Here is a 72,089-nt window from a genome sequence, read left to right as displayed (position 1 = left end):
GTGGCAGGATCTTGGCAGTTTCCAAGAAATCTTGCCATTCCCATTCCCTTTAAACCTACCCACAGAGAAGCATTCCTCAGATCTCCCTCACTACAGGTGTTTTTATGCATCATGGATAGCGTGGAATCATGGAAGAAAGTACTGGATCATAATGCAGGAGGACAGATTGAGTCATCCATTTATGACTGGGATGGATATGAGAAATCTTTGAGGCAACCCTCTTCATTTCATAAAGGAGACAGAACCGCAGAGAAGAAAAGATACTTGCCTAAATCAACCAGGTAACATGTGGATGGAATATTGGGTCTGAAGTCAGGAAACCTTGCTTTCAAATCTGACTGCTGTCACTTAGCTGTGTGACTAGGCAAGTTACTTAACCTCTGTGTGCCTCAGTTTCCTCAACTGTAAAATGAGAATAACAATAATACCCATCTCACCAGGTGGTTGTAAGAGATAATATTAGGTTTAACACACTGCTTGGTACATAATAGGTAGGAGTCTAATAAATATGCATTCCTTTTTCTTTTCTCTTCCCTCCCAATGTCACCCAAGGATCTACTCCACATTTACCATGTATATAGAATTTCTCTCCTGCATGGGCCTTCTTATGAATCTTCAGAGTTGTTCTCTAAATTAAACTTTGTTATTCTAGGCAACTATGAGATAAAGTCAGGAATCAAGCCTCTATTCCCATCTGTCTGTCCCATGCTTTCTATAATGCTCTGGGCTGCCTCTTAGTACAAGCCCTTTTTCTACCACTTAATAAAAAGCCATTAGCCTTCTGTGTAATTTTTGTTGTTGTTTTTAGTAATTCAGTTGTGTCTGACTCTTCAAGAACCCATGGACCCTATTGTCCATGAAGTTTTCTTGGCAAAGATACTGCTGTGAATTACCATTTCTTTCTCCAATGAATTAGCACAAACAGAAATGAAGCAGCTTGCCCAAGCTCAAGTTAATTTTGGCAGAATCCAAGTCCAGGACTTTGGACATCTGATGTTCTCTTCTTTACAGCCTAGAATTCTTCACCTTTTGTAATGATCATCTAGGACTGCCCAGTGAAGCATTTGGAATTTTTCTTAAAATAATGTTTTCAAATGTATCAGATAAACTACCCAGGATTCTGAATCAAACTAATTAAGTTGAAACAAATGTGTAGTTTTTTTCATTCCAAGTTCATGGAATACTTAAATGTCTCCACACACCCCTTAGAGATCCACAGGACAAAAGTAAGAATGTTCACTATATAAATGCTGCCTGGACTAGGAATTAAATTTTTCTAACTTGGATTTCTCTTTAGTAGCTCTCTCAAAAGCCTTGGGAGCCTATAGGAACATAAGCATGCAGGTCTTTACAAAAAGGAGAGCCCTTGGGAACATGTTTTTCCTTACTCTTATAATTCAGCTTTTCATTGATTATGTGGTAATTGGTCTAAAACCATTCATCCATTTTCTTTACCTATCTAGAATTGAATCTAGAGGAGCTGTGCTCCTCTATTTTCCTGTCCTACCACACTCAAATTACCCTAAAATTCACCCTAGATCCCTGAGTATGGCTAATCCATGAAGAAGAATCATATGAAATAAAACTTATAGAGTTTAAATTTGGATGCCTGGATTCTGAGTTCTCCAAAGTTGTGTGTGTGTATGTATGTATGTGTGTGTTTTCTTCTAGATTTAAGTGATATAATGATGTAATGAAAAGGCATACCTTCTTCAAAGGTCCTTCTGACTCATGTTAAAAATAAGGGTAATAAGCTATATTATTTATTTTTAAACTCTTTGATCTCAACAGGTTGAAACTGTCACTTGACCTATTATAATTGTCTCCTAGAAGAAAGGGAAATGACAAAAATAACAAATAGTGTCTCATCTTCTCAGAGCCCCATTATCTACCGCACCTTTTCATAGGTTTTCCTGCCACTCCTTCTGATGAGAAGGGGCTAAGAAGTTTTTACAAGCATATCATTAACATTGGTCATCTTACTGGTTGTCTAATTAAACAAGAAGCCAAGAGAGATTCACAAAATGATCTTTGGGATGAACATGACACTTTAGAAGGTGGAATTTTAGACTATAGCATAGGATTTTGGAGGTGGAAGGGACTGAGCCCAGAGATTGCAATTTGTCCAAGATTACAGAGTGAGTTAACAATTATTGCCTTTGGTTCCATAGGATGCAACAAAGATAGAAATATCATTATGACACCTATTCTATATACCCGACTGCCTCCATTTGTCAGAAGAGAATTCTACCATGAGTAAAAATCACCACCTTTCTAAGTCTTAATGATTTCTTGTAAGGTAATTAGATGATGACAGCCAATTGCTTTGAGGTCCTTAGAATTAAGCATTAATTGATTAAGAAATGCTATTACTTTTCATATAAGTGGCTTTAATTAGTCTATCAGTGGATTCACTATTGTAATGCTAAGAAATGACTTCATTAACCTGGAATTCCATTTTTTTTTATCTCTGCCCCTTTGATCTATAATTGAAATTTGAATAATCAGAAGTTAAACTCTTTGAAAAAACATTCACATGGAGGGATACAAAAGGAGAAAAAGTGAGAGATTAAGATTCAGTCAAAAGGTAGAGAAATAGCTATTTATTATATAAACAACAGTACAATAGCATTTATATGGTGCTGTAAGATTTGCAAAGAGCTTTATAAATATTATTTGAGACTCGAAATGAAGTGTTATTTTTAAACTGCTTTACAAATGAGGAAACTGAGTAAAGTAGAGGTTTATGCAGAGTCACAAAACTAGCAAATATTGGAGGGCAGAGTTGAAGTCAGATCTTTCTGTCTCCAAGCCCAAGCTCTTTCTATTACCACTTAGCTGCTAGAATTTATGATCAAAGACAAACAAATAAATTCCAACATTTGAAGTTAGTATCACTAGAAGCAAGTTTGAAATATAAGATTTTTATCCTGAGATTAAACAATTTCAATCCAAAGAAAAATTATCAAGTTCTTATTATGTGTAGAGCACTGTGCTAAGATTTACAGAAGATAAAGTTTAGAGAAGACAATCCCTCTTGTAAAAGATATGTAAAAGTCATTAAATGTGATACACATGCTAGTGAGTAGAATGAAAAATGATATCGTATTAAGAACTTGAGAGGCACAAAGAACACATTCTGTTATGCTGGAGGGAGAAAGGACATTTTGAATGAAAGAGAAATATGGAGGGCTTCCTGGAAAAAAAAAAAAAAGCATTTGGTTAGACTTAAAAATTCATACTTGGATCTCTCATATAGCCATTTTTGTGGATAGTCTTCATTTGTTATATTAAAAATATCTTCTGAAGCCCCTACCATGTCTGAGATTCTGCAATTCTAGATGCCATTTAAGGTTATGCTTTTATTGCCAAGTAACTTAATGATGAAAACATCCTCTATAATCTTCTGTGATACTTTGATAGATGTGTGATAATAATATAATTCTCCACCCACCCCCTTGATGTAGATTACCAATCACTTATTATATCCTATGCAAGTCTTGTCCATGTATAGACTTGACTCTACTACTAAAATCCTTGGGATAATTGACAAAAATGAAAGCAATTGTTGGATTGTTTGCAAAGGATATACTATCACCAGCTCCTACCAGCTAGCAGGAGGTACAGATCAAACCTAGATTTATTGTTTTATTGATTGTCCATATTGAAGACAATAATGGAGAAAGTCTTAATGCAGATGAAACTTAAATGGATATTCTATGTACAATATTTTTTAATTGAGCTAGTTGCTAAACATTTACAAACCAATTGTTAGCTTCTACATATGATGTTAGAAAACAAGAAACTCTCTCTATCTCTTCCCAAAAAACTCTGACTAGCCCTTCTTTGTACTCGTCTCTATACTTATAAGAGGAACAGAGAAGTAAAGATTGGTAAGGGAAAGGAGAGAAATAAAGGGAAAAGAAGGAACAGTGAAGAGAATTTTTTAAAATAGAATAAAGAAGAAAAGGAAGAATAGAGTTATAAAAGGACATCAGTTTTCAACTGGATAGATAGTATTTTAAGTGAGAACCAGTTTAAATCCTTTTCATCTTGCAAATGAGGAAAGTGGGGCCCTGAGAAGTGAGATGAGCTATTAAAGTTCACATAGTTAATGAATAACAGAGCTGGGATTTGAATCCAAATCTGCCTAAAACCTCAGTGTTCCTTATTGTGAAGGCAGGGCTAATGTCCTGGCTAATCCCCCTATACTCCGAGGAAGTAGAGTCAAATTAGTGTCAAACTAAGAACAAGAAAGTTTTTACACCCAAGTTCTACTCCATCTGAAGTCTTAATCATACTACAACTGAGTTTTCATAATGACCAATAATATCTTTGGGGTGATAACTGCATTGGGAACATGCTAAATCATTAATATATTTCCTGGATCAGTTTCAGGTAATTTGAATAACCCTATTTAGCTTTTTAGGGAGTAGTGTGGAGGGATGGAGAAGCAATCTGAAAGGTAGTGTTAGAACAGGATTCCCTTCCTCAAGGTTCAAGCCAAAGCAGGAAATGCTGACCCAAGCAGAAGATATACTTCCAGATCTAGGGAAAGAGGACCCCAAGAACTTTATGGAAAACTCAAGTGAGAAAACCAATGATCTAAGAAAAGCAAAAAAAGGAAACTAAGGGAAATGCATGTATAGCAGCATGAAGAGACATGAAGACATTGCCAGTGTGTGATGAAATGAATATCCAGTCATTAATGTATGGAACTAGAACTCTAGACTCCAAGCTTGGTTAAAATAAATAAATAAATAAAAAGAAGAGCCAAGGACAAGGAGAATATTTGGAATATGGTTTAGAGGCAGAGATTCTGAAAAAGAAATCCCTGAAGGAATAATCTTAAATTTTTTTGACTTAAAAATAGTTTAATGACCCCAAACTTCTTTAAACAAAGACTCAACTCTTCCACTCTTATTATATAGCTATGAAACATGCTTCATAAGTCTTCAAAGATTTGAATTTGAGTCTCATCCAAAGAGTAATGGAAAGACAGTTGCTGGGTTTAAAAAGGCGCATTGTAGTAGACAGATGACAGAACTAGGATTCCAGAAAACCTGAGTTGAGACCCACCTTTGATACATAGGGGATATGTGACCCAAACTTAGTAAACTAAGTTCTCAGGGGTACAAGTAACCATTAATGCTACAAATGTAGAACAGTTGCTGAGCTACTGAGGGAACTTCCTCATTTGAAAGCACTCTTAACAGATGAAATCATAGGTCCAGATGAAAGGAAGGGAAAAAATTATTTTATAATGTTTGTTTTTCTGATTAATACTTCTAGTTCTTTAAAAATTAATAATAAATTTTAATTTTTGTTTTACATCACGTAAATATCTCAATATCCTGCCCCTTCCCTCTTTTAGAAAATTATTTCTTAAAGCAAAGAATTTTTTTAAACAAACTCTGAGATACCACCTTATGCCCATCAAATTGATTAATATGACAAAAGAAAAACAAAAAGTGATAAATATTGGAGGGGATATAGAAAATACTACTGCACTGGAATACTAATGTATTATTGGTGGAGTTGTGTAGTGATCCAACCATTCTGGAAAGCTATTTGGAACTAATCCCCAAACAGCATAAAACTCTGTGTAGCCTTTGGTCCAACAATACCACTATTAGCTCTGGATATCAAAGAGATTATTTTACAAAAGGAAAAAGAACCTATTTGTACAAAAATATTTATAGTAGGTCTTTCTGTGGTGATTAAGAATTAGAAATTGAGATGTCTGTCAATTGGGGAATGGCTAGACAAGTTGTGGTATATGATTATAATGGAATATTATTGTGCTTTGAGAAATAACAAGCAGGATGATTTCAGAAAAAACTAGAAAGACTTACATGAAATGATACAAAGTTAAATGATCAGAACAAGGAGAACATAGTACACTGTAACAGCAATATCATATTATGATCAGTTGTGAATGACATAGCTATTCACACCAATATAATGATACAAAACAAGCTCAAAGAACTCAAGTCGAAAAATACTACCCATCTCCAGAGAAAGAACTGATGTTATCTGAATACAGACTGAAGCATGCTGTTTTTCTCTTTCTTCCTTTCTTCTGTCCTTCCTTTCTTTTGTTCTCCTTTCTTTTTGAGTTTTCTTGCACAAAATGATTAATATGCAAATGTTTTACATAATTGTACAGGTATAACGTATATCAGATTGTTTACTACTTCAGCAAAGGGGAAAGGGAAGAAGGAAAGGATAGATCTTGAAACTCAAAACTTAAAAAAAAAAAAAAGTAAAACATTGTTTACATGTAATTGAAGGGGGAATGAAATATTTTAAAATGTTTAAAAGAAAATAAACTTTGTAAAAAAAATAACACTTGGATTTATTTTAAAAGGTTGTATACAAGAAAACTAAACACATTGAAGAAGTATGATGTTATATGTGATGTTTCACATCAGCCCTGCCAAAGTTTTCTTTCATCTCTTCATTAAGATCAAACTTGGTCACTGACATTTCACAACATGCAGTTTCAATTGTTCTGTTATTGTTGTTCTTTCTATTTCCATTGTTGTAGTCTCTATATTACTCTACCGATTCTGTTTGCATCACTTCAGTTTACAAACACACCGGATGATGCATGTCTGGGACCCAACACACAACAATACCATCTGCCAAGAGACCAGATTTTCATATGCCCCCAGAACAGACAGACATTAAACTTTCTAATCAGTTGTTTTCATCAGTGGAGCTCCTCCCATACACTGATACTCTTCCTGGATTCATACCCAATGGTCGATTTCACTCTCCCTATCTCAGTCATACTGAAACTCCTAATTGCCAAAGAATAAATACCCTTCCCCAGCCCTTGCCATCTGTTCCCTCATTCCCATACATCTTAACCCTACCCTTTCCATAATGTTCCATTCCATTGTATCCTATGAAACTACTTCTCATTAACCAACAAACTTCCTTTCATTTTACAACTCTTTCTCTCTTGCTCCTTTCATCTCCTGGCATTCACTGAAATCTGACTCTTCCCCAAAATGACATTTCAACCCTGGATATTCTTTCTAAGAATATTTATACCTCCCCCCCTGCCACTTACCCTCTTACTGGTAGAAATAAGAATATCATTTGCTCCCTATTGAGAATTCCAGACTATCGCTTTATTGCCATCACACAGCAACCCTCCTCTTTTGAGGTTTATGTTAACTAAATTTAGCATTTCATTTAGATTCTTCTGTCCATTATTTACTAACCCTAAAAATATTCTTCCTCCTTTCTTAATGAATTCAGTTCCTGGCTTACTGTGTCCTCTATCCCAATTTCTGATCTCTTACTAAGGGATTTCAACAAAAATGTTTATTTTCCCGCATAAAATGTAATTCTCATTTCCTCTCTCACTCAATTCCCCACTACTACAATTCACCTCAACTAATCACAGAGATAGGCCTAGTCTTGCTGGTGTCTGAAGTAATTCCAACTTCCACACTCAAGAACCATAAAATTCCATTAATGATTATAATCCTTTTATCATTTGCTCTCTCCCTAAGCTTAATCCTAAACCTGTTCTTCATCCTCTTCATCCTGTGACCTCTAATCTTTTCAGTTTTCAGTACTTTCCCAGGCTATCACCTCTGTACTGTTTATACTCTCATCCCTTCCAAATTTTAACCCCTTAGAAGATCAAGTTTGACTCTACACTCTCACTCTTACTTTGGAAGCTTTCTAACGACTAGCCTTGAACTACTCCAACCAGCAATTTACTTCACTCCAACTAACATGTCACTTCCAGACACATGCTATGGAACAAAAATGGAATCTTAGAGCTGAGTTCTAAATGCCAATTAATATTAGAATACTTGCATCCATTACAAATATAAGAATCCTAATATCAATTGGGCATTTATTGCTACAAGGTAATCTATTGTCTTCTGCCTAATTGATTCTCTGTCCCATTCACTGCAGTCATGGTTCCAAACCCCTTCTCTCCTCCAGCCTCTCACAATACACTCCCTCCTAATCCTCTCAGAAGACCTTACATCATACTTCCCTCTTAAATTGAGCCATAGACAGAATTTTCTCTTCTCCCTACCTCCTTATCTCACATTCCTATTTCATCATACCCCATATCCTCTTTTAATTCAGTTGCTGATGAAGAAATAGTCCTCCTCCTTCCATCCCCTCCTATCTTCTCCAGCAGATAGTGCCCATTATTATCTTTCGTATTTTTAAATGCAATCTTTTGATTGATTAGATCTTTCTTCTTATCCTATAAATATGTCACTGCCAATGTTTCCTCCATCTTTTAAAAACAAAAACAATATTCATTAGAATTTACCATCCCTTATGAACAGACAATTCTCAGACAAATTGAAACTATTTCTAGCCATATGAAAATATGCTCCAAGTCATTATTAATCAGAGAAATGCAAATTAAGACAACTCTGAGATATCACTACATACCTGTCAGATTGGCTAGAATCACAGGGAAAGATAATGCGGAATGTTGGAGGGGAATGTGGGAAAACAGGGACACTGATACATTGTTGGTGGGATTGTGAATACATCCAGCCATTCTGGAGAGCAATTTGGAACTATGCTCAAAAAGTTATCAAACTGTGCATACCTTTTGATCCAGCAGTGTTTCTACCGGGCTTATACCCCGGTATAGGGACCTGTATGTGCCAAAATGTTTGTGGCAGCCCTGTTTGTAGTGGCTAGAAGCTGGAAAATGAATGGATCCCCATCAATTGGAGAATGGTTGAGTAAATTGTGGTATATGAATGTTATGGAATATTATTGTTCTGTAAGAAATGACCAGCAGGATGAAAACAGAGAGGCTTGAAGAGAGTTACATGAACTGATGCTAAGTGAAATGAGCAGAACCAGGAGATCATTATATACCTCAACAACAATACTTATGAGGATGTATTCTGATGGAAGTGGATTTCTTCAATAAAGAGAAGATCTAATTCAGTTTCAATTGATGATGGACAGAAGCAGCTACACCCAAAGAAAAAACACTGGGAAATGAATGTAAACTGCTTCCATTTTTGTCTTTCTTCCCAGGTTATTTTTACCTTCTGAATCCAATTCTTCCTGTGCAACAAGAGAACTGTTCGGTTCTGCACACATATATTGTATCTAGGATACACTGTGACATATTTAACTTGTATAGGACTGCTTGCCATCTGGGGGAGGGGGTGAAGGGAGGGAGGGGAAAAGTAGGAACAGAAGTGAGTGCAAGGGATAATGTTGTAAAAAAATTACTCAGGCATGGGCTTTGTCAATAAAAAGTTATAATAATAATAATAGTAATAAAAGAATTTACCATCTTTAATAGATATATTGTTTTATATTTCTCCATCCTTTCTCTGAGAAAGTCATCTATAATACTATGTGTCTTCAGTTTTTCTATTATTGCTAGCTTTTTTTTTTTTGTTTCTTTTATTCTTTTTTAAACTAGGACTGTGAGACATCAATTAAAATGATTATTTCCATATGCAAATGACAGAAAGAGAATTATATCTAAAACAATGAATCTCAATTGTATATACTTTGGGATTATTAGAAAGTATATCATAAACTTTATATAATAATTCCAATTTTAAGGCAGCTAGGTGGCACAATAAATAGAGCTTTAGTCCTGGAGGCAGGAAAACTCATCTTCCCGAGTTTAAATCCAGGTTCAGACACTAAATAACTTTGAGATCCTGGGCAAGTTACTTTATCCCATTTGCCTCAGTTTCCTCATCTGTAAAATGAGTTGGAGAAAGAAATGGCAAACCACTCTAGTATCTCTGTCAAGAAAGCACCAAATAGGGTCATAAAGAATAGGACACAACTGAAATGACTATCCACAATTCCAAGACTGTCCTTTCTGCCTCTTTCTAAGCTTCCTTCAGCTCTCTTCTGTTTATTTTATAAATGTTTTATTAAAGCCATCTTATTCTTTTTTATTATTATGTTACTATTACTTCTTTGTCTCTCCTTAATTGTGCCTCCAAATAAAAAAAAATAAATTTATTTGTAAGAAATTTTCCCTTGTGAAAAATAAGTATAATCAAGCAGAACAGATCCACATTTTGTTCATGGCTGATAAAAGCATGCCGCATTATTCATCCCTGGACAACAGTCTCAAACTCTCTAATCTCAGGACTACTTTACACTCTAAAAAGTATTAAGGACTTCAAACCCAATCCAAAACTCCAAATTTATTAAGGACCCCTAAATCTCACTCAAACCCATTATGTTCATGTTGGTTATATCTTTTGATATTTAAAGTATTGGAAATTAAAATATACTTTTGAAGTATTTATTAATTTATTTAAAAATAATAATAAACCCATGTTTATGAAAGGGTCTCAGGATGTTGAGAGGTTTGCAGATGACACATTGAGAACCCCTGATCTGGAAAGCATGATTTATCATCATTCTTCCAGAGTCATGGATACGTTCATTTCATTGGTCAGAATCCATAAGTCTTCCAAAAAAATATCTACATGAAGCCAGCTAATACAACTAGTGAATTCAACAGTGAATTTAAAATCCATAGTCTTCCACCCCCTCTCCTGAGGAACCTGGGGTATATGGCTTTATCAGTTCTCTGCTACCTTGATTACTCATTGCAATTAATTTATCAGTGTTCCAAGACTTTCTGCTCTTGTTATCATAGCACAATAACACAGTTATTTAATGTATTGCTCTCCCACTTCTGCTCACTTCACTTTGCATGACTTTATACAAGTCTTCTAAAATCCTCATTTTCATTGTTTCTTTTCTTTTAGACTTTCCCTTTTTCAAAGTTATAAAACTGTGTATACCCGTTGACGGAGCAGTGATACTACTGGGTCTGTATCCCAAGGAAATTATAAAGGAAGGGAAAGGACTCACATGTGCAAAAATGTTTATAGTAGCTCTTTTTGTGGTGGCACAAAATTGGAAAATGAGTAGATACTCATTAATTAGGGAATGGCTGAATAAATTATGGTATATGAAAGTAATGAAATATTATTGTTCTATAAAATGATGAAGAAGCTGATTTTAGAAAGGCCTGGAAAGATTTACACAAACATGCTGAGAAAAACAAGCAGAACCAGGAATACCTTGTAGACAGTAAGCAAGATTTTGTGATGATCAGGTAGGAAAGATTCGGTTCTTCTCAGCAGTTCAATGATCTAAGGCAATGTCAAAAACTTTATGATGGAAAATACCATCTGCATCCAGAAAGAGAACTGGTGATTAAATATAAATCAACACATACTGTGTTCACTTTTTCCCTGTTTTTTCTTCTTCATGATTTTCCCTTTTGTTCTAATTTTTCTCTCCCAACATGGTTCATGAAAAAAATGTGTAAAGAGTTAATATAAATGTATCACTACAAAAAAAAATTTTTTTTAAAGACTTTCCTTTTTTCTTATACCAAGAATAGAAACGTAGAATGGGTATAGTACACAGAATCATGAATCTATTACATACCACTTCTTCTTTCTTAAAGAATATACTCAACATAACACAGAAGTCCCAAAATCGTCTTGCTTGTCTGTATCATCTTTTGAATTTGCTCTTCCAGCTGTTGCATATTTTTAAAATGTTTTCCCCTCTGTTTTTTATATTACTACAAATATCTCTTCAATCCTTCCATAATTCTCAATCCCCTCTTCCCAAAAGTCTCCCTATAGAATTTAAGTGTAGTCAAATATTTTGCACCTACTCACTGACTATATATGTTTGTCACTACATCAGTTCATCTGTGTCTTCCCATGTTTTCTTGAATTTGCTTCTTTTGTCACTTTGTTCAGTGAAATGATATTCCAATGCTTTCATATACTATAATTTGTTCACTTATTTCCTAGTGAATACCCACCATGTTTCCAGTTCTTTGCTAAACACAAATATTATTGTAAATATTACTTTTGTTTATATGGAACCTTTTGTTCTTTAACCTCTCTGAGGTATGTGATTAATAATAGTGTCAGTGGATTTAGTGATTTTTTTGGGGAGGTGGGGGTGGAAGAGGTAAAGTTCTGGGTTGCTTTTCAGAATAATAGAACTAACTCATAACTTTACCAAGAATAGGTTAGTGTGCCTTTCTTTCCAATAATTGTATTTTTCTTTTTCTTTCCTCTTTGCCAAATCAGTGAAGTTAATAAGAAACCCCCAGGACTCTTTAACTTGCATTTCTCTTATTATTAGTGATTTGGAGCATTTTTGTGTAGTTATTTATAGCTGGTATTTCTTCCATGGATACTTCTCATCCATATCTTTTTTGTTGCTGTTCAATCATTTTCAGTGATGTCTGATTAATTATGAAGCCATTTGAGGTTTTCTTGATAAAGATACTGGAGTGATTTGCCATTTCCTTCTCCAGTTCATTTTACAGATGAGGAAACTGAGGCAAAAAAGTAACTTGCCCAGGATTGCAAAATTAATAAGTATCTGAGGCCAGATTTGAACTCAGACTCCAGGAACCCCTCACACACAAACACATATACACCCACAAACATATATATATATATATATATATATATATATATATATATAAACATATATATATATATATATATATATATATATATATATACATACATATATGTATGTATACATATGTATAAATATATATCACTTCTATTAATAAATTGGATAAGAGAACTTTATCAGAGAAATATGCTATAGAGTACTTCCCAGTTCACAGTTTCTTTTAATTCTAATTGTATTGATTTTGCAAAAAAAAAAAAAAAAAAGTTTCCATATATGTAATCATAATTGTCCATCTTTTCTTTTATAAGCTATCTCTGTCCCTTGTTTTGTCAAGAATTCTTCCCCTATCTATGTCCCCAAAAGGCAAATTCTTCTTTTTTACTCTAATTTTTTTTAGTTTTCAATTTTATTGTTTTATTTTCAGAATTTTATTTTTTAAATGTAGTTGAATTTTTGTGATTTTTTGTTTATTTAGTGGGTTTTTTTCCCTGAGAAATATTTTTTTCCATAAGGTCTATTTTGGCTGCACAAATTTCCAATTCCTAATATTTCTATATTTTATCTTATTGTTGTCATTTTCATGGCTATTGCTTTTATTTGCTCTTTGTACTACATAATGTTTGAAGTAAAATTAGTATAACATTTAATTTTGAATTCTTTCTTTAAATGCTTTTTATTGATTATAATTTTACTCTATATAATATAATAAATATATGAATGTAATAAATAAATGTATATAATATAATAAATGTCCATAAAAGATGTGTTTAATAGTTGTGCCCTTGCACATTGTTCTATCAAGGCTTTTGAACATAATTTTTTAATAAAAATTCCATAAATATATACACTTCTTTCTAGTCACACTTAGAGAGTTGCTATAGCTGAGATTCCTAAAATTCTATTCAGGTTATGAACTTATTTTTTCCTTCTTTTCATTAAATTCTTTAAGTCTAGAAGGGAAACATTGAGGTCTCCTTGGTTTTTTTAGTCTATTTCTCCTTGTTGAGTAACACTTTTGGTGTATTTCTTCCTGTAATTAGGTTTGCTTTTAAATATTTAGATGTTATACCATTCAGTATACATGTTAAGTATTAATATTATGTCATTGTCTATCTTGCCTTTGAGCATGATATAATTTCTTTCATTATTTACTTTAACTATGTCTATTTTTACTGCTTTTTGACTATCATGACTTTTCTGCTTCCCTGAATTTTCCTGTCATAATAAAAGCTACTCCAGTCTTTCATTCTGACTCTTTGTGAAGCTTAAATTTTATTTCTGTTTCTTATAGGCTCTGTACTAAGTCCCAGGGATACAAAGAAAAGCAAAAGACAGTTCCTATCAAGAGTTCATTTTGTAATGGGGAGGAAACATACAAACAAAAATGTGCCATATATATACGTGTGTGTGTGTGTGTGTGTGTGTGTGTGTGAAATGTGTGTGTATGTGTATAATAATTTAAAGTTTATTTTAGAGGATATCACTAGCATTAAAGGAGATCAAGACAGGTTTATTTCAGAAGGTAGACTTTTACTGAGACTTGAAGGAAATCAGGGAATCCAGGAGACAGAAATGAGGAGGGACAATATTTTTAAAATGGGAGAATAGGTGGTAGAATTCCTAAGCAAGAAATGAAATATTCTGCATGAAGAATATCAAGTAAACCAATGTCACTGAGTCATAGAGTATTTGGACACAGTATTGTTTAAATAAACTTTCTAATTCATTCCATTGCTCTTTTCCATTTTCTGAATGAATCCATCTTATCCACAGTCAAACTTATGATTACTAATTATGTATTTCTCTCCATTTTATCTTTTTTTAAAATTTTTCCTTATTTTTTTCTCTTCCTACTTCTTTACAAAGAAGATAATGGTGAAAAAAAGAAAAGAAAGAAATGTGGTATCAATCAATACTAGTGATCTATCACTGAAGTAATCTAATCCCAGTACTCTGCTCTTCTAGCTGAACAGAGGACATACTTGTTACTTCTGATACTTTCTCTTTTAAATTTTCCTCTCCCTACTATGCCCAAAAAGTTATCAAACTGTGCATATCCTTTGATCCAGCAGTGTTACTATTGGGCTTGTATTCCAAAGAGATCTTAAAGAAGGGAAAGGGACCCATATGTGCAAGAATGTTTATGGCAGCCCTCTTTGTAGTGGCCAGAAACTGGAAACTGAGGGGATGCCCATCAATTAGAGATTGGCTGAATAAATTCTGGTATACGAATGTTATGGAATATTATTGTTCTGTAAGAAATGATGAACAGGATGATTTCAGAAAGACCTGGAGAGACTTAAATGAACTGATGCTGAGTGAAATGAGCAGGATCAGCAGATCATTATATATTTCAACAACAAATACTCTATGATGATCGATTCTGATGGACGTGGTCCTCTTCAACACTGGGATAAACCAAATCAGTTCCAATAAAGCAGTAATGAATTGAACCAGCTATACCCAGCAAAAGAACTCTGGGAAATGAGTATGAACAACTACACAGAATTGCCAATCCCTCTATTTTTGTCCGCCTGCATTTTTTATTTCCTTTACAGGTTAATTGTACATTATTTCAAAGACCAATTCTTTTTGTACAGCAAAATAACTGTATGGACATGTATACATATATTGTATTTAACATATACTTTAACATATTTAACATGTATTGGTCAACCTGCCATTTGGGGGAGGGGTGGGGGGAAGGAGGGGAAAAATTGGAACAAAAAGTTTTGCAATTGTCAATGCTGAAAAATTACCTATGCCTATATCTTGTAAATAAAAAGCTATAATAAATAAAATAAAATAAAATAAATGTTCCTCTTCCTTTATGACCTACCCTCAAAAACTGAAGTTCATTTTACTTGTGACTATCCTCTCCTTGCCTCTCCCTTCCTTCTTATAATTTCTCTTTCCTTTCACTGTAAGATTTATGAGATGCCCAGTTTTCCCTTCCTTTATGTTATATGCCCCTCTTCTTGAACACACACACAAATATACAAATTAGTTTTCCCTTCTATTTCTAATTTCTTCCTTGACATGTCTTTTTTCCCCTTCTAATCCCTATGTGGGTTACCATTCAGAATGCACACATTTCAGACCACTTTCTTGTACAGTTCTAAATTGTACAGAAGAATTTACTACTTTTTTTCTTAAGAAAAACAATATCCATTATTGCTTTAAGTACAAAAATATGGTTTGCATTTAGATACAATGACTTAGTCATTCCTTGATCAATAGGCACATTTTATTTTGCTTTTTCCAATTTTTATTTTTTCTTCCTCAAAGAGTAAGAACTCATACAAATATTTTGCTTTATATAGAGAGAATTTCTCTTTCTACCTGACCTCTTTTTTATAAATTGGAGGGAGGGAAAAAGAAAGAAGGGAGTATCCCTTAAGGTAAAAAAAAAATCCTTATTTACTTATTTTTGTTGCATTTTAAGTTCTGAATTTTCTCACTCCTTCTCTCCCAATCCCACACTAAAGAAGGCAATCATTTGACACAGATGCGTAAATTTGTGTAAAACCATGCTAGGTATATTTTAATTTATCCATTTTTTTCTCTAGTGGTAGAAACCATCATCTTTAATGGCTCCTTTATAGCTGGTCTAAATATTTATAGTATTCAGTATAAGGTAGCTGTTCACTATTATTTTTCAAACAATATTGCTGTTACTCTATACAGTGTTCTCTTGGTTTTGATTACTTTGCTTTTTATTATTTCTTTTTTAATTTTGTTTGATTCTTGATGTCTCATTGAGTCATTCACTTCCATGTGTTTAATTCTAATTTTTAGTGAATTATTTTCTTTAGTTAGCTTTTTAAATATCCTTTTGGATTTGGTCAGTTGAATTTTAAAAAGAGTTATTTTGTTTATTGGATTTTTTTTCCATTTCACAAATTCTGTTTTTCAAGGAGTGGGTTTCTTTTTCCATTTCATCAAATCTATTTTGTAAGAAGTTACATACTTCTGACTTCCCTCCCTGTGTTGGGTAGGCATGGCCACGACCTCATTATTCTGGGGTTCAGAGGCTCACTATTTGCCTTTTGTAGTTGCATTAGATGCTTCACAGCTAGTCTGTTGAACCACTGACTTCTGAATCAGGACAAAGTAGCCAATATGGCTATATTTTGGCTAAGAGCTTCCCAGTAGATTTCCCTGCCACACAGAAGTCACTCTGTCCTGGGTCCTTGCTCTTGCCTGCACTTGGATGCTTCACCCCTCCCTTGCCCAGTTGAAACAGACCTTTGTTGAAGTTTTTCGAAAATATCTTCTGATGAAAATTTGTTACACTCCAAATATTTGTGAGTTCTATCATTCTAAAGCTAGTTCAGATGCCTGATGTGGTATTGATCTAAGGAAAACCAGGAAGAGCTCCAACAAAAACCTGTCTACTCTTCACCATCTTGGCTCTGCCCCTCACTTTTCATTATCTCATGCAAGTCTCCCCATGCTTTGGTAAAATCAACCTACTCATAATTTCTTGCAGTGTGATAGTATACCATCACAATTATGTACCACAGTTTGTTTAGCTATTGCCAAACTGTTGGACATTCCTCCAGTTTCCAGTTCTTTGCCACCACAAAGAGAACTATTATAAATATTTTAGAATACATAGGTTCTTTTTCTTTCTTCTCTGATCACCTTGGGAAAGAGACCTGATACTGGTATTGCTGAGTCAAAGGGTATACACAGTTTTATAACTCTTTGGGCATAATTCCAGATTGCTCTCCAAAATAATTTGCATCCATTCACAATTCAACCAATGTATTCCATTGTATTAATGTCCCAACTTTTCCACATCCTCTCCAACATTTGTCATTTTCTTTTACCTTTTCAAAAAATCTGAGAGATGTGAAATGATATCTCAAAAATGTTTTAATTTGCATTTCTCTAGTAATTATGTAAAGCATTTTTCATATATAATGATTATCTATTAATTGGAAAAACTGTCTGTTCTTATCCTTTGACTATCAATTGGGGAATGATTCATATTCTTATAAATCTGACAAATTTCTCTATATATTTGTGACATGAGACCTTTATCTAAGAAACTATCTATAAAGTTTCCCCTACTTCCTGTTTCCTTCTAATCTTGCCTATGTTTAGTTTATTTCTACAAACTCTTTTTAATGCAATGTTATCAAAATTATCCATTTTACATTTCCAAATGCTCTATATTATTTATTTATATATTTGTTTTGTACTGCTAACCCTCCTTACTTTACATTTTTTTCCACTAATTTCTATGATATTCTTGATTTTTTGTTCTTCCAAATGAATTTTAGAAGCTCAATAAAAGTTTTTTGGTAGATTATTGGAATGGTATTGAATAAATAGATTAGTTCATGTAGAATTGTCAGTTTTATTATATATATAGATAAAGATATAATGTTATATATACATATATATAATTATATTGACTTTACCCATCCATGAACAATTAATATTTCTCCAATTATTTAAATATGACTTTATTTGCATGAAAATTATTTATAACTATGTTAATATAGTTCCTGGATTTCTCTTGTTGGGTATACTCCCAGGTATTTTATATAGTCTACACTTAACTTTAAATGGGATAAATCTTACTATTTCTTCTCGTCGGATTTTGTTTGTGATATAAATAATGATGATCCACGTAGGTTTGTTTTCTGACCTGCTACTTTGCTAAAATTATCCATTGTTTCAACCATTTATTTTTAAATTGTTTTGTTCTATTTTTTTCTGGTTGCATGTAGTATTTTCTTCTTAACCTGGGAGCTAGAATAAATCTTTAATAATAAAATTTCTGACATCAGGTAGAAGAGGAAGATTGTTTTTTTAAAACCATGGAAAGTTTTCCCACATTCCTCATGAGACATAGTCTACTTCAAAATGAAAAAATTCCATGCTAGAGATCAGTCGAACAGGGGAAAAATTCTCCACAGATTGATATAAGAAGATAAATCTACAAAAAGGTTCTGTTGAAAATATCTGAAATGTGTCCTTATATAGTAAGAGAGAGACAAAGCTAATGAATACTAAAGAGCATAGATTTTAAAATGTAGAGTGTTACAGCTTATATAAATTTGGGCATTATTGAATAATTAACTTAAAAGACCTTTTTATAAAAGATTTGATTCTTAAACCTGTAAGTTAGGAAGAGATCATAATAGTTCTTTCCTTGATCACATTTCTTATACAGCCATAAAAAGTAATGACTGTTGATCAAGCCTGGTATCACATTAAACCAAGGTGAAAGAACTTAAAGCTATTTTCAAAGCTTCCCTGGTGTCAATTTTCTTTGGCACTGCATTCAAAAGAGGGTTATCTGAATGAAACCTCTTTTGCCTTCTGAGAGTCTCAGTCTCAGCACAAATAGAAATCAGGCAAGAAAAAAACAAAGGATGTACCATGTGGAGCAGGTGCTGGTTAAAAGGATTAGTTGATCCATTCTTCCAGTGACTTATAACTAAGATCTTACAACATCAAAGGTCAGCCCTTTCACTATTTTCAATGATGTCATATGCATACATACTGAAAAGACCTCAGCAATCTCTTTTCATTCATTTTTTCATTCATTTATTTATCCAACAGATATGTATTAATCACTTACTCTTTTTTGGCATTGTTCCAGGAGTTGCAGATACAAAAATGGAATCCTACTCTCAAAATATGACTTCTTTTAGGGAAAAAAAACATGAATATAGTTTTGAAGATTTTATTCAGTTATGATGTTTTCATCAGGAATACTTAAAACTTAACTTCTCTCAAAGCCTGTTTCTTCACTTATAAAATGGGAGGCAATAACAACATTTATTTCACAAGGTTGTCCTAAGGATCAAATACGACAACATATGTAGTGCACTTTATAAAACTTAAACCATGATATAAATGCTACCTATTGTTACTATAAGAAAATACAAAGTATAAACTCAATAAATATGACACTTCCCAGGGAAGAAAGTACTAACAAATGAAACCTGTTTTATATCATTCCGTTTATTGCGATATGAAACAAAGTAGTCCATCATTTAATTCACAATTAAAAGTGGGAAGAAAAAGAGAGAAAGAAAAAGAGACTGCCTTTCTGTGACCTCCTTCTCAGTCACCATCCCCTCCCCCCCCCCCCCCCCCCCCACCCCCGCCTATCCATCCACCTATGGGCTGGGTTACTTTTCCATGTACACTAGAGAACTAGGTTTGTCCTTAAATAAACATGAGAGAATGTTGCTTGAAATTACTCCTCTTTGGATTATGACTTAGGCCTTCAGGGTATGACAGTAGCTTCTTTTTCTCCAACAAAAACATTTACCTTATAATTTTCATGGGGGTGGGGCCATAGGGAGAACAAGGAGAAGAGATACAAAATGAGGAAAAAAAGATTCCAAATGGAATTAATATGATTTAAAACAAGGTCCAGTCCATGGGATAATATTTGTAAAGAAAGAAAGAACATATAAAGAGCAAATAGTTGCCGACTAACCTAGGTAAACCATTCTTGCAAGAATGTAAAATAAAATTTTTATCTAGGTATTAACTAGTAGAGCCAAAATTTGAACCCAATGACTTCAAATGCTCTTTCTTCCACACCAAATCATATCTGAACCATGTGTATTTACATGCATTTACATTTTATAAAATGAACTTTAAAAATTTTACTGTGTGAATCTTTAATGAACAACCTTGCACACCCTGATATGTTAAGAAAATTAGAAGTTTTGGTGGGGCCCAATTGTGAATAGAGGGAAGGGCTCCTCTGAACCATTAAGAAACTCCTCTTTCTTAATTAAGAGGAACTGAATGCTATACATCTGCCAAGCTATTTGGAAGTTGGAGTATTTCCTTGACTGCAGGAAATGTGAGCTGCAACACTGATGGTAAACTAAGGCTGATAAAGTTGGCCAACTTAGAAAGAATCTCTTATTGATAACTTTAAAAAGAAAAACAAAAGGAACAGGCATATAGTGAACAATGTCAACAAAAGAGGAGGGCAATAATGATGCTCAGTATCCCCTAACAGAACTGAGAATATAACCCAGAGCTGCTGGTTCCCAAGACATTAGCTCTGGAATCAGAATTGAGTTCAAATATTTATTACCTATGGTTTTGAGCAAGTCAGCTTACTCTTTTGAGATCTCATTTCTTTATCTGAAAAATGAGAGTTATGATTAAGATGGTCATTTGTAGTTTGAGATTTGTAATTCTATAAATTTTGTGGACATTTTTCTAGCTCTTTTTGAGTTATATTAAGTTTGAGATTTTGCTCAATTAAACAATAAAAATGGTTGTGAAAAGCAATATGAAATTATATGAAGAAAATGACTAAAATTATTAATGTGACTTAAAATGTTCATACCCCTTGCCTTGGAGATCCTATTATTAGACACTTATCAGGGGGTCAAAAATATAAAGACCCCATACATACCAAAATATTTATGGTGCCACTCTTTGTGGTAACAAAGAATTGGAAACAAATTATGTACCAGAAATTGTGGAATACAGAACTATTATGAGATACAAATAAGATCATGAATTTAACACACTTTGTAAACCTTAAAGTACCATATTAATGTCAGTAATTAAGAAGAGGAGGAGGAGTACCTTCTAGTTTGGTGATGACTTCATTCTTCAAACTTTCTACTACATTCATACTAGGCTCGAGCATTGTTTGTAGTTATAAAGGATGTACTAGTAAATGTTTAACAAGGAAAAAAATTGTTTGCACATGCAATATGCATTGTATATTGTTAACAGTTTCTTTAATATAGATAATCAGCAAAACTATGCATCAAGCTCAGATTTGTAGCAACTGATATTTTTGAGGTAAATGCTCTACTAAAAACTTTAAAATAGTCTTTTTTTAATTTTTCATTTATTTTATTTTTAATTTATGGAATAAAACAAGCAATTCTATAGCAAAGTATAATTAAAAGGATGATTGCACAGGAAAGTGCAAAATCGTTATGTACAATTGCCATTCCTGTTAAATATGTAATAAAATATCATATAAATTTCTTTTTCTCCCTGTTTTTCCTTCCCTCCCCCTCAACAGTTGGTCCTTCAGCAAGGTCCAGCATTCCCCTTGGAGAACAGCAAAACAAATTTTACTTCATGAATATAATGCAATATTGCTTTGCTTTAAAAAACAATGGATAGGAAGAATTCAAATGCAACATGGAACATAAAGACATAACTGACTTCAAGGAACCCACAAGCAATGGGGAGTTACAAACACAAATCAGTAGAGATAGAAATCGGCCTTGGACCTATGATTTCATTGGTATAGGGAAATCCTAGATTGGGAAATTCCTTCTACAAGTCAGTTCAGTATTTTCTCTACAATTTAGAGTCATAAAGAGTTACCTAAAGCATAGAGAGATTGCCTTGTTCAAGATCATAGAGTCAGTATGGGATAGTCATAATCATAGACTCAAAGACAGAAGGACCCCTATGGGTCACAAAGGATAAATCATTTGCCCAGGTTCATACACCTAATAAATGTCTAAGGCTAGATTAAAACTCAGGTTTTCCTGACTGCAAATCCACTGTACTACTTAAGGGTGAGTCTTCTACTCATATTTTCCCAATTTCAAAGTCTGCTTTCTGTCGATTAGGTCACACTGTTTCTCAAGTAAATAAATACAAGATTACTGAAATGTAAGGAGTTCTTCATATAATCCAAAAATTTTCAATAAATTATAGAAAGAATATAAACAAAGAATATAGCTGGAGAAAGAAAATATAGCAACATCAAAATGCAAGATGGAATATGATTTCTGGAGGGTAAATGAGAATATGTGTTCTTTGAGATACCACAGAAGCCCAGGTTACTATTATTGTTTAGTCATTTTTCAGTCCTATCCACGATACCATTTGGGGTTTTCTTGGTAAAGATACTGGACTGGTTTTCCATTTATTTCTCCAGTTCATTTTAAAGATGAGGAACTAAGGCAAACAGTGTTAAGTGACTTGTCCAAGGTCATACAACTAGTAAGTGTCTGAGGCTGGATTTGAACTCAAAAAGATGAGCCTTCTGGACCCTAAGTCAAATGTTCTATCCACTTTGCCACCTAGCTTCCTACATTAACCAGAATTAACAAAGGTAACAATCAGCAAAAAGAAGAATTAAGTAAGTGGAAGAAAAACATTCAGAGAGGGAAGGGATATTCAACTGCAAGTGCATTCCTAACTGAGTTGAACAAAGTTTCTCTCAAAATGTGCAATCTGTGGTGGTCTACTGGTCAAGTCTCAAGTTGCTGCTAGAGTTCCTTGTGATTTTTTTGTACTTAGGTGACTGGAAAGGCATTTCAAGCCAGGATGTTTGTCTCCTGAGCCAATCATGTCTCAAAGATGGTTTCAACAGGTTTTTGTCCAATTCACAAATGGTAGCTAGATCACTGTTGTTTGTCTTTCATTCTCAAAGATAATCATGACATCAGGGAAGTGATGTGCAAATAAAATGGATTTGAGTGAAGAAGGACTGTGCAAAGTCACCAGTCTCACTTTCTCTTCCAGAACCATCTAATGTCATGGTCATTTTCAAAGTGGACATATCAGTTAAGAAGAGAAGAAAGGTTATTTGTGGCAGGTGACAAAAGTATTATCAGAGGCTTAAAGTTAATAATAAATGTGATCTTCTTAAAGAATAATGAGGGTACCAGTCTGGCTGAAGAGGCTAGTTAGAGTGTGTTGAGGAATATTTCTTCACACGTCAAGGATCTGTGATTTTGCTCATGTAAACAGCTCCTCCACTGAAGCAGATCAAAATCCCTTCAACCCCTACCAGAGATTACCTCTTCCTTGAATAACTGGAGAAACTACAGTAAGAAAATAGTAACTGATGTATGATTCTAGTGAACTTGCTAAGGATTAAGAAAAGATAAAGTTGAACAGGAAGGTCAGAACCACATTACAAGAACTTTCGATGCTAGACTAGGTATTAGTCTACCTTACTTAGGTAAAGAGAAGCCACAAGAAATTTTAGAGCAGGAGAGGAAATTGTTTTATGAATTCATATGGTAAATATTCATTTGAAATTGAAGTTTAGATTGGATTATGTTGGTAGACTAATGAACCTTCCATGATTGTCTAGGATCAAAATTCAGATTTCTCACTCTGATATTTATATTATAGTCTTCCATCACATTGATCTACCTGGCCAGTGATAAATCAAAGTACCATTCACCCCCTCCCCTCAGATAGCCTTTAATGATAAAACTCCTCCCTCAGTTTTCCAAGCATTCATAACCAATCTCCTTATAAAATCAATGATTGCTGTATAACTCTGAAGGATTATAAAGGAAGACATCTCTTCTCCAGAGAGTCAGAATTTCCCTATTCTATGTTATCACAAGACTTCAAAAATACCTCTCTGTCTATAGACTAACTATGTTGTTCAGACAATGAGAGCTTTGCTTATAGGACATCTCTGACAATGACTTTCTCCTGATGAAGTATATTCAGTGTCCCTGAGTTAAGTCACCCATCTCTCTTCAATATATCCTGTTTTCCTATTCTCTTCAATAGCTCCCACTTCCTGTCTAACTCTTCTCTTTTACTAGTTCTTAAGTTTTTCTAGCAAGGTATTCTTTCTTAATTCAGAGATTTCTTTGAAAAGTCCTCTCATCTTTTTCACTCTTACCATAGCTCCTCACAAATTCATCACTTTATCATTAATCCATATAATGTAGTCTAGAGATCCCTTACCTTACTTTTCACCATTTCCCAGTCTCAACATGTCAGGAAACTCAAATAAACATTAGCATTTTATGCATAGTCAATACTTTGTTCTGGGAAATCTTTATCCTTCCTTCTTTAGAGTAAGCATTTACATTTTATCATATCTGCCTGTGCCCTTAACTGATCTCATTATCATAATCATTTTGGGAAGTGTTTTTCTACATACCTTCCCTCCTGCTCTCTAGCAATTCAAACTTGTATTTTCTCAAAGATTAATCTAAGAAGCCTTTTTCATTACCCATAGTCTTTCTCATCTCTGAATTCCTACAGCACTTAACCTGAAATACACTTCATTAAGTTTTGTCTTATGTTCCCAGAATCACAGGATTTCAAAGTGAACAAAGAGATCTCAGGGGTCATCCAATCCAATTTTTCTCAAAATGTGGTCTGGGTACTCCTCAGGATTCCTAAAATCCTTTCAAGGGCCAAACTATAATCAAAATTACATTTCTGTCATGGCAAATATCAATAGATATAAACATAGAAACAAAAGCTTTTGAGGATGAGATCCTCAATAAATTTTAAGAATGTAAAGGTATCTGCAAGAGCATTGTGCCTGTACACATACACATTCACACAGCATATGAACCATTATTTAGAAGAGCATAGCTAGGCACTGTTAAAGACATTCCAGTTAGAGGTTTCCCAGTTTTCCTAAGGCTCCAACCTATTTTTGAGTAATCCTAATTATTAAGGATTTTTCTGAGCAATCTCACTATGATTAAATTTGCCCCTCTGCAATTTCTACCCCTCACGCTAAATTCTGTTTTGTGGGAGCAAACAGAACCAGACTAATCCCTTTACTTTTAAATAATTAAAAGCAGCATGCTTTATATTTCCTTTCAATATTTTAAGTAGTAGAGGTAGCCAAATGACTAGATGGAGAGAATGCTGGACCTGCAGTTAAGACAGCTAAATTCATATCCAATCTCAGACATATACCAGCTTTATATCTGGGCAAATCATTTAACCTCTGCTGCCTCAGTTTCCTCATCTGCAAAATGGAAAAAACAATAGCATGTAGGTAAAGTACTTTGCAACCTTCAAAGTATTGTCTAAATTAAGCTAGTGTTATTATTGAAGGCAACTATTGTTTTCCTAATTCTTCTCTTTGTCAATCTGAACACTCCCAATTCTTCCTTTCATATTTTGTATTCCTATGATACAAACTACCTACAGTGTGTTCATAGAAAGTCTATGAACTGTCCTCCCATAGTCTTTTTGTGTTAAAATCTGATTCCTTTATCTTGCTATTTTCCCCCTTCCTCTTCCTTTTTAAGACCTCTCTGAAGATCCCAAATGTTATGATAAACTTACAAAATTTGTGCCTGCTTTGAAATCTACTAATCTCTCTTAGTTTTTGAGACACAATTATCCCATTGTCTTTTATTCTAGAAAAGTTAGCATACTCTTAGAGATGTTTTGGCAATATGTGACCTGCAGTATGAGGCCGTGCCATGTAATGAATAGGATACTGAACTTTGTAAGAAAGACCTAGATTCAAAAGCCACGTTACCTACCTGCCAGCTATGTGACCCTGAGCATATCATTTAACTTCACTGTGCCTCAGTTTCTTCAATCTACAAGATGAGAGTGTAACTCTAAGCTCACTTCCAGTTTTACTTTTATAATGCTATATGTGAATAAATTCATTAATAGAATTCTTCGATAGATGGGAATTTTAAAATAACTCCATCAATTACTTGTATGATAGCAATCATTCCCTGAGCACTGCATTTCTACTTTATGTCCTTCATTCTAAGACACCAGCTTACTGAAAGTTTTTGACTGCACCTTCTAAATCATATACTTATACTGGAAGTAATGTAAAGGTATTGTTCAATCAACTCCTATTTAGTATGTTAGGTGAGCCTTTTACATAGCTTTTTTAAAATTATTATTTAGAGGCCCTATCCTGCTAATTGATAACAGAAAACTTTGTTGGTCTGATTATTTATACTTCCTCCAAAGCTCAGCCTAAGAAACCTCTTCCTTCCCTAAGCTACAATGGTTCTCATTTCTAATGAAATAGTTCTCATTTCCAATCTCGTCCCTTACCTGAAAAACACTCCATTGTGTATTATTTTATATTCGTGAATCACAGGATTTCAGAATGAACAGAAACCTCATCCATTCTGATAGTTCTCAAGTGAGGTCTGACTATCCATCTAGCTTCCTGGGACAAAGTGAGGAAGGAATCTGTGTTTCTTCATTGGTCTAGGAATTATTGCATGTGCCAGAGACAGCCCTAAAATGAACTCAGTGTGAGAGTACACTGCTTAGGATGGGGGCTCCTTGGAGACTGAACAGTCATTATTGCCCCCAAATGATCAAGAAAAATTGGTAGTTTCCTTCTGGATTCTATAAGAGGGCAATAAAGAAAGATTTACCAGCTCAGTACTGAAGTAATGACCTACTTGCTACTTCAACCTACTACACATTCGATTAGTGGGATAAATGAATGAATGAATAATGTTAAGTACTTACTTATGTGCAAAAGCACTGTTCTAAGTATTTAAGATATAAGTAGAAAATTAAAACAGTTCCTAACCTCAAGGAGTTCACATTTCAAAGGAAGAGATAACACATATGTGTGGTTTCAATGGCAGGGTAGATAGAAATGTCCCATAGTCCTTAGGGCACATAGAGTAGATACTATTGACTTTTCTTTACTGTCATTTTCATTGATAAAATCATCTCAGTTTCTGATGTGGAGCCATATGACAGTACCAACATTTTGGTGGCAAGAACTTTCTTTTCTGGGTCTGTATAACTTATATAAATAACTGCCATGCTTGATCTCCACAAGGGCTGTTTCCCAAATTGACATCTGTGCGGAAGTTTTGCTATTTCCAAGACTCTTGGGTTCAGCGTCCTGAAATGTCTTCAATAGATTTCAATTGTTCTATTTGCCTTTATTATTTCCCCTCTCAACTTGCCCCAGTTGCTCCCTCAAGGTACCAGTCAAATAAGGATGCATGCTATGGGTGAAAATTAGTTGACAGTGGGTGAGTAGAGCTAAATCCCTCTTCACAGGTGCTGCTTCCCCTGTATTAATTCCCCTGTATCTTTAGTCTGGGTTGGTGGGAGCGGGGATGATAGCTGACTTCAGAATCCAAGAAGCTGAATCTTAAAGCCTCCTAGACTAAATAAAACTAGTTAGCAAAAGTGGACCACAGAACTACTGATTTCCACTTGGTTTAATACATCTTTCTAACATCTCTAACATTATAAATCTCTCTTCATGTAGACATTTCTAGCACCTTGTGATGTAAATAAATCTCAGCATTTTTCCATTAAGCCAAAATAAATGCAGATTCTGATTGGATGTTATTTTACTGCATACTCTAAAGAAGATTCATACTCTTTTCTCCTTCTATATAACTAATAGCTTCTTAATCTGTCTTTATCTAGCCCCTCAATCTATTGATTTCTTTCTAAGAGAAATAAAAACATAGGAAAAAAATCTTTGCTGGACTTCTTGGGTCTCTATGTAGCTAAGTAGAACAGTGGATATAATACCAGCCTTGCAGGCAAAAGAATGAATTCAAAGCTAGCCTCAGAAACTTACCACATGTGTGATCTTCAGCAAATCACTTGACCCTGTTTGCATCAGTTTCCTGATCTGTCAAATGAGCTAGAGAGGGAAATAAAAAAACCACTCCAGGGTCTGCAAGAAAACCTCAAATGGAGTCATGAAGAGTCAAATGGAGTCATGAATCAGATACTACTGATTGATTATACAATAACACACAATCAGTACAAAATACTGTCACCGTAGGAGCTGACTTTGTTTATACAAATATCTCACCTTTTTATTGTTATCCCCAAAATCACAGGATAATAATAGAACAATAACACCTAATGATCATTTGTGCTGAAATATCATTTATTATAAATTTCTAGTGGATAGGGCAGCTAGGTGGCACAGTAGATAGAACACCTTTCCTGAAGTCAGAAAGACCTGAGTTCAAATCCAGCCTCAGACACTTACTAGCTATGTGACTGTGGGCAAGTCACTTAATCCCAATGGCCACACACACACACACACACACACACACACACAATGTCTGTTGGAGTATTATTCTGTTCTTTCTCTCATCAACAGCACTCCTTTCTTTGGAAACATTCAGTGACGGAATGATTGCCTTTTAAAAATGCAGACAAGCTCTGGTACCAATTAATGATTGTTGACAAGGTATCCTTCTGATTTCTGATACACCCACACAACCCCAGCTCACTTGTTCATCACCTAACCTCTCCCACAAGATCCACCTGATACTGGCCTCTTTTAATGATGACGTTGAAATGAGTGAAAGAAGGATGGAAGCTCCAAGTCAACTTTTAAGCTAACAAACATTTATTAAAGAACCACTATCTGGAAGATGCCATGCTAGGTTATGAGAAACACACACACACACACACACACACATACACATACAACAAAGTAGCCTATATTGTCCTGGATATCCTAAATTATACCGCAAACTATAATTCTTTTCCATGTTTAGCTGTCAAGGGAGTATTATTTATGTATTCAGAAGTTTTCCACAGAAAGTATTCATTTCATTAATCTATAAAAGTCAAGAATTTCTTGACTGAATTAATGAATAAATCCTGGAAGTTGGCTATTCCTGGAGACCTTTGAAAAAAGGATGTAGAAAGGATGTAGAAATTGAACTTCCTCTCAACTTTTAGAGTACTTGAAACAAGACAAGTTTCAGACTAATTCATGGGCTAATTTCACTTTCCTTGTAAATAAAAAGTTTCAAAGTCTAAAACTTGTGATCTATCTTTTGACAGAACTCCACAAGTTTAGAGTGGCAAGAAAACTACCCTCTTATTTCTCCAAAATTTGGCAGAAGTAGATATATTCTTGGGCAATTTTTTTTCTTTTTTCAACATTTGATTTATTATAGGACATGGCAGAATAACATTAAGCCTGCTAACTAGAATTTTCCGAAGAATTTTCCTTACAGTGGTTATTCTAAATCACTGCTACTCAAGCAGATCCTAAAGGGGCAGGAAACTAATCCCTTTCATGATAGACTTTGATTAAAGGTTGTAGGGCAAATGAGAAGAATGTGGAATGTTGCCTACCAATGCCATGAATCCTGGGTCATTTCCTTTTAAGGCTGGCTGAATGTACCACAGCAAAAATTATCCTAACACATTGTTAGAATAGTCTCCCAAAAACTGTTCAAAACAGAAAAAATAGTTCTTGTCTCTACATGTCTTTATTTGCTTTTCTCTCTATTACTTACCTCCTGTCTCATATCTTGGTTTCGGAAGCAAGAAATAGGAGAATATTTGTTTACCCTCCTTTCCTTTGTGGCTCCCTTTAATATTTATTGTATCTTTCAATTTGTTCAGAAGAATTCACTAAATCAAAGAAAACATTCTTCAAACAACTTCCAAGCAAGTAAAGACACAGGGGGAAAACTGCATTTTCAGATCTTTTGACATCTAACTGGCAAATACTGTATTTCTACATATAGCTAATCTGTTGCTGGGGGAACTACTAACTTGTTTTACTCTCTACTTCCCAAAGTTCACATTCAGAAGAAACAGCACCTTTTTAATTTTTATTTTCCTCAGTTACAAGTAAAAATAACATTTTTTGCTATACATGTACATTCATCTTTTTTTTACATATTTCCTTATGAATCATATTGGTAGACAAAAATAAGAACAAAAGGGGAAAACCATTAGAGAAAAATAAATAGAAGAAAAAGAAGGGGGAAATGAACAAAGCATGTGCTGATTTATATTCAGTCTTCATAGTTCTTTTTCTGGATGCAGAAGGTATTTTCCATCCAAATTTTATTGAGATTGCCTTGAATCACTGAACCACTGAGAAGAACCAAGTTGCTTGATTGTAGTTGATTATTGCACATTCTTACTACTATTGTGTATAATGTATTCTTTGTTCTGCTTGTTTCACTCAGCATTAGTTTGTGTAAATTTTTCCAGGTCTTTCTAAAATCAGCTTTATCATTTTTATAGAACAATAATATTCCATTACTTTCACATACTATAACTTACTCAACTACTCCCCAATTGATGGATGTCTATTCATTTTTTAATTCTTTGCCACTACAAAAAGAGCTGGCAGCAGCACTTATTAAATGCCTACTATATGCTAGGCAACTGTGTTAAGCTCTAAAATGCAAAAATAATATCCTTGTCCTCAAAGGGACCACATTCTCATAAGGGAGACAATAAACAAACATACATACATGTAAGATATATACAGGGTAGATGGATGGATCTCAGATGAAAGGCATTAACAAAAAAGGGGACTATCAGGGGAATTGGTATTGGGACAAATCATGAAACTCCTGAGATGGATAGAGAAAGAATTAGTAACAATAACATAGTAAAGGGGAAAGAGTTCTGGGTATAGAGTCACAGGAGAAATTTATCTCTACATCTATAATTCTACATTTACCAAAAGATTACTCTTTATGTCTAAATTCTGTGTGTGTGTGTGTGTGTGTGTGTGTGTGTGTACTTTCCTTATTTAAGATTCCTCCAAGTTCAAGTGTCAACAGACTGGAAGTATCTTCATCCCATTTCATTCATGTTATTTCATTACCCTGCTTAAAAATTTTCAACATCTCATTACCCATGAATAAAACACATACTCTTTAAATTAATGTTCAAATAATAGCTTTACATGCTATGGCTCCCAATCACCTTCACAACTTCTATGACATATTGCATCCAAACTTTACTAGTTATTCCCCATTCCTAGAACACATTCCTTCCTCATCTCCTCTATCTCTCAGAATTTTTATCTTCCTTCAAAAATTTGCTTAGGTACCATTTCCTTCAGAAAGTCTTCTCTAATCTCTATCTGCCCCTATAATAGTCTGTCCCTCCTCCTTTTTTCCTTTTTTCTTAAGTTATTTGTGTACTTATTAAATCCCCTCCATAGAATGGAAGCTCCTTGAGGACAGCAACTATTATTTTTTTCTTTATATTTCCAGTACCTAACAGTGTCCTTTATATAGTATATGCTTGATGCACATTTGTTGACTTGGACTTAATTAAATTACCTAACCTTAAACTAGGTATAAGGAAGATTCATTTCTGTGAATTCAAATGCAGTCTCAGATACTTCCTAGCTCTGTGATATTGAGCAAGTCACTCAACATTGTTTGCCTCAATTTCCTCATTTGTAAAATGACCTGAAGAAAGAAATGGCAAACCACTGTCTAGAAAACCCTAATTGGGGCACAAAGACTCAGGCATGACTGAAACCACTGAATAACAACATTGAATTAAGCAGAAGAATATGTGTTATTGCTGTTGTATCATTTCATATATGAACTCACTTGAAGTTTACTTGGCAAGGGTACTGGAGTGGTTTGCCATCTCCTTCTCCAGCCCATTTCACAAATGAAGAACTGAGGCAAACAAGATTAAGAGACTCGCCTACACTGCTAGTAAGGGTCTGAAGCCAGATTGAGTTTATGAAAATGAATCTTTCTGATTCAAGCCCAGTGCTCTATTCACTGTGCCAGAATGTAATACATGATATTAACATTTTTATGTTAAAGGACTGGAATGAAGTAAATGCCCAGTAATTGGAATGTAAGGACTGGAATGAAGTAAATGCCCAGTAATTGGAATAAGCACATGAGTCTAATATGATATAAGGATATAACAGAAAAGCATGAGAAAAAATCATATGAATTGATCCAAAGTGAAATAAGCAAAATTGGAAAATGATGGAACTATGTCAATAAAAATACAAATAACAATAAAACAAGAGAAATTCAGTGCTAAGAAATTAAAAGGACTTGGTTTGGTACTAAAGATGACAGATGAGAAGGCATTTCTCCTATCTTTTTTTTTTTTTTTTTGCAAAGGCAGTCAATTGCCATTTATTCAACACCTATCCTTCGCTGGGTTCTGTGCTAAACAATTAACTTACTATGTACAGAATCCTGCTTATAATGTCAGACTTTTTCTATATGTTGGCTAATTTTTTTTTCTTAGAAGGTATAATTCCCTGAGAAGAGGAATGAGTAAAATACATTGGATGTTATAAAACAGACACACAAATATTGTATTTATAATTAGATATGTAAAATATTTACTATGTATAACATATACATGTGATATATGACATATATGATATGAAATATTCTTTTGTTTCCATATAAAAAGCGTAATATGCATAAAAGGTTAAATATTCTAAATATATGATGCTATAACAAATAATGATAATAATATATTATAATAAAAATAGAATAATAAATTTAAGTGTTATAAAAACAAAAGACATTAATACAATTTATTTTTCAAAGAAAATGCTGCAAAGTGTTTGCCAAGCTTTTCCCCAAATTCCTCATTATTGGCATCAGAAAATTCTATATCTTTCCCATTTTCTGACCTCATCTGCTTGGCCAAGTTGTCAGGAGATTGTTAAGCAACTACTACATTCCTCCCAGAGGCTATATACAGCACTCAGCTAGGAGTTTGTTTAGTTTTGAGTATGCTGGGATGAAAGGCACCCTGGCAATGACGGATACAATTATTAATTAATTAATTCTAATTTATGGTTTGCAGGTTAAAAGCTATCCCTTTGAAATTACTTTCCATTAATGTTCTTTACTTCATACTGACAAAGTTCAGTTTTGTGAATGGTTGGCCAATTTCCTTCTGAACTGGTTAACTTTAATCATTTAGTGATTTTTTTATTCCCTTTTTAAAGTGTGGATGCCTTTTGTTTGGTTGGATTATTTATTTTGTTTTTGTTTTTATTTTAATTCTGTAACTTTTACAAGGAAACTCCCACCACCACACCCGGTCAACTTTTCTGGATTTTAATCTGTTCCTGTGTCAGATTCTTTTAATCTCAAAGAGAAACATATAAAGCTACTACAGAAAGATTAACAACTACTTGAATCTAATACACACCTAAGGCTCTGGGACACACCTTCTGGTCTTCAATGAGAAAGGAGGACAGGAATTAAAAAAAAAAAAAACCTTGTATGTTGTTGTTTGAAATGACAATGACAACAACCCGTAAAGGCTACAAAATTGACCAAGAGAAAACAAAGATTGCACAAGACAAGATCTTATTGCTCTCATGACCCGGGAGGGAAGGGAACTCCCACAGAGAAGGAAGGGCATAAAAGAATGAGGGCCCAGGCAGCTGGAGGCAGTTCAGTTAGGCAGGTGCCAGTGGAAAGGAAGAGCCCAGTGCTATACTTCTGACCGATGGGAGCATGAACTCCAGCCAAAATCCCTTCCAGTCCCCTTCGGGTGCCTTCAAGGGCTCAGGCTATGGCTGGGCCAGATCTGGGATCTTTCCCAGGGCACCCAGTGTCCATGGAGGTGCAGGAGGTGTGAGAGTCTCAATCTCCTCTGCTACATCTTTCTGCTCATCCCCTGGAGCTGGGGGCTATGGAGGGGGCTTCAGTGGAAATCAAGGAGGCAGCATTCTCATGGGTGGGAATGAAAAGCAGACAATGCAGAATCTAAATGATCGCCTGGCCTCTTATCTGGAGAAAGTACGCTCCCTGGAAGCAGCCAATGTAAAACTTGAAAATCGCATTCTAGAATGGCATAAGAAAAGAGACCTGGACATGAAGCAAGATTACTCTCAATATGAGGAAAATATCAGCAACCTGCAAGAACAGGTAAGTGATGATTGGGCTAAGAGACCTTAATTGTTCTCTCTTTTCTAAAGGCAATTATCCCAGATAATTATGGGAATGTTAAATCAATACAAATCAGGAGATAGAAAACATGGGTTTAAACATGGGTTTAAGCCTCAGTTCTGCAAACATTTGTGTGTCCATGAGCAAGCCAGTTTCTCTGAATATGTCTTAGTTTCCCTCTATGTAAAATAAAGGGTTTGGATTTCTTTAAGTTTTAAACTTTAAATCTATGATCCTTCAAAAATGAGAGCCCTATTTGAGCACACTATAAGTGTTTCCAAGTGTTTTCTTTCTCTTTCTTTCCTTTTTCCTTCCTTTCTTCCAAGGCAATTGAGATTAAGTGACTTATCCCGAGTCACACAGCTATAAGTGTTTGAGGATGCATTTGAATTCAGATCCTCCTGACTCCAGGGCTGGGGCTCTATCCACTATTATCACCTACTCCACTCATGTATTTTAAGATCATGGATCTGCTGATTTTTCTTGTGCAGCATGATAAATGTGGAAATATGTTTAGAATAATGGTAAATGTTTAACTGATATTGGATTACTTGCTACCTAGGGTTGGGGGAGAGGGGAGGGAGGGAGAAAAATTTAAAACACAAGGTTTTTCAAGAGTGAATGTTAAAAATTATCTTTGCATGTATTTTGAAAAGAAAAAGCTATTATTAATTTTTAAATGACAACAAAAAAAGACCATGACTCGAATTAGAAAGGACCTTAGCGACTGTTTACTCCCAATTCCCATCATTTTTACAAATGAAAGGACTGAGATCCAATGAGGTTAAGTCACCTACCCCAAGATATGCAGGTGCTAAGAATCTAATTGGGCATACATTTTTGGGTTGGCCCATCACTTTTTGTATAAACTAATCTTTTAAAGTAGTTTCTGTAACAAATAAGGGAGGTTCAATCTATAAAAATCATACATAATAAACAAGCCATTCCTGACTCTAGGCAAGGGTATCATAACATAATGAAGACAGACTTTGGATATCATCCAGCAAAACCCTCTTAACTTAGAAAGGAGGTAACCAAGGACCAGAAAATCTTAGTCAGTCAGTCAGTCAACTAGTATTTATTAAACAACTACTATGAGCCAGGCACTATGCTAAGCACTGGGAATGCCCAAAAAAAAGCAAAAAAGAGGACCTCAAAGACTCACAGGGTCACATAGGCAATAAATAGCAGAACTTAAATTTAAACCCAGGTCCTCTAATGCAGGTGTACCATAATTCCTTCCCCCAGCACAGGAGGATACCTCCATACCTTTCTCAAAATATTACAGCAAAAGAATAAGAGAAGTTGTTCCTCCTAAAAACTACTTTCCCTAACTTCTGGGTTCTAGATTCTCTCCAAGTCAGGGTAGGCTATATCATCTTTGGGACTATATACAAAAATTGTTACTCCTTCAAGAATATCACCAGGGATATCCCATTTTGAGGAACTGTATGAAGGGAGATATGGCCCAGCATGTGATTGGGTTGTTAGAATTGGAATCAGGCATACGCAGATTCAGATTCTACCACTGAGACTTAAAAGCTGTGCAACCTTGAGTAAGACACTTTACTATGTACCTCAGTTCCTCAACTGTAAAATGAAAATAATAAAACTTTCCAATGTTCTTGGGAGGCTCAAATGAGATGAGAGGGTGATCCAGAAATTTCAGGATAGTTTTATGGTTTAATAATTTAAAACTGCTCTAAAACTTTTTAAATCTTTGAAAGTTTTCAAGTAAAATAGAAATATTATATTATTATTTTCAGTAAGAACAAGATAGAACAAATGAATTGATGATAAATTCCCATCATTGAAAAATTCAATCATAAAATTTCCAGAGTTATTTTTTTTTCCAGCTGATCATCTAAAGACAGGCATAGTATTGAGGAAAGAACAGAAATATTTAATAAGTTCTTTGCTTATTTTTTACTATTTTTAACTATTTTAACAACCAGAAAGTATTCTCACTCAATAAATCAACCTGACCATAGGCTCAGAGACAGAAAAGAACCTTAGTTTTCATCTTGTCTGGCCTCCACATTTTCACAGATGAGTACACTGAGACCCAGAACAATTAAGTGAGACTTGTCCAAGGTCCCACAGATAGAAAGTAGCAAGGCTGGATTTGAACCCAGACCCTGAGGCTCTGAATTGAACACTTTCATCACTGTACTACCATGGTTTAATCAAACTAGAAAGAAGATCCTAAGCTTTAGACAGTTTGTTTTGTATTACTTATTACAACACCCCCATATTCCCAAGTTGCATATTATGATAATATAAATCTGTCCTCGTAATGAACCCTAATTACTGAATAATCAACCTAATAACTGACTGTGTAATTATCTTAACTATAGAGTGTATGGTTGGTGTTAGGGAAAAAACAAGGTGACTCAACAATCCTTCACTGTGTTTATGTTTAATGATGGTGTTTTGGTTTGAGAAGAGGGAAACTTGGAGATAATAGGAAATTGGCAATTCAAAGCTCAGATCTACTGCTTGCCACCTCTTTGACCCTAGGCAACTCACTTCACCTCAGTTTTCTCGTCTATAAAATGAGGAAACCTAATGGAGACTCTCTAAAGTCCCTTCTGGAACTATACCTGTGATTCTGTGCATAAAGAACATACCTTTGGGGGAAGCAATTGCATGGCAATCAGATTATTACTAAATCAATATAATTGGGAAATCTCAGTTGCAGTTAGAGGAGATAAAGCTCTTGGGACCCAGATTCCAGTGCTATCTTCTCCCATTTATTAACCCTGTGATCATGAGCAAATCACTCCGTCTGCCTGAGTAGTCTTCCTCTGTTTAAAAGGAGTAGTACCATTGTTCCCTACCAGGTTCAGAAAGATGTTATGAGAAGTCAATGAGAGGAAAGGACTGTAAGTACTTTCATATACTGTACTATTGTAAAGAGGTCTTAATTATCTATGATTGGCAGAAGTAGCAGGAATGAAGACAAACAAAAAAGAATGAGCAGCTTTGTTGAAAATGGAATAGGGCCAGTAGAAGGATGAAGAAAACGGACAGTGGCTTGCAAAAATCCAAAGAAGATTTTAAAGTTTCAAGACCATGAGTTGAGGGAACTAAGTGAGATAGTGGATGGAGAACTAAGCTTGCAGTCAGGAAGACATGAGTTCAAATCCAAACTTGGATAGTTATTTGCTGTGTAACTCTGGACAAATCACTTATCCTCTCTCAGCCTCAGTTCCCCCATTAGTAAAATGGGGAAACCCCCCCATTACTACTACCCAGCATTTGGATGAGAATTAAATGAAATTTATATATTTTTTAACCTAGTGCAGCACCTGGCAATAATAAGTGTGCTTAATAAACATGTTTTCCCTTCCTTTCATGATATAGTTAGAAAGTTCTGTCAGGACTATAGTAATTTCATTCTCAGCCAATAAACCAGTAAATATTTTAAAAAACATACAACGTATAGGTAGGGGCAGGTAGGTGGCACAGTAAATAGAGCCATCAGGAAAATCTGAATTCAAATCCAACCTTATACACTTATTAGCTATGTGACCCTTGAAGATAAATAAAAAACTTTCCTGGCAGGATTGTTGTTAGGATCAAATAAGATGATATCTTTGCCAAGGAAAATTCCAAATGAGGTCACAAAAAGTCAAATACAACTGAACAACCCCACTGTATGTCAGGCACTGTGCTAAATGCTGAGGACACAGATTCAAAGAAAGAAATGATCCTTATTCACAATGAGACCATTTATTAAAAATCTTGTTACAGTTTGTTTAAACTTTGAAAATAGCAAGTAAGCCTTAGCTGAGTTATTAATAACTAGTTGTATGATCTTGAAAAATTATTTGTTCTCTCTGAATCCTTCTGTCTGACATAAGGGCTGGAAGATTTCTAAGGGTTTGTTTTTGTTTTTGTTTTTGTTTTGACATTTTGTGGGTTTTTGCTCAAAATCTGGATTATGAGTTCTATAATTGAATAAGGACAGATAGGATGGCCAGAATTTTGCTGGAGAATATCAATATCTGGCAATCATTCTTCTTCCCTGCAGTGATCCTTTGGTCCACTGTCTCTGTTGTCTCCCATCTTTGTGTCAGCTGTATGACTCTGGGAAGTCACTTAAACCTAATTACTTTGCGGAAAAAATTTAAAATTTAAAATTAAAAAAAAAAAAAAAAAGCTTATGGGCCAAACCCTTCCCTTGGCATGTCTATATCCAATCAGAGAGAAAATATATCAATATATTTCCACCACTACCTCCAATTGAATTTGCCACAGGTGCTAATATTTTCAACAATTCTTGACATTTGGTTAAATATATTATAACATGAGGCAGCTAGGTGGCCCACAGTGGATAGAGCTACAAGGCCTGGAGTCAGGAGGATTTGAGTTCAAATATACCTTACATGCTTATTAGCTTTGTGACTCTGGGAAAGTCCCTTAATTTCAGTCTGCTTAATTTCTTCAATTATGGAAATAATGGATAACAAAAAATGAAGATAAAACAGTTCCCTGCCAAGATTGTTAGGATCAAATATGATGACATTTCTAATGTGCTTGGCATAGTATTAGCACTTAATATGTTTTTAGTAAATGCTTGTTTCCATCCTACCTTTATAAAAAAAAAAATGTCTGGAAGTCAAGCCTTAAAAATTGTCTCAGATAAACTTATCTTTTACAAATATTTGTAAAACATAAGATGCATTGTGGTTCAGTACAGAGGGAATAAGACATTAGGTAGAGATTTTTTATTATTAGGGAAAATGCTAGATTTCTAATTTCGATTTTCTCCCAAAAGTCACTTCAACTTCTCTGGGCTTCAGTTTATTCATCTGTGAAATGGAGGTTTTATATTAAATTACTTCTTCCTGTGATAAATTCTACTTCTGAAATTTATATGACATATCATTTTGAACAGTTAGGTGATTCAGTGAATAAAGCTCTAATTCTGGAGCTAGGAAGTACTGAGTTCAAATCTCTGCCTCAGACATTTACTAGCTGTGTAACTTTGGGCAAATCACTTATCTCTGCCTTAGTTTTCTCATCTGTAAAATGAGCTAGAGAAGGAAATGACAAGCCACTTCTGTAACTTTGCCAAGAAAATTGCAAAATAGAATTCTAGAGAACTGAATACAAGTAAAATGACTCAACAGCAAAGATCTACAAAGCATTTTGCAAATATTAGTTCATTTTTTTCTCTCACAACAACCCTGAAAGGTAGGGGCTATTATTATCCCCATTTCACAGAAGAAGAACCCGAGTCTCAAAGAAAGTCATTTGTCCCTGGTCACACAACTAGTAAATGTCTAAAGATGGATTTGAACTCCAATGTTACTAATTCTAGGCCTTGTGCTCTATCCACTGTGCCATTCACCTGCCTCATGATGAGACTCATGTTTCAAGAAGATCAATTCAGCATCGGTGTGGAAAATGGATTAAAGAGAGGAGAAATAGAAGGTGTGTAGATAAATTAGTATGCTGCTACTATAGTTCAGGTGTCTTAGGCCACATATATACTGATATATACTGGAAGCAAATCTGATATGATTGAATTAATGAGAGAGATAATTTTAAATAATTCTTTTGCTAAATAGTTTCAGGAAGAAGACATAAAGAAATACTCAATAAAGTATAGCCCTCTCAGGATCCAGCCTTTAAGGAATGAACCAAGGTCAAGAGCTATAACAGCTTGCAGGAAATTGTTCTTCAGGAATTTCCCATGATTTCTGACTCTTCATGATCCTATTTGGAGTTTTCTTGGCAAAGATACTGGAGTGATTTCACCATTTCCTTCTCCAGCTCATTTTGCAGATGAAGAAACTAAGCAAAACAGAATTAAAGGACTTGTTCAGGATCACATAGTTAGTGGGTATCTGAGATCAAATTTGAACTTAGGGAGAGGGGTCTTCCTGACTCCAACCTTGGTATTCTATCCTCTGTGCTACCTAGTTGTCCCCATTCAGGAAATTAAGTTACTATTAGAAGAACCACCCTTCTTTCTAATATGGTTTGTGTCAGATTTGCCCAAAAGACATTTAGTCTATTCTTAATCCAAGTCTCCATGACTAAGGCCTAGAGGCATGTGGTTTTTATTTTTTGGTTTTTGTCATTAAGATCATTAAACATTCAACAATCATTCCTTAAGACATAGGTCTGGGAAAAAAAAAAAAAAAAAAAAGAACATGGAAGACACCAGGTGAGAGCTGATAAAAGATTGAACTAGGATGGTGACTGTGGCGGTAGGGAATGAAACAGGTGTGAGAGATTTCAGAAGGACAACTGATTAAACTTGGCAACTAATGGATGAGGGAATGGGTGAAAGAGAGCCATGTTGAGAATAACTGAGGTTGAGAGCCTGAGTAACTAGAAAGAATACAAGGCTTTCAATAGAACTAAGGAAGGTAAGAAGAAGGGAAGATTAAGGACAAGAGAAAATTCTGGGATAAAAGATAATGAGAATTGTTTAGAACTACTAAGTGCAAGAGGCTTAGAGGACATGTAATTACAAAGATCCAATAGGCAGTCAGTTTTGTTTAAGTGGAGCTCAAGAAAGAGACTAGGGTTGGATCTATAGGTCTGGGAGTCAGTTCCTTAGCTGATAAGTGGCCTTTCTGAAATTGATGAGATCACTAAAGCAGGATAGAAGGAAGGAAGGAAGGAAGGAAGGAAGGAAGGAAGGAAGGAAGGAAGGAAGGAAGGAAGGAAGGAAGGAAGGAAGGAAGGAAGGAAGGAAGGAAGGAAGAGAAAGAAAGAAAGGAAGGAAAGAAGAGAAAGAAAGAAAGGAAGAAAGAAAGAAAGAAAGAGAAAGAAAGAAAGGAAGAGAGAAAGAAAGAAAGAAAGAGAGAGAAAGAAAGAGAGAGAGAGAGAGAAAGAAAAAGAGAGAGAGAAAGAAAGAAAGAAAGAGAAAGAAAGAAAGAAAAGAGAGAGAGAAAGAAAGAAAGAGAGAAAGAAAGAAAGAAAGAGAGAAAGAAAGAAAGAAAGAGAGAAAGAAAGAAAGAGAGAGAAAGAAAGAAAGAAAAAGAGAGAAAGAAAGAAAAAGAGAGAGAGAGAAAGAAAGAGAGAAAGAAAGAAAGAAAAAGCAAGAGAGAAAGAAAGAAAGAAAAGAGAGAGAGAGATAAAGAAAGAAAGAAAAAGAGAGAGAAAGAAAGAAAAAAGAGAGAGAGAGAAAGAAAGAAAGAAAAAGAGAGAGAGAAAGAGAAAGAAAGAAGAGAAAGAGAGAGAGAAACACAATTTCTTTCTTCCTTTCTTTAATTCTTTCTTTCTTTCTTTTGTTGTCCAATTAGTCAGTTGGTTTGGGTCCCCAATTCCTCCTTCTACTCACAAAGGTATTTTTTCTTCCTTCCTGAAGAGAACCAAGGCATCTGGGAGGATTCCATGACTTGCAAATAAATTGGATTTTAGTTAGGAAGAGCTCGCTTTCTTCTCCAGAACCAGCTGGTCCAGTGGCAAGATATAGATCAGAAAGACTGGAGATGGCCCCCAGGAAGTTAGGGTACTTAATTGTATCCAGAAGGAAACCAGGAGTGCTAACTGGCCTAAGGGAAGTAGAGCATTGTAGATCCTTTCAAGCCCTCAGGGCTCCCTTTAGCGCTGTGCTGAGCAATGTTTTTGTGAAGGGTGTTAAAATTGAAAAATCTGGGGACTCAATCTTTCTTCACAAAACATTTGTCATTAGAAAGGGTATGACCAACATAATTATCTATTCACATTACTAAATGCTACACGTGAATCATGTCATTCTTTAATAAGTTACTGTGGAGAGACATCTCAAGGATGTGCTCATATAGCACAAGCTGGAAGAGGCAGAATCAAGTACTATATATAGCTCAGGATTTAGAATTTGGCTCTAAATCCCACCACACATTAACTGATTGTGTGATCCTTGAGAAGTCACTTAACTAACTTCTTTTATCTCCAAGTTTCTCACCTGTAAAATAAGCACAATACTATCTCTAGTACTATCTCACAAGAGTTTTGTGAGAATCAAATGAAACAATGCATGTAAAATAATTTGCAAAATGAGAGCATAGTTGAGAATATATATTGTGTTATAAGTTGAGGACTTCTATTGTGCTATGAAGACTTTACATATATTATCTTATCTGATGTTCTCCACAACCCTGGGAGATAGGAGCTATGATTATTCCCATTTTACAGCAAAGGAAACTGAGGCACAAAAAGGTTAAGTGATTTTTCCTGAATCACACAATGCCTGAGTGATACAGAGAATGCAGGGATACAAAATTAAATCTCTCCTTAGCAAATTGTAGAAAAGAGAACATAGTAACAAGACTCCTCCTACCCACTGGAGAAGAATTTGAAGGTCCTTATAGACAGACTAGAAAATCTGGTAGTTTGCCAATCCATTCTCAAGCTGATTTTACAGTTGAGGAAACTGAGGTAAGCGGGGTAAAATGACTTGCCAAGGGTCACACAGTTAATAGGTGTTTAAGGACAGATTTGAACTCCAGAAGATAACTTCAGACCTAGCCCTCCCTAGTTGTTATAAACTATTTCAAATCTAAGTTTCTTCAAAATGCTATAAACTTAAGTATCCTAAGCTATTCTTACAGATCATCTTATTTGTATCTCCAGAACCTGGCTCGTGCTATTCAATTAATAAATACTTGATTGATTGATTGTGACAAAAAGATTTGCTTTAATATTAAGCTATATATATAACATATCTGAGATGAAAAATTACACTTGATAGAATAAATATAGAATTGTATTTCAATCAACCAACCAATCAATAAACATTTTGTTTATATTTTTTTAGGCGATGGGGTTAAATGAGTTGCCAGGGTCACACCGCTATCAAGTGTTTTGGGGCACATTTGAACTCAGGTTCTTCTAATTTCAGGGCTGGTACTCTATCCACCTAATCACCTACCTTCCAAAATAAATATTTTGAATTGTCTACTATATGTTATCTGAGGATTCAAAAAGGAAACAAAAGACAGTCTCTGTTCTTAAGATGCTTACTATCAAATGGGGGGAGTTAACATGCAAACAAATATATCCAAAGCAAACTATATACAAGGTAAATAGAAATTAACAGGGAGAGGTATTAGAATTAAGAGAGGATTGGGAAGGCTCCATTACTATTCTCTTTTGTGTGTTTGAGAGAGGAAATGGGGATTAAGTAATTTGCTCAGCTAGTAAGTATCTGACGCTAAATTTGAATTCAGATCCTTTGACTTCAAGGCTAGTGTTCTATCTACCATGCCATTTAGTTGAACTGAATATTTCCTTTAGATGGTGGGATTTTAATTGTTACATAAAGGAAGGCAGAAAGGTCAGTAGTCGGAGAGTTGGACAGTGAGAGCTCCATTTTGGGGAGACAGTCAGAGAAAATGCCCAAGAGATAGAGTGTCTTGTTCATGGAACAGCCACTCCTGGAGTCACTGCATCCAGTGCAGTGAGAGAAAAGGTGAGAGAAAATGTAGGCAGGGTCTAGGTTGTGAAGGCCTTTGAATGATAGAGTACTTTATATTTGATCCTTTATTTCAAATCCTTTTGTGTAAAGAATTGCACCAGGATTGCACAACTAGGATGCACTAGTTGCAAAGTCAACAATAGGTGAAAGAATCATAAATTTGGGTTGGAAGGGACCTTGGGGTTCATCTGATTTTACAGATAAAGCAGACTGAGGCTCAAGGAGATTCAGTAACCTAGGTCACACACATACGTAGCAAATTCCCGGCCAGGATTCAAATGCAGGTCAGTTGACTTCAAAGCTAGCTTTCTATTTATTGTCTTACACTTTACCCTTAAGCTTCAATCTCCTCCTCTTTAAAATAGGGATATCTGGAATTACTTGCCCCTAGAACCAAAATTAAGATGATTAAGGTTTTGAACTAGGAAACTGAAATTTAAAGTACAGAGAATACTTCTGCTCCTTCAGAAGGTGGAAATAATAACTATTTGAAAAAGAAATCCTGTTTCCCACTACCTCCCCAAAAAATCAGAGACATAGCCTTATGCTATCCCTCCTATACAGACTTTTCTCCTGCCAGGGGAAGTTCCCTTTGGTCTTTCCCTGGAGACAGTATGTAAGAATTTGTTTCTTAAATTCAAGGCTTCACCCTGAAATCTATCCACATGTGTCCCCATGTGATTGCCCTGGGTGTGTTTTGTGCTAACAGAGTCAAGTTCAACAATGACTTGTTAAAGCACTGCCCACTTCAGTGTGGTTATGAGACTTGAATGAGCTATTGATTGTAAAAAGAATACAGACATTAAATAATTGGAAACTTAGGTCCTGAGTATGAGATTGATCTAAGATCATATAGGAAGTAAATCAGTTGTTGGTTCAGTCATTTCAGAACTTCCATGAACCTATTTGGGGTTTTCTTGGCCAACTGTGACTTGCCATTTCCTACTCTAGTTACCTTTTAAATTCAATGGCAATACCACATGGGAACCAGTAGTGAACTAACTGGTGAGGGTTTAACAATTATCTCTCTTTTGGGAAAATATACCCAGGAAATAGTTTTAAATTGAATCTGCCTTATTAGCATTTTCCCCATAATTTTTTTTTAAAGTTCTTTGTAGTCTTGGCCAATTTCTGTGGTGTAAAGATTCCCACCAAAAATTTAATTATCAATTCTCCTAGATTAGTATGAACTTGTTCTAACACAGCCCAGATGGAAGGAAAGTTAAGTTAGCCTATTCCATTCTGATATATGAGATGTGTTTCTGTTTTTGTTTGTGGGGAGGAGTGCAGAAATGGAAGAGAAAGGAGGGAAATAAACATTTATGTGCCAGGCATTGTGCTAAATGCTTTATATTTACCTCATTTAATTCTCACAACCCTGGGAAGTAGGAGCTATTATTTTCCCCATTTTACAGTTGAGAGAACTGAGGCAAATAGACACTAAGCAATCTGCCCAGTGAGACACAGCCAGCAGGTATCTAAAGATAAATTTGAATTCAGCTCTTCTTGTCTCCTGACCCAATACTCTACTTAGACCCGTAGTTGCATTAGTAATGAGCATTTCTAATGTGAAAACTACCAATGCAGACCTGAAATTGCTCTGCAATCTGTGGTCTCAGAAAGTTGTCTGGGTTGCTCAAAGGTTGGGGTGACTTAAGCCAGTATAACAACAGAGGATTTGAATTCAGTTCCTCTGCACTATCAGGCAAACTGAGACCTAGGGAAGATCTTAGCTTAAAAGGCCACCATCTCTCATCGCATCCAGGGCCATCTCTAGTCATCCTAATTTGTATCTGGCCACTGGACCCAGATGGTTCTGGGGGGGAAAGTGAGGCAGGTGACCTTGCAAAACCCCTTCTCCCTCACTTAAATCCAATTTACTTGAATGTCATGGCAACATCTTCCTGATGTCACACTCTCACACACACATATACACAAACAGTCACACACACACACACACACACACACACACACACACACACAGATTCAGGAATGGACTGTTCTTCATTTTCTAAATTCCATGTTATTATCAAGTCACTTTTATGCTTCTTATGCCTATATGGTGGGTCTTTAATTTGTTGATTGATTGTTGATTGATACAGTAGGAGGTTCTGTATATCTAGGCTCTCGAGTTAGAGGACTTGGATTCAAAGCCAACCACTGATGCTTGTGGATCACCAGTATAATCTTAGAGCAGTCACTTAAGATCTCTGGGCTTCAGTTTCCTTACCTCTAAAATAAATTGGTTGGATTAGAGAGCATCTAGGATATTTCTTAGATCTAAACTAATGATCTTATGACTTCAGATTAAATTTCAGCTATGATTTTTATTATATTGGGTAATTGATTCTTTTTAATGCCCTTTAGTGAAACACGAGGTGGACAGAATAGATGATCCCTTTCATCTCTAAGTATATGGTCCATGATGTCTTATTCAATTTCTTCAAAATTAAGATCTATCCAGATAGAAAATAAGAGTCACCCTCTGTTGGGGAAGTTTCTCTTTCTACTAACAGAATAATTGACAATCAATTAGATAGACTGACTGTTTTGTCTTTTACAGATTATGGATGGGAAGCTGGCAAATGCTAAAATTCTCCTTCATATTGACAATGCCAGGATGGCAGTGGATGATTTCAGCCTTAAGTGAGTTCCTTTTAGTCATCATTTTCCATTTTCCAGAGGAAAATTCCAGGAAAACATTATTTAGTCTCCAGCTTCTTAAACTGTGGCTCAAGATCCTTCTATAGGTTCTCATAAGTGGATTAAGGTCATGAAATTATGATTAATTATTTGCGAATGTTTCATTTGTTATATCCAGTCACATAAAAATACTTAGTCTTATTTATAAATAAATAATAATAGTTAACATTTACATGGTGTTTACTATATACCTCACAAATTACAATTATTATCTCACTTGATCCTCACTACTCTAAAAGGTAGATGTTATTGTTATTCTAATTTTACAGATGAGGAAACTGAGGCAAACAGTCACGGATTTTGTCCAGGGTTACACTGCTAGTAAGTATCTGGGCCAGATTTGAACTGAAATCTTCCTGACTTCAGAACTGGAGTTTTATCCATTATATATCAAGCAGCCCATAAAATGAGTTAATCTAAAAGATCTCTATCCTTTCAGGTTTGAATCTATGATCATATGATATCTCTGGAGATAGACAAATTAGAAAGATGGCCTCAAAGATTGGTTCCTAACAGTTATGATTCTGTTCTATGGCTCAGATTTACAATGACTCAATCAATGAATCTAACCTCTGTTTGCCCCAGTTTCTTCAACTATAAAATGGACTAATAGCACTTGTAGGGTTTTTGTGAGGAGCAAATGTGATAATACTTGTTTTTTTCTTTTAAAGTGCTTGATATATTATAACTACTAAATAAATGCTTTGTTCCTTCTCTTTCTCTTTCCATTGTTTATATGTCACCCTCATTTATGAATTTCTCATGAACCATCCCTTATAACAAAGATTAAAAAGGAAAGAGACAAATGGTTCAACAAAACCAAAAACCATATCTGCCAATATAGTTGCAATATATTTTCTATATTCTTCTCCAGAGTCAAGCTGAGTCATTATACTTGCATGTCCAATCTTGTTTCATTGTATTTCTCCCCATTTACTTCATTATAGTCATTATATATATTATTTACCTGGTTCTACTAACTTTCCTCTTCAAAACCAATATTCATTTAAAAGAAAAAAAAATTACTTTAAATCGACCCAGGATGAATTCTTGCAGATTCTCTAGTCTTGAATCAATAAGGATCTATTTCCTTTCATTTTCATCCAAAGGTATGAAAATGAATTGTCCTTCAAAAAAGACCTGGAAATAGAAGTGGAGGCATTTCGGAAGATCCTGGATGACCTAACAATAATCACGACTGATCTGGAAATGGAAGTGGAGGGCATGAGGAAGGAGCTTATTCTCATGAAGAAACATCATGAGGAGGTAGAGGAAATCAGAAGTCTTAAGGTTCCTTCATCCAGAAATTTTTAAAAACCTTCATGTCTTAAGTCAAATCAGTGACTAAGAAGAAAGAAGTGCCAATAACAGAATACTAATCAAATCTCTTTATAATGCATTAAAATATAGAATGGAGTGGGGGGGAGGCGGAAACTTTCCTGGATTGTAGAAAGAAATATGTTTGTTTCAAACTCTTCACTTTAAGAACCCCCTAATACATCTTTATCATAGGTAATGTAGCCTAATGGAGACAACTATATAAGTTGTAAAACTGAACCTTGGTTTTCTCATTTGTAAAATGGGACTAATAATAGTCCCTGGCTATAGAGTAATTATAATGATCAAATGAGATAATGTATGTTAACTGTTTTACAAATTTTAAAGCATTATATCACTGTTGGTTGGTGATTTTTTTTTCTAGTCCTTGTGATTTCACTGCTTTTAGGAATACTTGGAAAGGAAATTCCTATTAATCCAGGTGGGCACTGCTTTATTATTTACAATCTTATAAAATTGCCTACTGCAAAAATGACTATTACAGCAAAAACTGAACCTTAGTCTCCCTGAGTGTAAGGCTAGCTCTCTTTTCAACAATAGCCACTATTATTTTTATCATAATTATGATCATTATCATCTAAGTTATGGATAGGTTATGATCTATGTTGATGAAGAGAATTCCTATACTTAGAAGTTCCCAGGTCACTGATGAAAATATAGCATTAACAGCATTGATTGGTGAAGATGAGGAGACACTTTAGCTTGGAAAGACCCTTTAGGGAGAACAACATGCAAGGAATGCTGAACTTCCTTAACTAAACCAATATAGAAATATACTAGTAGGCAATATTTTTAAACTAATCTACTACTGTTCATATTCTACCAATAGTCCATTTCCCATGTTGATTCTCAATAGCACCAAATAGTTTTAAGAGTCATAGTGATAAGACTTGAATATATAGAATATACAGGTCTGTTCAGAGACAATAATTGTTACATGATGAGCTAGTAGGTGTTGGTTACATTCAATCAACAAGTATTCACAACGAGAGGATTTTAAAACAAATTACACCTTTCTGCTCTAGGTTATTGAACTAATTCCCAAATCCTTTAGCTTGAAATCTAAAAATGCTCAATTTGTCAATTTCATAATCATTGCACAAGCAAATGCAATTTGTCAGGTATAAATTAGACTTCTGCTTTTAGAGAAGCACTAGAATAGAACTCTTCCTGGAGCACTTTGCAATTAGGATTAAAACAGTTGCCACATAAGTCTTTTGATTGACAGCTTAATACTATTTGTTTTACAAAATAATAAGAAAGGCATGGAGGATTTATTTTGGGTTTTTTTTTTTATTTGTTTGTTTTTTGCATATAATAGGCAAGTAATATCTACAAATCTAATCCTAGTCAGGATAAGAAAAGATCGTGCAGACCACCCTGACTTCCTCCACCTTAAAGTGACCATTTAAGGAGAACAGTAATTCACAATTTTGCCACCTGGGGCGCACAGCAGAAATGTTTAACCTCCCTGGGCCATGGTTTTCCTATTTATAAAACAATTGAGTTGGACTAAATGACCTGGGAGGGTGGGGAATGGTAAGCATTACAAAACCTGCCCTTGAAGTAACTTTTTAATTCCTGGTGGAAAATTAAAACAGGAAGTAATTAAGACATTCACAGTTAAATTGAAGGAGGTATTAGTGTAATAACCTAATCTTTATATAGACTTTAAAATTTACAAACTCACTTTATGTACTTTATCTTATTTGATTACTTGAGGTCTTGGCATGTAAGTTGATTAAAGAGTATCCTGTTAAATTTTTCTATTTTCTAAATGTCACACCCTGGATAAAGCCCCAGCTTCAAACCCTAGTTATGATTCTGCTACAAAAAAAAAAAAAAAGAAAGAAAGAAAGAAAAGAAAAGGTCCAGGAACCTTATTGTAATTACATATTCTTCTATCCATTTCCAAAATAAACAGGAAATGAGCAAACAGCACATGGCAGATGACATCAAGGTTAATGTGAGTGTGAACTCAACCCCAAGAGAAGATCTGATTAAGATCCTAGAGGATATGAGGCAAGAATATGAGTTGATAATTAAGAATAAGCATCAAGACTTGGACAAGTGGTACAAAGAACAGGTAAAAGAAAGTCAGAGATGATGGGGGAGGGAAGCTGTTTCCCTGGACTAGTTGATGATGCTAATGTACCTTTCCTTCTGCCCCATAGTCAGAATCCATTTCTCAGGAGTTGGAAAGCAGAACAGCCTCTGTGCAGAGCAACAAGAACAATATCCATGAATTGAGACGTACCTTCCAGGCCCTGGAGATTGATCTTCAAACCCAAAAGAATAAAGTGAGTCTCTATTCAGGAAATCAATGCTTACTCCATCTGAGAAGCTCTCATTCATGACTCCCCTGTAGTTTCTGATGTTCCTGTAATATATCTGCGCAATAACTTCTCTCTGTTCAGGTAATAATATGGAAGACATTGGTATATTGTGAGCTGGATATGAGTGGACAACAAAAGCTGGGTGCTCTAATTCAGTGTTGTGTTAGCCTTGGGGATGTTCTAAGGCGAGATAATTAGTCTGTAGGAAGCATACTTCAGCTAAAATGAAGTAATTGTTGTTAGACTTCACTACTCAGTAGGAATACATACTCATGTATATAGACAACACACACACAAAAGAATAATGGGAATTGCTAATGATGTTTCTGCACAAGGAAGTGTTTGGACATAACTGTTTCCAAGTTATTCTATATATTCCATTAAAGTATTGAGCGTGGAGTTGAGCCTTGTCCAATGCTAACAACAAAATGCATTTTCTTTTCACAGAGCATTATACTGGGCAATGGGAAGGCAGATGGTGCAAAAGAGTACAATTCAATCATTAATTGTGCAATTGTGCAATGTGCAAGACATTGTTATGGATGATGGAACTTTAAAGAGTATCACTCTCATGGATCTTACAATGTATCAAGCAATTACTAAGTGTTATTAAACAACTAAAATGTATCAGTTTTATGAGACTGGAGAAAAGGAAATAGAGAGAAATGATATGAAGGAAATATGATATGAAAAGGAAGTGAGATGAGGGAGTTTGAGTGGAATGACCTTGATTTCCTTAGAAAAAGTATGAAAAAAAAAAAAAACTTGTTAATAAGAGATTTGGGGGAGAAAAGGAAAGAGTTACCAGGAGAGGGTTAAGTACGAAAGAGAAAGAGTGCAAAAAAAAATTATGCTAAGTAGGATAGAGAATCAAATCAGAGAGGAGTTAAAGAATTGCTTTCCCTACTGAGGGCCCAATTGAGATTGAATAAGGAAATCAAATAATTGTGGTACAAGGAAGAATGAGATAAAGAAAGATACTAGCAAAGTACAATGAGAAATTTGAGAAGAGTGGTTAGGAAGAGGGTTCAACTGAAAGGAGAGAGGAACATATTAAGAAATGCTTTTGATGGAAGAATAAAACAAATGACATCAGTATTTAAATAATTGAAAAATAAATAAATTTGAGGAAGGAGATTTCCACCCAGAAAGGTGATCTACTGAAGAGATTAAATTAAAGTTGGAGGTTGAAAAAAGGAAAAACTTTGACACATATAAAGGCAAAAAGTCATGGTCCTTGCCCTCAAGTTTACCATTCAGCTGGAGACTCCCAGACCTGAGATCAGGGGTAAGCAAGGTAGGGGGCTATCCACGTCAGGCAAAACATGAAAAAGAATGCAACAAGTGATGTTCCCCTTTGTAAAAATAAAGCATATTAATCTCATGAAATTTTCTTTTCTGTGTCACTAAGGAAATTAGTTACACCCAGTTTGCATGAGTGACAAGGAGTGTTTCCTCCCAGTGATATAGAGGCAGCATGCAAGTAAATGCTTAATGATTAGCTACAAAAGATTCACTGTTAAATATAATCTGCATTAACATTTCCTCCATCACTTTCTAAAGTCTAGATAATTAATAAAACAATAAATAAGGCCTGTTTTGTAACATTTGCTGATCTTCCAAGCATCGAATGTTGAACAATTGTCCTTTGCTAACCAGTGTGAGCTGGTTCTAGCATCCCCCTATTTTCTGACCTCTTTCTTCTAGGGCACACAGATATTTTATTGAGACCCCAGACAAGGAACATATACACATGAATAGATGACTAACCAACTCAATGGGCAGATGGTACAGTCACTGGCAAATGAGTGCCATCCACAGGAGGCACTGAATGCCCGGAGAGACCCATGGAACAAAGGTTCTGTGCAATGCAAGCACAGCTGTGACCCGTGACCCACTCTGGTCATTTGTTTTGGTTTCAGAAATGTGCCCTGGAGGTCATGTTGGCAGACACTCAGTCCCGCTACTCCTGCCAGCTCCAGGACATGCAGCAGATCATCTCCCATTATGAGGAGGAGCTGATGCAACTCCGCCATGACCTAGAACGCCAGAATAATGAATATAAGATCCTGCTGGGCATCAAGAATCACCTGGAGAACGAGATTGCCACTTACCACAACCTCATGGAGGGCGAGGACAAAGGGTACGTCAGACACAGCAGTGACAAAGGACCCCCACCCGGCAATGGCGAGAACACTGACTCTGGAGTTACAAGAGCTGGGTTCAAATCCTGCCTTTGCTGTTTTCTACCTGATAACTTTGGGCAAGTTATTTAAATTCCCTGGGACTCAATTTCTTCTCCTGTAAAATGAACTAAATTGCTCTATAAGATCCCTTTCAATTCTAAAACTATTGTCCTAAATCATGTGAAAACAGTATCTGGTTATTTGTTCCCACTTAGACTTTAATTAGAGAGTTGGCTTGATAGCTCTAGAGTTGAAAGGGATTTCAGAGGCAAATCTTTCACCTGGCCAGGAGAAGATGGGGCAGTGATTTTGGAAGGAGTGGCACTGTTGGCATAAGGGACAGTCCAACCATGGGTGCAATTGTGCAGAGAGCAATGGTCCATTCCTTAAGGAGCCTCCCCTGAAGCTCCACAAGGATGGTATCCCAAGAATTATGATTATTCATAATAATAATAATTCACATTTATCATTTCACTTGAAAGGTTTACAGAATGCATTCCTATCAGCTTTCACGTAAGGCAGGTAGTTAAAAAAAAAATTATCTCCATTTTACAGATGAGCAAACTGAGACTTAGTGAGGCAAAATGACTTGCCTAAGACAGTACAACTAGTCACAGTCACAGTAAGATTTAGAACCCAGTTCCTTGATGTGTCTAAGTTTTTTTTTTCATTTCAGATTCAGACTTTGATTATTTTTAAATAATCTTTTTTCTTTTTTCAAAACTGTACTTGTTGACCTCACCAGTCCCTGACCAGAAATGTCCAGAGTTAACTCACAGAGCACACTCCATGAGTTTCTCAGTCTAGTTTTAGCATAAAATAGTCACTGAACCAACCCTTTGCTTCTTCTTAGAGCTGTGATTTGAACACACAAAATATAGAGCACTTAAATCCTGGATATCATGTTGCCCCTCCAATACCATTTATCTAGAGTCAAGCCTGGGAGCTCATAAGAGGAAGCATTGCTTAATTGTGAAAGTGCTAACTCTGGAATCAAAGAGACCTGCATACTCTGATATTTTCTAACTGTTGACTCTTGGAAAATTTGGACTCTTGAACTCTTGCAAATTCAGTCTTTCCACCTATAAAATGAATATTAGAACACCTATCATTACAAATAGTACCATCCTCCCATTACAGCTGAAGTTATGTCAATTTTTATTATTCAGGATGAATTTTTTTTTCTTCTAAACCCTTTTATCTTTTACAGAAAAACAGAAGACTACAAGTCAGAGTTGAAAGGTAAATAATTTTATTGTTTCAAACTATTTTTCTAATTAACTGCTCTATTTTGTACACGTCAAAAGTTCATGTCTTTTGGATATATTCCTAGACCTATAAAAAAATGAACACAAATCTACACTCATTTTACTGACTAGTTGCAAAGTGTGAAGGAATCTATGAAAAAGAAGAGGCTGTCCTCTATCTCCTTGTTAAATTAAGAATTAGAGTATCTTTGCTTATCTCCAGTTACAGATTGGGACTCTGCTTTTCAGAGTTTCAGTCCTAAGAAAGGAAAGGAATATTACTTTCATTATCTGTTACTAGTAATTCTCTTCCAGAAATCACAGAAGCGAAGACTTAGAGTTAGAAGGGATCTATGGTTTCATATAGGCTGATCTCACATTCAATGAACTAATCTCTTCCCTCTTCTATGACATCCCTTGATGAGTAGTTATTCAATCTCTGTTAAACATTTTCATTGGCAGGTATCTTATTCTTTTGAATTCCATCCTACATCAGATCTACTAGGAAGTCTTTCTAACTATTAAGTCTACATCCCAAGCAACAGAAAATTAGATTTTTACCTTGCCCAGATTCTTCATTCATTCATTTATTTATTCATTTATTATCCACCAATACTTTGCAAGACCTCTCTCTTTGGCATTTAATATATTCTTCTGTGTACTGCAGTTATTTATTTTTCATGTGTTTTGCCTAAGAGCAAAGTATAAATCATCTTTATTTGTGCATCCCCCAAGATCTAAGGCAGTATTTTGTACATGGTGTGTATATATATATCAAATAAATGCTTAATGAAAAGAATTGTAAGATACTAACACTTCCTTCAATATTTCAAAGTTGAGGAACAGCTTTCAAGTCCTCTCTCACCATACTTAAATCTTCTCTTCTTAAGACTATGTTGAGTTCCAAAAATGCCTTTGTTTCTAGCTGCCTTCCTATCTTGATCATTCTGAGAACATATCCCAAAGTGCAAATTTCCCCCTAAAATCTAGTACCCAGAACTAGCCATACTATTCTATAAATAAAGAGTGCATATGGTATGAAAAACCACCCCATCCCTTCCCAAATGCATACACACAAAAGATCCTTGGCTCATAATCAGTTACTGAGATTTGATCCCAATCAAGATGCAACCCCAATCTTACAAATTGAAATTCAAGGATGTTTTAGCAGAATTTTTAAAAATTTAAATTAAGTTTGCATCCCCATTTGACTATGTCCAGTTATTATAGTTATTTCTTATTCTCATTAGAATTAAATGCAAGTTAATAACACAAGAGTGATAATGTCCACCACAGAGTGCCTGTCTCTTAAAATAGACTTGCCCCCTAAAAAGTAAGAAAAGAGAAGCCTTGGTTGAGAGTTTTCTCCACTAATAAGCTTACATAGACCCTGGTTTATGGAGTATTTTTATTCCTATTTATCTCAGAAAGCACAAAGCATGCAACTTTATAAAAAGTGATTTTTAGTGGGTAAACATGGGGAGAGAACATGTTCATCATTTTTTTTTTTTATTTCTCTTTTTGTTTCTGCAGCTCCAAAAATCAAGGCCATAATGCAAGAGACTGTGAATGGAAAAGTCACTTTTCTGAAAGTCAATCAGATTCAGAAACCTAAATGAAGCATATAAAAGTTTTTGCCAATTGTAAATATCTTTCCCATGACCTAAACTACTTATGAAAGTATTATATATGTTGCATTCAGAATTATTAATGTATCAAGTTTCAGAACTCACTTTTTTCTTCAAAACATGACTATTTTCTTACTGTCCTTGCCAAATGAATGCAAAAATTATCTCTTATTATCAACTTTAGATTATTTTCATTTTGGATCTTGGTTTTCAATAAAGCTTTATTCAATTGTGATGTATATTGGTTTTTACTAATTAAATATAATGATTTCTGATTTTTAAAAAATAATAAAGTAAGATAGAACCTCAAGAAATCATCTAGTTCAAGGGATTTCAGGATATACTTCATGAACTGGTGGTTTTAAAAGATCCTTTCTATAAAATTTATAGAAAGTAGAGTTAGATAGGATCTTAGAGATCATCTTAGATCAAAACATTAAAACCCATAGAGGTCACACAGATCTCCCCCTTATTCTCCTTCCTTTCTGGCTTTTTTCCTTCAGCACTCCTTACCTGGTACTTTTTGCCATGGGCCACTGACACACACCATTTTGGAAAAGTGAGTGTTGTGGTTGTTTTTTTCTTTCTTTCTCTGCCTAGAAGCTTTCTATCATGAACCTTTGACCCATGGTATTTTAAGAATGGCACCTTTTTCTCCCAGGAGTACCAAGCCTGAATGAGCCCTTCAACATCTCTTCCCTATCTTTTGTAATTATTGTTGTTTGTCCTTCCTTTTCGAAGAGGACCCCGACATCAGGGAAGTGATTCATGACATGCAGGTGAATTGGATTTAAGTGAGGGAGGCTGGGCAAGGTCACCTGCCTCACTTTCCCCTCCAGAGTCATCAGGATCCAATACAAGATAGAGATCAGGATGATTGAAAGTAGAGATCAGGAGGACTGAAGATGGCCCTAAATACAATGAGAAACCCTGACCTTTTTAAGTAAGGTCTTTAACAGATCTCAGTTTGACTGAGGCAATGCCCACTCAGTGATTAAGGCAAGGTAAGAAATGAAACAAAGAATGACCTCTTTTACCTAATGGGAAAAAAAGTCAATCTGAGAGGGAAGAACGCTAAGAGTTCCTAACCCTGATTGACTCAGAGTGAATGTGAATATCTCTTTGTAAAAGGAATTAGGGAACAGAAGAGACTTTGTTGCTGACTTTTATATACATTCAAACAGTCTCTTCTCTCCATTGAGATACTCCTTCAATTCCTTATCTGGGTGTAAAAATAACCTTGGGTTCTGAAAAACTGGGAAGAACATAAACTTTGGTAAATGCTACCAAGCTTGGGATGTGGGGTCCAGTTTAATCCTCTTGAAATCAAAAGATTTTGACCCATATTCTGAGCTCTGGACATAGTGACAGCCAAACCATCTTATACAGTCAAGACATCCTGACCACTTACCCTATTTTTAAAGATCTTCAGAGATGATGTCACAGTTTCACTCTGGTTCATCCTACACTCCCACATTCCTTATATTCAGGAAGTTTATCTAACCTAAATCCTCCTTGTAATCTGAGACCTTAAGAAGGAAGAAGGAATAGTACCACAAGATTTAAAACCATTATGAACTCTTCATTATATAGGTGCAGAAGCTAAAACCCAGAGGTATTAAATGTTTGACTTTAGATGGATCACTGGAAGCTCAATGTAGTATAACACTCTATGTCATTGTGAAGTGTTTTCAGATTGAGCCAAGTACTTCCACCAATAAAGTCATTCAGCAACAAGATCTAAGTCTGCTCTCAAATCCTATTAAATGCCTTTATGTAAGAAGAAACTATATTTCCCAGCTTACTATCTGAAAGCTTGACTCATAGGTAGAGGATTCAAATAGTTGATTTTTTAAATTTTGCTAATGTCTCACTAATCAATGATTGCTTAATAGAAATAATAATAATAGCTAATATTTATATAGTGCTTATTATGTACCAGGTACTTTGTGAAAGTTAAGGGCTTTTATAATTATTATTTCATTTGAGCCTCACAACAACCCTGAGAAGTAAATGCTCTTATTCTTCCCATTTTGCAAATGAGGAACTTGTGGGAAATAAAGGTTACATGACTTGCCAGGGGTCACACATCTAGTAAGTGTCTAAGGCTTGATTAGAACTCAGGAGTTCTTAACTCCAATACCAGCACTCTATCCATTGTACCATCTAGCTTTCTGAACAGATAAAGATTACCAGAAACTCTAACCACTATACCACAATTGAAGGAGAAATATAGAATGCTAGAGGATAGATGGGCAAGACAATGGGATCTTGGTCCTTCATGATAAAATGTTATCAGTTATTGTCCTGGTATGCTTCAATTCAGCATTTACCTTGCTAGTAATATCTTTTAGGTGATCTGATTCAGTGTTAGGAGGCTTAAAATGATAATAAGAAACAGAGTGGTACAGTAAAAAAATGATTATTTATTTAGATCCAGAGGAACTGAGTTTGACTCCCCCCTTCTGGTGTATAAATACTGCCTTTGTGTCATTGATCAAGACCCTTAACCATTCTAGGTTTCAGACTACTCATCTGCAAAATGATAGGGGTTGTAACAGGGATACCTTCTCAGACCCATGATCTAATATGTGTGAGTCATTCATGTTCCACTCTACCACAATAGAAAGAATTTGTCTGCTGTTTGTAATAGGGAATCAGTCAATAAATGAGCATTTATTAAGTACCTACTCTATGCCAGACATTATGCTAAGTGCTGAAGGTGCAATAACAAAAATGAAACAATCCTCGCCTTCAACAAACTTACCTTCTATTTAGTGAGAGAAGCACTAACAACTGGGTTGGAAGAGGAACTTCAGGAAAGGTCTATAAGAGGCCATGTTTGAGAAGAGCCGGGGAATAACATATATAATTTTTCATCCAAGAAACTAAAAAACTCATTATTTCTATAAACAATTATCTATCTTAGTTATCCATCTGTGATACTCTTCTGCTTTCAATCATCCCCAGCTTCCTTCAAATTTCTCCCCATCTTCCCTTCCCTCTGTTGACTACCTCCAACTTTTACTACATATTTCTTCTTTGTTCTTAGCCATTTACAGATCATTTCCCCCTGTAAATTCCTTTAGAGAAGAGAATTTTTGTTTGTTTTGCACACTGCCTAACATACAGTAGGTGCTTAATAAAAATAAATTAATTAAAAAAAAATACTAGTTGACTGACTGATTTCATTTCCCTGCAGATACTTCCTATACCTATGCATATTTTCATCCTTTTTTTTTTTCTACAAGAAAATTTTCCTCAGTGGCTACTTCAAAGAAAAACAATTTGATGGCTCATCTCTCAGGAAGGCTTCCAGTGATGGACCCTTATGCTTAAGTATATATGTATGTATGTATGTATGTATGTATGTATGTATTGGGGGAAGAGACACAGTCCTGAACCTAAAATGAAGTTTTTTCCATATTGGGTAAAACTTAATAAGGGTTAACTTTAGATTTCAAAAGTGGAGCCAAGGACCAGAGAATATTGTCTTTATTGTCTTTATGAAAACCAAAGAAAAGCTAATTGATTTTCAATGGATTAGATTTAGATTTAGAAAGAAGATTAGGAGAGAAGGAGAAAGTAAGGCAAGGTCACTCCCAGAGCCAGCAGTACTGGAGAAAATAGAAGTCTGTAAAGAGAAGTTAACCAATTTGCCAAAGATGAGAAGTCAGTGAAAGTCCTTAGGTACATTTAACCTTTAAACCCAAAACATCTGAGATCCTTTTTTTTTTTTTAAGACCCATAGAAAAACAATTAGTGTGTAAGATTAGGTGTGGTTTCCTACTTTGAGGGCTTACATGCACTGAGCTATGAATCACCCACTTCCAAAGAAGTATTCTTGGCATGTCTATTAAATCTTACTGTTTCCATTACGGAAAGCCATTGGCTAAAGTGATTGAAATACACAGAACTTATTTAGATAGAAATTGGCTAATCCACAGGCATACACAGCATTGGTTGTAATTAAATATTTATTTGGGATACCTTTAAAATGCTGGGTGGATTATTGTTTACCTAATTGTAAGCCCAGATGGATGGACTTGACTTCAGTGTTATCACAGTTAGATTGTTTGCCTCTCTACTTTGTTTATGAGGGGATCAATGGAAAGTATCCTTTTAAAGAATATCTATAGATTTAAGCACTTAAGGTAAGTGAGTTAATTAATAAGCACTTATATTTCCAACTTATTATTTATTTATTTTTAACATCAATTTCTTTATACATTGAATCCTGAATGCTCTCCTCCTTTTTACCCCTTTCCCACTCATTAATAAAGCAAGAAATACCATATAAATTACACACTGAAATTGTGCAAAACATATTTCCATTTAACCATGTTAAAAACTAACAAAAAAAATTTTTTTAATCCTTCAATCCATACTTTGAGTTCCTTAGTTCTTTCTTTTGATGTGGATAGCATTATAAATTCTTCAGAATTTCCTTGGATCATACTAATCAATAAATACTTATTAAGTACCTACAATGTCCCAGACATTGCACTAAATGCCAGGGATACAAAGAAAAGTAAAAGACAATCTTTGCTCTTGAGGAGCTTACAATCTAATTGGAAAGACAATTCACAAATAGCATACTCAAATTACAAAGTTATTTGGAAATATAGAGAATACATTGGAAATTTATTCAAAATAAATTGGAAATAATTACAGAGGTCCTATAAAAGGTTCAATTTTAGCTGGAACTTGAAGTAAGCCAAGGAAGACAAAAGGTAGGATTAAGGAAAAAGAGCATTCTTCACCCAGGTGTATGGGAGACAACTCCTGAAAATACCACAGTAGGAAGATGGAGTATATTGTTTGAGAAACAGCAAAGAGACCAATGTCATAATCATAGAGTATGTGGAGAATGGAACAACATGGCAGAAGGTAGGAGGAAGGGAGAAGGGGAAAGGGGAAAACAGGAAAAAGAAAGACAGGGTAAATTAGACCAAAAAAAAAGATATTTAGAAAGCAAGTGAAGGAAAAGTTATTTTCTTTTTACATGTTTACCATGAGTGTAGTGATTCTTCTATAATACTATGGCAGCTAACAAAATTCAGTTCAATAGTTATTAAGAATCTTCTATGTATATAAAAGTATGAGAATAAATAAAATACTAGATTTGAATTTCAGAAGATCTTGATTCAAATCCCAGATGGCTAATCATATGACCATGGACAAGTACCATGAGTGGCAATCAACATTTGGTCTTCTAAGTTCAATGGGTGTGTTTGCAATGGCATCAGGAGACACCACATCGAAGAATATGCAAGGTATTTGTCTTGAGAATGCATGGATCCACTTGGTACCAGGATCACTGCCTTTAGGGAGTTCATAATCTACTGGGGAATAACTTTAGACACTAAATCTACAAGCTAGTCACCTTAAGGACAACAAAGAGATTTTGACAAAATACAAAATCTCAACAAAAATATAAGAAGTAAGAGAGGAAAAAGTGTAAGATTTGGAGAGAAGAACTGAATTAAAAACTCTGATACTGACTACCTATGTGATATGGCCAAGTCACAAGAGAGGTCAATCTCTATATCTCAGTCTCTTCAAGTATAAAATGAGGACTTGTGGAGGCAGAGCCAAGATGCCAGAGAGTAGATATATCCATCTAAGCTCCTTCTAGTGTCCCTCAGATCAACATCAAATCAAGTCTCTGAACTGGTTTTGGAATGACAAAACTCACAAATATTTGGAATGTAACAAATTTCCAGAAGAAGATACTTTGGAAGAACTTCAGAAAAGGTCTGTTTCAATCGGTAGGGTAATAGATTATCAAGTACAGATTCAGTGCAAAGAGCTTGGGGCAGGAAACCAGAGCTTTGATGTGATGGGTAATCTATTGGGAGGCTCTTAGGCTACTCTGTCCTGTTACAAGCCAGTGGATTAGCAGATTACATATGAGACACCCAAAGCAAATACAAAAGGCAAATAGTAAACTTCTGAAACCCCAGAAAAATGCAGGAGTGGGCCACACCTATCCAGCACCAGAAGTCAATCAGCAGTATTGGTCCCAGGGCAGCCTAAAGTGGCTGTCACCCCTTTGTTTTAAGAGCAGACCTCAACCTTTTAAAAATGAGCAAAAAAACCAAAACCAAAAAGAACTCTGACCATAGATAGCTTTTATGAAAAAAGAGAAAAGCAGAGTTTAAACCCTGAGAATCCTAAAGCCTAATATCTCCAGATGAAGCCCCAAAGGGTGATGTGAGTTTGTCCTCATTTCACAAGGCACTCTTGAAAGAATTCAAAAATTATCTTAAAAGAGAAGTAGAAGAAAAATGGGAAAAGGAAATGAGAACTTAGCAAGAGTTTAAAAAAGGAAAAAAAGAAATTATCTGAAGAAAATTCATTTAAAATAGATTTGATGAAATGAAAAAAGCATATGACTCCTGAAAAAATAGATTTGATGAAATGGAAAGGACATATACTCCTTCCAAAATAAATATGAAAAAGAAACCAATACAGTGAAAAACAGAATTTGTGAAATAGAAAAAAAAAAAAAGATGCAATGAACAAAACACCTCATTTAAAAGTTCAATTGGCCAAATGCCAAAAAACTAACTGAAAAAAATAATTCATTAAAAATTAGAACTGAACAAATGAAAGTGAATGATTCAATGAGACTTCAAGAATGAGTCAAACAAAATAAAAAAAAAAAATAGAAAAATAGAAACAATGTAAAATACCTCATTGGAAAAAACAATTGACCTAGAAAATAGATATAGGAGATACAATCTAAGAGTTATTGGACTTCCTGAAAACCATGATGAAAAAAACATCCTAGCATCATCTTTCAGGAAATCATCAAGGAAAACTGCCCTGATGTCCTCAAACTAGGAGGTAAAATATCTATTAAAAGAATTCATCGATCACCTCCCAAAAGAAGACCCCAAAAATGAAAACTCTAAGGAACATTGTAGCTAAATTTCAGAATTATGAAATCAAGGAGAAAACATTACAAGAAACCAGAAGAAAACAATTCAAATATCAAGGAGCCACAAACAGGATTATCCAGGATCTAGCAGCTTCCACTTTAAAGGATCAACCAGTATGGAATCTGACATTATGAATGTCAAAGAAACTTATATTGCAGCTTAAAGTCAACTATCCAGCAAATCTGAGCATTATCTTTTAGGGGAAAAGATGGATATTCAATGAAACAGGTGAATTTCACTTATTTTTGATGAAAAGACCAGAGCTGAATAGAAAATTTGATCTTCAAATACAGAACTCAAGAGAGACATAGAAAGGTAAAAAGAAAAGAAAAAAAAAAAACTTTCTTTTAAAAATTAAAAAGCTTATATCCCTGAACAGACAATTCTCAAAGAAATTGAAACTATTTCTAGCCATATGAAAAGATGCTCCAAGTCACTATTAATCAGAGAAATGCAAATTAAGACAACTCTGAGATACCACTACACACCTGTCAGATTGACTAGAATGACAGGGAAATATAATGTGGAATGTTGGATGGGACATGGGAAAACAGGGACACTGATACATTGTTGGTGGAATTGTGAATATATTCAGTCATTCTAGAAAGCAATTTGGAACTGTGCTCAAAAAGTTATCAAACTGTGCATACCCTTTGATCCAGCAGTGTTACTACTGGGCTTATATCCCAAAGAAATCTTAAAGAAGGGAAAGGGACCTGTATGTGCACAAATGTTTGTGGCAGATCTTTTTGCAGTGGCCAGAAACTGGAAACTGAGTGGATGCCCATCAATTAGAGAATGGCTGAATAAATTGTGGTATATGAATATTATGGAATATTATTGTTCAGTAAGAAATGACCAGCAGGATGATTTCAGAAAGGCCTGGAGAGACTTACATGAACTGATACTGAGTGATGGACATGGCCATCTCCAGCAATGAGATGAACCAAATCAGTTCCAATAGAGCAGTAATGAAATGAACCAGCTATACCCAGTGAAAGAACTCTGGGAGATGACTATGAACCATTACATAGAATTCCCAATTCCTATATTTATGTCTGCCTACATTTTTGATTTCCTTCATAGGCTAATAGTACACTATTTCAAAGTCCAATTCTTTTTGTATAGCAAAATAACTGTTTGGACATGTATACTTATATTGTATTTAATTTATACTTTAACATATTTAACATGTATTGGTCAGCCTGTCATCGGGGGAAAGGATGGGGGGAAGGATGGGAAAAATTGGAACAGAAGGTTTGGAAATTTTCAATGCTGTAAAATTATCCATGCATATAACTTGTAAATAAAAAGTTATAATAAAAAAATAAAAATAAATTTTAAAAAAAGCTTATATATATGGGAATATGATATATTAACCTCTTGGGAACTGTATCTCTGTTATGGGTATACTTAGAGGGTGCAAGTATAATTTGATTTTATTGTGATGAAGAAACTAGAGGAGGAAAAGCTATTCTACTGGAAGAAGAGGAAGATGGATTTAAAATCTTATGAAAAAGACCTATTACAATTGAAGGAAAGAACAGAGAGGGTTGAGCATTGCATGAATCTTATTCTCATCAGATTTGGGTCAAAGAGAGAATATCAGACACATTTAGCTTCACAGAGAAGCTTATTTCACTCTGGAGAGACAGGGTCTATAAAAGGGGAGGGCTGTTTGAAGGAGAGGGTGGTCAGAAGCAAAATACTGGAGAAGAGGGAAAGGGGGAAAGGAAAGAGAAAAATATAACTGGGGAAAAGAAGATGGCAGAAAATAGAGTCACTAATGTTAACTGTGAATGTGAATGGGATGAACTTTCCCATAAAATGGAAGCAGATAGCAGACTGGATTAAAAACCAGAATTCTACAATTTGTTGTTTATAAGAAATACATTCAAAGTAGAGTGATACATTCTAAGTAAAGGTAAAAGGCTGAAGCAGAATCTATTCTGCTTCAGCTGAAGTTAAAGAAAAAACAAGCAGGGATAGCAATTGTGATCTCAAATAAAGCAAAAGCAAAAGTAGATCTAATTAAAAGGGGTAAGAAAGGAAACTACATCCTACTAAAAGGTACCATAGATAATGAAGTGATATCAGTACTAAACATATATGTACCAAGTGGTATAGCATCCAAATTCCTAGAGGAGAAGTTAAGAGAGCTGCAAGAAGAATTAGACAGCAAAACTATAGTAATAGGGGATCTCAACCTTGATCTCTCAGAACTAGATAAATCAAAGCACAAAATAAATAAAAAAGAAGTTAAGGAAATAAATAGAATGCTAGAAAAAATAGGTATGATAGACCTTTAGAGAAAATTGAATAGAGACATAAAGGAATATACTTTTTCCTTGGTAGTATATGGAAGCTATACAAAAATTGACTACACATTAAGGCATAAAATCTTCAAAATCAAATGCAAAAAGTTAGAAATAGTAAATGCATTTTTTTCAGATCATGATGTATTAAAAATTACAGGCAATAAAAGACCAGGGAAAATAGACCAAAAATTAATTGGAAACAAAATAATCTAATCCTAAAGAATGAGTGTGTGAAACAACAAATCATAGACCCAATTGATAATTTCATTTAAGAGAATGATAATAATGAGATAACATACCAAAGTTTATGGGATTTGGCCAAAGTAGTTCTTAGACACTTACTTGCATAAAATAGAGAAAGAGAAGATCAGTGAGTTGGACTTGCAACTAAAAAAGCTAGAAAAAGAACAAATTACAAACCCCCAATTAAATACCAAATTTGAAATTCTGAAAATAAAAGGGGAAATTAATAAAATTGAAAGTAAGAAAACTATTGAATTACTAATAAAAGAGTTTGTTTTATGAAAAAAAAAATCAAAACAGATAAACCTTTAGTTAATTTGATTAGAAAAAGGAAAGAAGAAAAACAAATTGTTAGCCTCAAAAATAAAAAGGGAGAACTTTCCACCAATGAAGAAGAAATTAGAGCAATAATTAGAAGTCATTTTGCCCCACTATATGTCAGTAAATTTGATAATTCAAGTGAAATGAATGAACACTTACAAAAATATAGATTGCCCCAGATTGACAGAAGAAGAAATAAATTATTTAAATAGTCCCATTTTAGAAAAAGAAATAGAACAAGCTATTAATCAACTCCCTATGAAAAAACCTCCAGGGCCAGATGGATTGACATGTGAATTCTACCACACATTTAAAGAACAATTAATTCCAACACTATGCAAATTATTTTTGAAAAAATAGGGAAAGAAAAAGTCCTACCAAATTCCTTTTATGATATAGATATGGTGCTGATACTGAAACCAGGTAGGGTCAAAACAGAGAAAGAAAATCATAGACCAATTTCTCTAATGAATATTAATGCAAAAATATTAAATAAAATATTAGCAAAGAGATTACAGGAAGTCACCCCCAGGATAATACACCATGACCAAGTAGGATTTATACCAGCAATGCAGGGCTGGTTCAATATCACAAAAACTATTAGCATAATTGACTCAGTAACCAAACTAACAAAAATTATGATTATCTCAATAGATGCAGAAAAAGTATTTGACAAAATCCAACACTCATTTTTATTAAAAACACTAGAGAGTATAAGAATAAATGATGTTTTCCTTAAAATGATCACTAACATATATTTAAAACCATCAACAAACATCATATATAATGGCTCAAACTAGAATCATTCCCAATACGGTCAGGGATGAAATAAGGTTACCCACTGTCACCATTACTATTCAATATTGTATTATAAATATTAGCTTTGGCAATAAGAGAAGAAAAAGAGATTAAAAGAATTAAAGTAGGTAATGAGGAAACTAAACTATCACTCTTTGTAGATGATATGATGGTATACATTAAGAATCCTAGAGATTCAACTGAAAACCTACAAGAAACAATTCACAACTTTAGCAAAGTTGCAGGATACAAAATAAATCCACAGAAATCATTAGCATTTTTATATATTACCAAAAAAGTCCAGCAGCAAGAGATACAAAGAGAAATTCCATTTAAAATAACTGTCAATAATATAAACTATTAGGGAGTCTATCTACCAAGACAAAATCAGGAAGTATATGAATACAAGTATAAAACACTTTCCACATAAGTAAAGTCAGATCTAATCAACTGGGAAAATATTAAGTGCTCATGGGTAGGCCAAGCAAATATAATAAAAATGACAATACCACCTAAATTAATCTACTTATTCAGTGCTATACCAATCAAACTCCCAAGAAATTATTTTACAGATCTAGAAGAAATAATAACAAATTTCATTTGGAAGAACAAAAGGTCAAGAATTTCAAAGGAATTCATGAAACAAATGCAAATGAAGGTGGCCTAGTTGTACCAGACCTAAAACTGTATTATAAAGCAGCAGTCATCAGAACCATTAGTTACTGGCTAAGAAATAGAGTCAGTGGATCAGTGGAATAGATTAGGTTCACAGGACAAAATAGTCAATGACTATAGTAATATAGTGTTTGATAAACCCAAAGACCCCAGCTTTTGGGATAAGAACTCATTATTTGACAAAAACTGCTGGGAAAATTGAAAATTAGTATGGCAGAAACTAGGCATTGATCTACACTAATACCGTACACCAAGATAAGGTTGAAATGGGTTAATGATTTAGACATAAAGAGTGATAATATAAGCAAATCAGAAGAACAAAAGATAGTTTACCTCTCAGATCTGTGGAGAAGGAATAAATTTGTGGCTAAAGAAGAACTGAGGTTCATTATTGAATAAAAAATAGATAATTTTGATTATATTAAGTTTTTATATAAACAAAACCAATGCAGACAAGATTAGAAGGGAAGCAATAATTGAGAACTTTTTTTTTATATTCAAAAATTCTGATAAAGGTCCCATATCTAAAATATATAGAGATTTGATACAAAATTTATAAGAATTCAAGCCATTATCCAATTGATACATGGTCAAAGGATATGAACAATTTTGAGAAGAAGAAATTGAAACCATTTCTAGTCATATGAGAAGGTGTTCTAAATCACGATTGATTAAAGAAATGCAAATTAAGACAATTCTAAGACAACCACTACACATCTCTCAGATTGACTAAGATGACAGGAAAAGATAATGACAAATGTTGGACAGGATGTGGGAAAACTGGAACACTAATACTTTGCTGTTTGAGTTGTGAACTGATCTAACCATTGTGGAAGGCAATTTGAAATTGTGCCTAAAGGGCCATCACAATGTGCATACCCTTGATCCAGCAGTATTTCTACTGGGCTTATATCTCGAAGAGATCATAAAGGAGGGTAAGAGATCCACATGTGCAAAAATGTTTGTAGCAGCCCTTTTTATAGTGGCAAGAACCTGGAAACTGAGTGGATGTCCATCAGTTGGAAAATGGCTGAATAAGTTATGGTATATGAATGTCATAGAATATTATTGTTCTATAAGAAATGATCAACAGGATAATTTCAGAGAGGCCTGGAGAGACTTTCATAAACTGACGCTAAGTGAAATGAGCAGAATCAGGAGATCATTGTATAGGGCAACAACATTATATGACAATCAAATCTGATGGGCATGATTCTTTTCAACAATGAGAGGCTTGAGAACAGTTCCAATGATCTTGTGATGAAGAGAGCCATCCACCCAGAGAGAGGACTATGAGAATTGAATGTTGATCATTACATAGCATTTTCACTCTTGTTGTTTGCTTGCATTTTTTTCTCATTTCCTTTTTTGATCTGATTTTTCTTGTGCAGCAAGTTAATTGTATAAACATGTGTGTATGTATATATGTGTGTGTGTGTATATATATATATATATATATATTGCATTTAACATAGATTTTAACATGTTTAACATATATTGGATTACTTGTTATCTAGGGGAAAGGTTTTGGGCAAAGGAGGGAAATTTGGACCACAAGATTTTGCAAAGGGCAATGTTAAAAAAATTATTCATGCATGTGTTTTGAAAATAAAAGATTTAATAATAATAAAAAAAAAAAAAAAAGAAAACACAGTGACCAAAATAAATAAAATGAGGAGTTGCCTAGATGACCAGTCTTGTTTGGATCACTTAGTGTATGGATTATATGCTAGATATAGGATCCTTCACCTATAAATGGTTATTGTAGATGACCTAAGCTAGAGAGGTCAAATTGAGGCTAAGTTGTTCAAGTTTATTTATGGACTCTTTCCCTTTCTGCTACTTGATGAATGGTTATCAACATTTTAATGGTCTAATTAAAACAAAGTAATGATATATGGATTATACATCTGAGTGAATAGATTATATTGATATACTCATATGTGTAAGGATATGAGTCATAAAATATTGAAGTCTGGAAAGCTTTGAAATGGGTATATCCTAAAGGGATTTGGATTGGGCATAAGCAGGTTGCAGCACATTGAAAATAAAAGATTATAAAAGTAAGGTAGTGTAAAGGATGGTATTAAAGAATTGTATGAGTGAAAAAAGATGAACTGGTCATGTTGTGAAAGTGGGGCAGAACTGATGGGATAGTCTAATTCTCTGTAAAGAAAATAGAAGGAAGGACCTCTGCCTGTTGGGTCCCCTCTCCCTCTTCAGTGACAAACATATGGGAGGACTTAGGGAAGAGTCACATAGGAAGAGCAGGAAAGAAAAGGCTATGACCTGCTCAGTGTCACTGGAGGTTGTGCCCAGTGAGATGACAGATTTCTTGAAATATTTGAGTGATGCTTGTTTGCCAAGACTCATCTAATTTAGAATGATTGAATGTTAGTGCTAGAAGAGACCTTAATTAAGTTCATCTAATTCAACTCTCTTCCTTACAAATGAAGACACCAAAGTGCAGAGAGCTACAGGAATTTGCCCACAGTCCAGGTAGTAAATGACATAGTCAACTAGAATCTAGGTTTCTTCACTCCTAGTTAAATGTAATAACATATACATACAGAATACATATTAAATATAATATATAAAGGGTATTTTAAATAAGGGGTTCATAAGCTGGGGTCTATAAACTTGTTTGTTTGTTTTTTAATGACTTGTAACTTCATTTCATGTAATTGCCTTCTTTTGTCATTCTATGTATTTTATTTCATGCTTTTAAGAATGTTATTACTCTAACCTGTGGCTCCAAGAAGCTATTGAATACTCAGAGACCGCACCCCAGTTAAACCATCTCAGCAGATGATGTAAACCAGGTTGAGATTACCATTAGACCTCCAACTTATTTGTGAGTTAGGGGAATATCTACCCCAAACACATGAACACTTTCCTTAATGGAATGGACAGAGGAATACAATTTGTTCCAACAGTTATGAACAAGGCAAGTGCTATGGACACTTAAAGCTTGGTCAGACAGAGGAGATGCCAAGGTAATCCACTGCATCCAGAGCTATCACCAGTCATTTTAACTTTTGTTCTGTCACTGGATTCTAGAAGAAAGAGTGCGGCTAAAGAATTTGTGCAATTCTGTCTCAGTTAAATCTAATTCATGTGCAAGTCAAGATAATATTCCGCGACTGGTCCTCTTTGAAGATGCAGGAACAATAAAAACAATGTAATTTTATTTTATGTATTTTTAAATGTTATTCTAAGAAGGAGTTCTTCAGGTTTGGCAGGTAACTATGACAGCTAAAAGGTTAAAACGCTTCTTTAAAACAAAACAAAGCAAAAAAATATAAAGAGAACTTTTAGAAATATAAAGAAAATGGAGGAAATAAAAGTTCTCAATTAAAATAATGAAAAATGTTTACTGGTAAAATCACATATCAGAAATAAAAGTGAGATGACACATTTTAAATGTTGAAAACAAGTTAAGAATAAGAGTCATCCAATTCTAAAAGACTCATGATGGAAAATGCTATCCACATCCAGAGAAAGAACTCTGGAATTGAATGCAGATTAAAAGCATTCTATTTTCATTTTTTTTGTTGGGTTTTTTTTTTTTCTTTCTCATGGCTTTTCCCTTTTGTGCTGATTCTTCTTTCACAACACAACTAATGTGGAAATATGTTTAATACGATTGTATGTGCATACCCTATATCAAATTGATTGCCATCTTGGGGAGGAGTAAGGAGAAAGAGAGGGGGAAATGGAAATCAAAATCTTATAAAAGTAAAGGTCAAAAACGAATAGGTAATTTTTTAAAAGAATAATTTTATGTCATTATTTTATGAATTGGTTAAAGACAGAATTTAGGGAGTGATTCCATTATAATGACACCAGCCTGTAATGTCCCTTTAAAAATTTTTTTTTTTTAAATTAAAAAAAATAAAAGCTAAGCCCTAGGTGGAGACCTCACCATTGACTGCTGACTTGTTATTTTCTTAGTGAATATTTAGGGATATAAAGATAATTGCAGGATTTACAGAGACTACTTAGCAGAGATTGTAGCACTAAAGATTAAATTTGACTTCATATTGACTAGTACAAAATGCAGTTTCCTTTCAAGCAAGGCATATAAATTAACATGTATCCTTTATGTATTAAATTAAATCTGTGAACTAAAAAAAACCAAATGTTATTGTATTTGCTAATGCTGACATTGTGGATATGTGCATAAACTATGAACATAATTAGGCAACAATAATGGTACCATCTTCTGGGTATAAATAATGGAAAGAGAAGCAAAGTAGATAGTCTTCTAGTAAGGGAGATATGGATTCCAAGTACTGCCTTTGACACATTAGCTAGGTAACCCTGGATACAACCTCTCAAAACTCCATATAGCTTGCCAAAGTGCATCACTGGAGGGGAGTTTTCATACCCAGAGTTCTCCTACACAGATTAAGTCACAAGTCTGGAACCAAAACAAACAAAATACTGTGGAGGCATTTCGATATAGTGCAAAATATGTTGCACTTGACATACTCCTATCTCTACCATTTACTAGCATAATAACCCTCGCTGCATCATTTAATATCTTTGAGCTTCAATTTCCTTATATGTATAATGGTAGAAATATCAATCAAGACTGAGATTGGTTATGTACTGTGTATAAGAAGTATGATAGTCTGAACAAATCCACAGACATCTATTTTTTCCAGCTACTGGAAATTTTCCTTTTTTTTTTCCTTTTACATCTCATTTAAAAGTATGTGAGATAACTCAAAGATTATTAACCTTGCAGAAATTCTCTCTCTAACTGACTTGTCCTTCTTTGTCTGAGCCAAGGAAAGGATTTCCAAGGCTATTCTTTTTCAACAGCCTTCCCTACTCTCAATCTGTGCATTTATTAGCTTGAACTAAAAACATTCAAAATGGGTATCCATTTTAATGACAATTAAAATAACACAAAAATGCAAATAAACATTTTAAAGGAAGAGACTTCTTGTAGACTGAATTGGCAGTAGATTGGGGGTTGAACATTCTCCTTTTCCCATATTCTTCTTCCTACTGGTCAGAGGAAAAGTAGTATGTACAATGGTTAGATAGATAAAGAAAGGCTGTGATTTTTCCTTGGAAAAGTTGTGGGAAAGCAGAAGGAAGAAAAGGGCTGTAGACTAGTTTTCACAAATCATAATTTACTCTTTGCTATAATACACTGGTACTAGCCCACTCAGTTGTCTCTTGATTTTATGTATGCTCTACCACCCAGCTTATTTAAACTCTGGGGGTCCCTATATAGGGTCATGACCCCATATGGGATCTTGTAATTGAATGTGTGGGAGCCATGAAATTGTGATTTATTATCAGTGTATATTTAATTTGTGTACCTATATAGCTGAGGTCACATAAAAATTTCTTGGGCCAAAAAGGGTTGCAAATGGAAAAAGTTTAAGAAGCCCTTTGTACCACATGACAAAGTTTCAACTCCTCTTTCTTTCCCCATTGCCATTGACAGAGATAATGCCCTTTTGTCCTGTTTCCTGGTCATTTTCAAAGGAATCAAAGTCCTCCATCTCTTCTGTCTTGGTTTCATGTTTTTTCTGTCTTGATTTCGCGGTTTTGCTGTCTTAACAATAAGGTTTCATCTTGGAAGGAAGTTCTTCTCAAGGTCAAATGCTCTCAGAAAATTAGGCAATTCTGAATAATGTTTTTACAGTAACATTTCTCCTCCATTAAGTCTCTGTAGCAATCCTGAGTGAAGGATTACAGACTTGAACTGAGTCACAAGATTATGGAAAGGAAAACCCTTTAAAAACATTAAAATGCAACAGGAATGCAAATGATTATTTTATGCTGCTATTTCCTTAAAACAAGCAGTCAGAGTGTTAAAGCTAATCCATTATTATCTCATTGTGTTTTTCACTTAGATTTCTGTCCTCCAACATTGAATAAAATGGACACAAATCTTATCCCATCAACTTGAGAATAAACCTTATGGGATTCCAAGAAAGGACCTTAACTAGTTTTATTTTAAAGACTGTGCTCCCTTGAGGCAGCCTGGGTGAATAGCAGGGCTATTCTTTGTGTGTAGTGTATGAGACAGACAGACA

General features: G+C 34.7%; 1 protein-coding gene across 1 annotated transcript; it reads left to right on the top strand.

Annotated features, from left to right (window-relative positions):
• Positions 1-33,343: 33,343 nt before the first annotated feature.
• KRT23 (keratin 23) lies at positions 33,344-54,964 on the top strand. Its single transcript, XM_012548383.3, has 8 exons — positions 33,344-33,842; positions 45,851-45,933; positions 47,100-47,256; positions 49,253-49,414; positions 49,503-49,628; positions 51,587-51,807; positions 53,061-53,092; positions 54,631-54,964. The coding sequence occupies exons 1-8, from the start codon at positions 33,429-33,431 to the stop codon at positions 54,714-54,716; spliced, it is 1,281 nt and encodes a 426-aa protein (XP_012403837.1). The 5' UTR covers positions 33,344-33,428; the 3' UTR covers positions 54,717-54,964.
• Positions 54,965-72,089: the final 17,125 nt, after the last annotated feature.

Source organism: Sarcophilus harrisii, chromosome 4 (assembly GCF_902635505.1).
Source record: "Sarcophilus harrisii chromosome 4, mSarHar1.11, whole genome shotgun sequence".
Taxonomy (NCBI): Eukaryota; Metazoa; Chordata; class Mammalia; order Dasyuromorphia; family Dasyuridae; genus Sarcophilus; species Sarcophilus harrisii.
The sequence above is the reverse complement of the archived record's forward strand: the minus strand, read 5'-3'. Positions and strand labels throughout refer to the sequence as shown.

Excerpts from the sequence above, each read along its gene's own strand:
- KRT23 (XM_012548383.3), top strand. The coding sequence starts at position 33,429 with ATGAACTCCAGCCAAAATCCCTTCCAGTCCCCTTCGGGTGCCTTCAAG. Across the intron at positions 45,934-47,099 it reads GTGGATGATTTCAGCCTTAA|GTATGAAAATGAATTGTCCT; the intron begins GTGAGTTCCTTT and ends TTTCATCCAAAG. Across the intron at positions 53,093-54,630 it reads CTACAAGTCAGAGTTGAAAG|CTCCAAAAATCAAGGCCATA; the intron begins GTAAATAATTTT and ends TTGTTTCTGCAG.